The sequence below is a fragment of the Dendrobates tinctorius genome, unplaced genomic scaffold, assembly GCF_039654945.1.
Source record: "Dendrobates tinctorius isolate UK_male_01 unplaced genomic scaffold, ASM3965494v1 ptg000202l, whole genome shotgun sequence".
Taxonomy (NCBI): Eukaryota; Metazoa; Chordata; class Amphibia; order Anura; family Dendrobatidae; genus Dendrobates; species Dendrobates tinctorius.
In genome coordinates this window covers 7,540,593-7,612,681 of record NW_027361869.1, presented here as the reverse complement: position 1 = coordinate 7,612,681, position 72,089 = coordinate 7,540,593, and the positions used below count along the sequence as shown (strand labels likewise).

General features: G+C 48.9%; 3 protein-coding genes across 3 annotated transcripts; 2 read left to right on the top strand and 1 right to left on the bottom strand.

Annotated features, from left to right (window-relative positions):
• The first annotated feature begins 28,845 nt into the window (after positions 1 to 28,845).
• On the top strand, positions 28,846 to 29,299 carry LOC141057139 (histone H2B 1.1-like). Its single transcript, XM_073553683.1, has one exon. It carries the CDS (start codon positions 28,868 to 28,870, stop codon positions 29,243 to 29,245), a length of 378 nt encoding a protein of 125 aa, XP_073409784.1. The 5' UTR covers positions 28,846 to 28,867; the 3' UTR covers positions 29,246 to 29,299.
• A 1,270-nt stretch (positions 29,300 to 30,569) lies between these two features.
• Positions 30,570 to 30,881, top strand: LOC141056999 (histone H4). Its single transcript, XM_073553472.1, has one exon. It carries the CDS (start codon positions 30,570 to 30,572, stop codon positions 30,879 to 30,881), a length of 312 nt encoding a protein of 103 aa, XP_073409573.1.
• Positions 30,882 to 42,972: 12,091 nt separating this feature from the next.
• Positions 42,973 to 43,705, bottom strand: LOC141056987 (histone H3). Its single transcript, XM_073553462.1, has one exon. It carries the CDS (start codon positions 43,434 to 43,436, stop codon positions 43,026 to 43,028), a length of 411 nt encoding a protein of 136 aa, XP_073409563.1. The 5' UTR covers positions 43,437 to 43,705; the 3' UTR covers positions 42,973 to 43,025.
• Between the last annotated feature and the right edge of the window lie 28,384 nt (positions 43,706 to 72,089).

Below are 72,089 nucleotides of genomic sequence, written 5' to 3'. Positions count from 1 at the left end.
GTGGCACTGATCTTAAAGCTCTACAAGGATGAGGTGGTGGTACTAATCATACAGCTCTGCAGGGAGGAGGTGGTGGCACTGATCATACAGCTCTGCGGGGACAAAGTGGTGGCACTGATGATAAAGCTCTGCAGGGATGATGTGGTGGCACTGATCGTACAGGTCTGCAGGGATGAGGTGGTAGCACTCATCATATAGCTCTGCAGGGACAAGGTGGTGGCACTGATCAAACAGCTTTGCGCGGACAAGGTGGTGGCACTGATCATATAGCTCTGAGGGGATGACGTGGTGGCACTGATCAAATAGCTCTGCAGGGATTAGGTGGTGGCACTGATCATGCAGCTCTGCAAGGAGTAGGCGGTGGCACTGATTCAACAGCTGTGCGAGGACTAGGTAGTGGTACTGATCATACAGCTCTGTGCTGACCAACTGGTGGCACTGTTCATGCGGTGACAAGGTGGTGGCACTGATTATACAGTTCTGCGGCGACAAGGTGGTGGCACTTATCAGACAGCTCTACAGGGAGGAGGTTGTGGCACTAAACATACTGGTTTGCAGGGATGAGGTAGTGGCACTGATCATACATCTCTGCAGGGATGAGGTGGTTGCACTGATCATACAGCTCTGTGGGGAGGAGGCGGTGGCACTGATCATAAGGCTCTGCAGGGACAAGGTTGTGTCACTGATCTTACAGCTCTGCAGGGAGTAGGTGGTGGTATTGATCATACAGCTCTGTGTGGATAAGATGGTGGCACTGATCATGCAGCTCTGCAGGTATGAGGTGGTGTCACTGATCATACAGCTCTGCAGGGAAGAGGTGGTGACACTGATCATACAGCTCTGCAAGGACGAGGTGTTGACACTGATCATACAGCTTTGCGGGGACAATGTGGTTGCACTGATTATACATCTCTTTAGGGATAAGTTGGAGCCACTGATCATGCAGTTCTGCAGGGATGAGGTTGTGGCACTGATCATACAGCTCTGCAGGGATGAGTTAGTTGCACAGATCACACCGCTCTGCAGGGACGAGGAGGTGGCACTGATCATACAGCTCTGTGGGGACAAGGTGGTGGCACTGATAATACACCTCTGCGGCGACAAGGTGGTGGTACTGATCATACAGCTCTGCAGAGAGGAGGTGGTGACACTGATCATACAGCTCTGAAGAGAATAGGTGGTGGCATTGATCATAAAGTTCCGCAGTGACGACGTGGTGGCACTAATCATACTGCTTTGCAGGGAGGAGGTGGTGACACTGATCATAAAGCTCTGCAAGGATGAGGTGTTGGCACTGATCATACAGTTTTGCGGGGACAATGTGGTTGCACTGATCATACACCTCTGCGGCGACAAGGTGGTGGTACTGATCATACAGTTCTGCAGGGAGGAGTTGGTGGCACTGATCATACAGCCCTGCAGGGACGAGGTGGTGACACTGATCATACACCTCTGCGGCGACAAGGTGGTGGTACGGATCATACAGCTCTGCAGGGAGGAAATGGTGGCACTGATCATACAGCTCTGCTCGGACAAAATGGTGGCACTTATGTTACAGCTCAGCGTGAACAAGGTGGTGGCACTGATCTTAAAGCTCTACAAGGATGAGGTGATGGTTCTAATCATACAGCTTTGCAGGGAGGAGGTGGTGGCACTGATCATACAGCTTTGCGTGGACAAGGTGGTGGCACTGATCATATAGGTCTGAGGGGATGACGTGGTGGCACTGATCAAATAGCTCTGCAGGGATTAGGTGGTGGCAATGATCATACAGCTCTGCAAGGAGTAGGCGGTGGCACTGATCATACAGCTCTGCGGGTACTAGGTGGTGGTACTGATCATACTGCTCTGTGCTGACCAACTGGTGGCACTGATCATACAACTTTGTGGTGACAAGGTGGTGGCACTGATTATACAGTTCTGTGGCTACAAGGTGGTGGCACTGATCACACAGGTCTGCAGGGAAAAGTGGTGGCACTGAACATACAGCTCAGCACGGACAAGGTGGTGGCACTGATCAGACAGCTCTACAGGGAGGAGGTTGTGGCACTGAACATACTAGTTTGCAGGGATGAGGTAGTGGCACTGATCATACAGCTCTGTGGGGAGGAGTTGGTGGCACTGATCATGCAGCTCTGCAAGGACGAGGTGTAGGCACTGATCATACAGCTTTGCAGTTACAATGTGGTTGCACTGATTATACATCTCTTTAGGGACAAGTTGGAGGCACTGATCATGCGGTTCTGCAGGGATGAGGTTGTGGCACTGATCATACAGCTTTGCGGGGACAATGTGGTTGCACTGATTATACATCTCTTTAAGTATAAGTTGGAGGCACTGATCATGCGGTTCTGAAGGGATGAGGTTGTGGCACTGATCATACAGCTCTGCAGGGATGAGGTAGTGGCACAGATCATACAGCTTTGCAGTGAGGATATGGTGGCACTGATCATACAGCTCTGCGGGGTCAATTTGATGGCACTGATCATACAGCTCTGCTCGGACAATGTGTTGGCACTTATGATACAGCTTTGTGGGGACAAGGTGGTGGCACTGATCATACAGCTCTGCAGAGAGGAGGTGGTGGCACTGATTATACAGCTTTACAGGGAGGAGATGGTGGCACTGATCATACAGCTCTGTGGGGACAATTTGATGGCACTGATCATACAGCTCTGCTCGGACAAAGTAGTGGCACTTATGATACAGCTTTGCAGGGACAAGGTGGTGGCACTGAACATATAGCTCAGCGTGGACAAGGTGGTGGCTCTGATCTTAAAGCTCTACAAGGATTAGGTGGAGGTACTAATCATACAGCTCTGCAGGGAGGAGGTGGTGGCCCTGATCATACAGCTCTGCAAGGAAAAAATAACTCAAAGATGGATGTAACTTAAAGCTGACGTGTATGAAATTATTTTTCCCCTCATGACTACTTTAATTGTTTCCCATTGTAGAGGTGAGTTAGTCTCGTGTGTCCTATTATCTTCTCTTATCTCTCCCCACCACTCCCTCAGTTTTAATTCGAAATCCTCGTTGTCGTATAAGTAACTAGGAAATCTCCATAGATAATCTGTTCCTCTAGGGAACGTATCTGCCAGTTCTATTATTACGGGCGCATGATCCGATATCACCAGATCGTGTATTGTAGCCGATAGCAATTTGCCAAGGATAGGCGGGGAAACAAAGAAATGATCTATCCTCGACCACGCATCCCTGGCGGGTGAATAGAAAGTGAACTCCCTATCCTGTGGGTGCAGATATCTCCAAGTGTCAGTCAGGCCCGTGTTTTTTAGCAATGGGGGAATTACTTTATCTTGGCCTCTCAGTCCCGGTGTCCCCCGTGATTCGTTTTTTCTATCCTCTAAGATATTCACCACCGAGTTAAAATCCCCCCCGATTATCAGATTCTGTGTGGGATCTTTCAATATTTCTTGTTCTAGATAATGATAGTATTTTTTGTTGTTTTCGTTAGGGGCATAAACGTTCATTATTTTGTATGTGTTACCAGATGCCGTTATGGTGATCGAGTGTAGCCTCCCCTCATGATCCGTTGTAGTGTTCACCATTTGGTGTTGGAAATTTTTATCTATTAAAATTAGTACTCCTGCCTTGTTATTAATAGCTGGAGACCCATATGTTTTGCCCACCCACAATTTTTCCATCCTCATGAAGTCCGACAACTCCAAATGCGTCTCTTGTAATAGGGCTATATCTGGCTTAATACGTTTAAGATGCCTAAGAATCATTAGCCTCTTCTGTGGGGACCTCAGGCCCTTTACATTCCAAGTAACTATCCTCATAAATATTTGTTTTTTTTAGGTGGGCCAACTATAGGTGACCTAATGACATCTAATACAGGGGCACGAACATGGGAGCTGCCTATCCTGCTTTGTCCATATGAGCCAGTTTTCTGTCGCCTTAATAGCCTACGAGCACCATTGCAAGTATCTTAACAAGAAAATCAAAAAAATCAAAATTACAGTTATACCCCCAGCAAACCAATTGAACCAAAATTAACATTTTCCCTGCCCCCTTATCCCCTAAGGGACCTGAAGAACATCTCCAGGACCCTTGTCCAGAATGGCATACCAATCTTGACTTCACTTCTTCCCCGCACATTTTCCTTCCCTTGCTCCCCTCCCCCCTTTCCTCACTCCCATTACTGCGCGATCAGTTACAGTCAGACATATAAAAAAACAGATACCTCAGGCAGTCCGAGAGGTGATCAGACCCCAGAAAGAGAGAGAGAAAAAAAAAAAAAAAGAAAAAACAGCTAAACGTCAGGGCCCCATTCTGTCCTCAGTAGCAACCCGTACACCGCTCTTCAAACCTTCCCGGACTGTTTGGACGTTCTCTGGGCCTTCGGTAGATCTGATGCTAGATTTGGGCTTCCATCCTCAGTGTATGTCGGCCATCTCTTTAGATGATCTCTGGGACTGTTTGCGCTTCCCTGCGATCTTGCATCCTCTGTGTGGGCGACTCCCAGGGTCTTGAGATATTTCTCTGCCTCTTTGGGATTGTAAAATGTATGTGAAGAGCCATCTTGATGTCTGATGTAGAGGGTTGCCGGGTATCTCAATTGGAATCGTACATTGTTTTTATGTAATTCTGTGCATATCCCACTGAAAGCTCTGCGTTGCCTGGTCACTTCTGCAGAAAAGTCTTCGAATAAGAGCACCTTTTCCCCCCTAATTTCAAGGGGTCTTCTAAGTCTTTTATAGGACTGAATGACATCATTTTTGTCTGAAAAGTTCAGGTATTTGGTAATGATTTGCCTAGGTCTTATCTGGTTACCCACTTCGGACGAGTTCTTTTGGGGACCAATGCGGTGTACTCGCTCTATTATCTTCCCCGCCTCGATCCCCAATGCCTCGGGGATCATATTTTCGCACAGATTTCTTAAGTCCTTTATGGGGAATTTTTCGGAGATTCCTATGATCCGGATATTGCTCCGTCTGGATATGTTTTCCAGATCATCAATTTTATCTCTCAAAATCAGATTTTCTTTAGATAGTCTAGATATTGTTGTCTGGTCATCATAAACATTATCCTCCAGTGTAGATACACGTGTCTCCACTGCAGACACCTTCTCAGCAGTTTCATTCAGGTGCGTCTGCATGTCATGCAAAGCTGATCCTATGTAGTCCTTCAGCTTAGACGTAATTTCAGGCAGCAAATGTCCTGCCACCTCCCCTGCCAGCTTTTTATAATCCATCACCGGTAACTGCAGCCTAGGGGGGTCACGCTCCTCATAGTCGCCGCATTCCTCCGTGGCATTAGGGGATACAGGGGCATATAGCGCGTCAGGGAAAGTGCATACCTTGGGGGTACCCTGGGTCTCCTTGGGCTTCCCGGTCGCGGTTTCCCCAGACTTGTGTGATGTAGCCCTGCCGTCTCTCCTTCCTCCCTGCTCCCCCTTCCTCTCCGTTTGCTTTGCAGCAGCTACTGCCGCTGCTGAGGTCGGCGCCGGCGCCATCTTGGAAGGCGCGCGTGTCTCCTTCCCTCGGATTTGAGCTGCTCCCCTACCGCTGTTCCTGAGGACGTATCTGTCCATGCAGCGGTACAGCAGGGCCGGACCTTCCTCTCCTCCCGTTCCCGGTACTCCAGAGGTCTGATGTGCGGTATAAATGCTGCCTTTTAGCAGGGGGTTGGGGAGCGCTGGAAGCCCTGCTCCTCACATGCGGGCGCCGGAACCGGAAGTCGTGATATATCCTTTGTTGGCAATGACAGAGGTCAAAAGTTTTCTGCAAGTCTTCACAAGGTTGCCACACACTGTTGTTGGTATGTTGGCCCATTCCTCCATGCAGATCTCCTCTAGAGCAGTGATGTTTTTGGCTTTTCGCTTGGCAACACGGACTTTCAACTCCCTCCAAAGGTTTTCTATAGGGTTGAGATCTGGAGACTGGCTAGGCCACTCCAGGACCTTGAAATGCTTCTTACGAAGCCACGCCTTCGTTGCCCTGGCGGTGTGCTTTGGATCATTGTCATGTTGAAAGACCCAGCCACGTTTCATCTTCAATGCCCTTGCTGATGGAAGGAGGTTTGCACTCAAAATCTCACGATACATGGCCCCATTCATTCTTTCATGTACCCGGATCAGTCGTCCTGGCCCCTTTGCAGAGAAACAGCCCCAAAGCATGATGTTTCCACCACCATGCTTTACAGTAGGTATGGTGTTTGATGGATGCAACTCAGTATTCTTTTTCCTCCAAACACGACAAGTTGTGTTTCTACCAAACAGTTCCAGTTTGGTTTCATCAGACCATAGGACATTCTCCCAAAACTCCTCTGGATCATCCAAATGCTCTCTAGCAAACTTCAGACGGGCCCGGACATGTACAGGCTTAAGCAGTGGGACACGTCTGGCACTGCAGGATCTGAGTCCATGGTGGCGTAGTGTGTTACTTATTGTAGGCCTTGTTACATTGGTCCCAGCTCTCTGCAGTTCATTCACTAGGTCCCCCCGTGTGGTTCTGGGATTTTTGCTCACCGTTCTTGTGATCATTCTGACCCCACGGGGTGGGATTTTGCGTGGAGCACCAGATCGAGGGAGATTATCAGTGGTCTTGTATGTCTTCCATTTTCTAATTATTGCTCCCACAGTTGATTTCTTTACTCCAAGCTGGTTGGCTATTGCAGATTCAGTCTTCCCAGCCTGGTGCAGGGCTACAATTTTGTTCCTGGTGTCCTTTGACAGCTCTTTGGTCTTCACCATAGTGGAGTTTGGAGTCAGACTGTTTGAGGGTGTGCACAGGTGTCTTTTTATACTGATAACAAGTTTAAACAGGTGCCATTACTACAGGTAATGAGTGGAGGAAAGAGGAGACACATAAAGAAGAAGTTACAGGTCTGTGAGAGCCAGAAATCTTGATTGCTTGTTTCTGACCAAATACTTATTTTCCACCATAATATGCAAATAAAATGAAAAAAAAAACAGACAATGTAATTTTCTGGATTTTTTTTTTCTCAGTTTGTCTCCCATAGTTGAGGTCTACCTATGATGTACTGTAAATTACAGACGCCTCTCATCTTTTTAAGTGGTGGAACTTGCACTATTGCTGACTGACTAAATACTTTTTTTCCCCACTGTATATAGTGACACAAGGATAATTACATAAAAAGAAAATAAATATATGTATAATGAATGTGCCCAAAGTGCAGAGGTGCAGCTGTGCAAAAAATTCAAATCGCACTAAGGCGTGTGCAACAAAACACAAAGTGTAAAATACCTGTAAGCCGATTGACGCTACGTGAGTTGTATAAGAACATGCCCCCACGGGCGTTTCGGAAATAAATCTCCTTTGTCAGGTGGATAGATACGCCTGCAAGGAGTAGGCGGTGGCACTGATCATACAGCTCTGCGGGGACTAGGTGGTGGTAATGATCATACAGCTCTGTGCTGACCAACTGGTGGCACTGATCATACAGCTTTGCGGTGACAATGTGGTGGCACTGATTATACAGTTCGGCGGCGACAGGGTGGTGACACTGATCATACAGCTCTGCATGGAAAGGTGGTGGCACTGAACAAACAGCTCTGCAGGGAAAAGGTGGTGGCACTGATCAGACAGCTCTACAGGGAATAGGTGGTGGCACTGAACATACTTGTTTGCCGGGATGAGGTGGTGGCACTGATTATACAGCTCTGCAGTGAGAGGTGGTGGCACTGAAGATACAGCTCTGCAGGGATGAGGTGGTTGCACTGATCATAAGGATCTGCAGGGACAAGGTTGTGTCACTGATCTTAAAGCTCTTCAGGGATGAGGTGGTGGCACTGATCATACAGTTCTGCAGGGAGGAGGTGGTGGCACTGATCATACAGCTCTGTGTGGATAAGATGGTGGCAATGATCATACAGCTCTGCAGGGAGGAGTTGGTGGCACTGATCATACAGCTCTGCAAGGATGAGGTGTTGGCACTGATCATACAGCTTTGCGGGGACAATGTGGTTGCACTGATTATATATCTCTTTAGGGATAAGTTGGAGGCACTGATCATGCGGTTCTGCAGGGAAAAGGTGGTGGCACTAAACATACAGCTCAGCGAGGACAAGGAGGTGGTACTGATCAGACAGCTCTACAGGGAGGAGGTGGTTGCACTGATCATACAGCTCTTTGGGAAGGAGGCGGTGGCACTGATCATAAGGCTCTGCAGGGACCAGGTTGTGTCACTGATCTTACAGCTCTGCATGGATGAGGTGGTGGCACTGATCATACAGTTCTGCAGGGAGGAGGTGGTGGCACTGATCATACAGCTCTTCAGGGAGGAGGTGGTGGCACTGATCACACAGCTCTGCAGGGAGGAGTTGGTGGCACTGATCATACAGCTCTGCAGGGAAGAGGAGGTGACACTGATCATACAGATCTGCAAGGATGAGGTGTTGGCACTGATCATACACCTCTGCGGCGACAAAGTGGTGGTACTGATCATACAGCTCTGCATGGAGGAGGTGGTGGCACTTATCACACAGCTCTGAAGGGAATAGGTGGTGGCACTGATCATACAGCTCTGCAGGGAAGAGGTAGTGGCACAGATCATACAGCCCTTCAGGGACGAGGTGGTGGCACTGATCATACAGCTCTGCGGGGACAATGTGGTGACACTGATCATACACCTCTGCGGCGACAAGGTGGTGGTACTGATCATAGAGCTCTGCAAGGGCCAGGTGGTGGCACTGATCATAAAGATCTGCAGGGAAGAGTTGGTGACACTGATCATACAGCTCTGCAGGGGCGAGGTGTTGGCACTTATCATACAGCCTTGCGCAGACAAAGTGGTGGCACTGATCATGCATCTTTACGGGGACAATGTGATTGCACTGATTATACATCTCTTTAGGGATAAGTTGGAGGCACTGATCATCCATTTCTGCAGGGATGAGGTTGTGGCACTGATCATACAGCTCTGCAGGGATGAGGCAGTGGCAGTAATCTCACAGCTCTGCAGGGATGAGTTGGTGGCACTGATCATACAACTCTGCAGAGAGGAGGTGGTGGCACTGATCATACAGCTCTGTGGGGACAATTTGATGGCACTGATGATACATTTCTGCTCGGACAAAGTGGTGGCACTTATGATACAGCTTTGCGGGGACAAGGTGGTTGCACTGATTATACATGTCTTTAGGGATAAGTTGGAGGCACTGATCATGCGGTTCTGCAGGGATGAGGTTGTGGCACTGATCATACAGCTCTGCGGGGACAAGGTGGTGGTACTGATCAGACAGCTCTACAGGGAGGAGGTGGTGGCACTGAACATACTTGTTTGCATGGATGAGATAGTGTCACTGATCATACAGCTCTGCAGGGATGAGGTGGTGGCACTGAAGATACAGCTCTGCAGGGATGAGGTGGTTGCACTGGTCATACAGCTCTGTGGGGAGGAGGCGGTGGCACTGATCATAAGGCTCTGCAGGGACTAGGTTGTGTTACTGATCTTACAGCTCTGCAGGGATGAGGTGGTGGCACTGATCATACAGTTCAGCAGGGAGGAGGTGGTGGCACTGATCATACAGCTCTTCAGGGAGGAGGTGGTGGCACTGAACACACAGCTCTGCAGGGAGTAGGTGGTGGCACTGATCATACAGCTCTGTGTGGATAAGATGGTGGCACTGATCATACAGCTCTGCAGGGAGGAGTTGGTGGCACTGATCATACAGCTCTGCAGGGAAGAGGTGGTGGTGACACTGATCATACAGTTCTGCAAGGATGGGGTGTTGGCACTGATCATACAGCTTTACAGGGACAGTGTGGTTGCAGTGATTATATATGTCTTTAGGGATAAGTAGGAGGCACTGATGATGTGGTTCTGCAGGGATGAGTTTGTGGCACTGATCATACAGCTCTGCAGCGACAAGGTGGTGGTACTGATCATACAGCTCTGCAGGTAGAAGGTGGTGGCACTGATCACACAGCTCTGAAGCGAATAGGTGGTGGCACTGATCATACAGTTCTGCAGTGACGAGGTGGTGGCACTAGTCATACAGCTTTGCAGGGATGAGGTAGTGGCACAGATCATACAGCTCTGCAGGGAAGAGGTGGTGACACTGATCATACAGTTTTGCAAGGATGAGGTGTTGGCACTGATCATACAGCTTTGCGGGGACAATGTGATTGCACTGATTATATATGTCTTTAGGGATAAGTTGGAGGCACTGATCATGCGGTTCTGCAGGGAGGAGGTTGTGGCACTGATCATACTGCTCTGCGGGGACAAGGTGGTGACTAGAGTTGAGCGATACCGTCCGATACTTCAAAGTATCGTATCGGATGGTATCGGCCGATCTTTAAAAAAAAGTATCGGTATCGCCGATTCCGATACCGGAAGTCCCATTCAAGTCTATGGGACTTCCGGTATCGGAATAAGAAAAACCCTTTCCTGCCCTTGTACAGCCTCTCTGGGGTCTGTACGGGCCTTTCGGGGGGCTGTGCCGGCCTGCCAGGGGGTCTGTGCAGGCTCCGGTGGTCTGTGCCGGCCTGCCGGTGGTCTGTGCAGGCTCCGGGGGGCTGTGCCGGCCTGCCAGGGGGTCTGTGCAGGCTCCGGGGGGCTGTGCCGGCCTGCCGGGGGGCTGTGCAGGCTCCGGGGGGCTGTGCCGGCCTGCCGGGGGGCTGTGCCAGCCTGCCGGGGGGCTGTGCCGGCCTGCCGGTGGTCTGTGCAGGCTCCGGGGGTCTGTGCAGGCATCGTCCGATGGGACTACAAGTCCCATCGGGCGATGCCTGCTACCATGACAGTGATTGACACATTAGCCAATGATGGGACAGTAGTAGTCCCATCATCCGGCTAATGTGTTAAATGTAAAAAAAAAAAAAAAAATTACATGCTACATACATACAACATGCATACTACATACATGCTACATTCATACTACATACTACATACATGCTACATTCATACTACATAAATACTACATGCAACATACATACTACATATATACTACATGCATGCTACATACATACTGCATGCTACATACATACCACATATATACTACATACATACTACATGCATGCTACATGCATGCTACATGCTACATACATAACACATATATACTACATGCATGCTACATACATACTACATGCTACATACTACATATATACTACATGCATGCTACATACATACTACATGCTACATACTACATATATACTACATGCATGCTACATACATACTACATGCTACATACATACTACATGCTACATACATACTACATACATACTACATGCTACATACATACTACATACATACTACATGCTACATACATACTACATGCTACATACATACTACATATATACTACATGCATGCTACATACATACTACATGCTACATACATACTACATATATACTACATACATACTACATATATACTACATGCATGCTACATACATACTGCATGCTACATGCATGCTACATACATACTACATACATACTACATGCTACATACATACCACATATATACTACATACATACAATACATTCATACAATACATACATAGACATACAGTACATATAACATAGAGTAACATACTTACCAATACTTGTCACATTGTTCCCCGAAGCCATTGTCTTTTCCGGAATAAATATTAACATAACAAACCACAAAAATACTCACCCACGATCCGAAGCAGTCCACGAGTGTGTCCCACGACGATCTTGGGTAGAGAACTGCAGCATCAGATGATGCTGCCGTTCTCTACGGGCTGTGGGAAACCAATGACGGAAGGTAGGTATCCTTCCGCACTGTATTCCTCCGCCACTTAAAAAAAAAAAAGTCCCTAGTCTCACTTTATGCCATTGCTGTGTGGGAATTTCCCACGCAGCAATGGCATAAAGTGAAACTAGGGACTTTTTTTTTTTTAAGTGGCGGAGGAATACAGTGCGGAAGGATACCTACCTTCCGTCATTGGATTCCTGCAGCCCGTAGAGAACGGCAGCATCATCTGATGCTGCCGTTCTCTACCCAAGATCGTCGTGGGACACACTCGTGGACTGCTTCGGATCGTGGGTGAGTATTTTTGTGGTTTGTTATGTTAATATTTATTCCGGAAAAGACAATGGCTTCGGGGAACAATGTGACAAGTATTGGTAAGTATGTTACTCTATGTTATATGTACTGTATGTCTATGTATGTATTGTATGAATGTATTGTATGTATGTAGTATATATGTGGTATGTATGTAGCATGTAGTATGTATGTAGTATGTATGTAGCATGCATGTAGCATGTAGTATGTATGTAGCATGCATGTAGCATGTAGTATGTATGTAGCATGCATGTAGTATATATGTAGTATGTATGTAGCATGCATGTAGTATATATGTAGTATGTATGTAGCATGTATGTAGTATGTATGTGGTATGTATGTAGCATGTAGTATGTATGTAGCATGCATGTAGTATATATGTAGTATGTATGTAGCATGTAGTATGTATGTAGTATGTATGTGGTATGTATGTGGCATGTAGTATGTATGTAGCATGCATGTAGTATGTATGTAGCATGCATGTATGTAGTATGTATGTAGTATGTAGCATGTATGTAGTATGTATGTGGTATGTATGTAGCATGTAGTATGTATGTAGCATGCATGTAGTATATATGTAGTATGTAGTATGTATGTAGTATGTATGTGGTATGTATGTAGCATGTAGTATGTATGTAGCATGCATGTAGCATGCATGTAGTATGTATGTAGTATGCATGTAGTATGTATGTAGCATGCATGTAGTATGTATGTATGTAGTATGTATGTAGCATGTAGCATGTATGTAGTATGTATGTAGTATATATGTAGTATGTATGTAGCATGTAGTATGTATGTAACATGCATGTAGTATGTATGTAGCATGCATGTAGTATGTATGTAGCATGTAGTATGTATGTAGCATGCATGTAGTATGTATGTAGCATGTATGTAGTATATATGTAGTATGTATGTAGCATGTAGTATGTATGTAGCATGCATGTAGTATGTATGTAGTATTTTTTTTTTTTTTTAACATTTAACACATTAGCCGGATGATGGGACTACTACTGTCCCATCATTGGCTAATGTGTCAATCACTGTCATGGTAGCAGGCATCGCCCGATGGGACTTGTAGTCCCATCGGACGATGCTTGCACAGACCCCCGGACATCAGCACAGCCCCCCGGCAGGCCGGCACAGCCCCCCGGCAGGCCGGTACAGACCCCCACAGGGTGCACAGACCACCGGCAGGCCGGCACAGCCCCCCGGCAGGCCGGTACAGACCCCCACAGGGTGCACAGACCACCGGCAGGCCGGCACAGCCCCCCGGCAGGCCGGTACAGACCCCCACAGGGTGCACAGACCACCGGCAGGCCGGCACAGCCCCCCGGCAGGCCGGTACAGACCCCGGGCAGTCCACACAGCCCCCCGGCAGGCCGGCACAGCCCCCCGGCAGGCCGGCACAGCCCCCCGGCAGGCCGGCAGAGACCCCCGGAAGGCCCGAAATGACGGCGCATCATGATGCGCACACACCGCGCATCATGATGACGTCAGTCTGTCAATCAACTTTGAACTTCCGATTCCAATGCCGATTTCCGATATTGAAAAAATATCGGAAGTCGGTATCGGAATTCCGATACAGCAAGTATCGGCCGATACCCGATACTTGCGGTATCGGAATGCTCAACACTAGTGGTGACACTGATCATACACCTCTGCGGCGACAAGGTGGTGGTACTGATCATACAGCTCTGCAGGGAGGAGGTGGTGGCACTGATCACACAGCTCTGAAGGGAATAGGTGGTGGCACTGATCATACAGCTCTGCAGGGAATAGATGGTGGCACTGATCATAGAGTTTTGATGATATTGGAGACTGCGGACAGACTGTCACTGGCGTTCTGTATTACAGAGGGGTAAGGTCGGGGGAAGACGTATACAGTTGTGTGTCATCAGCATAAAGATGGTACCGAAAGCCAAATTTGCTGATGGTCTGTCCAATTGGGGCTGTATAGAGAAAGAAGAGATGGGGGCCAAGGACTGAGCCCTGAGGTACCCAAAAAGCAAGAGGAAGAGGAGATGAAGTGGAGCCAGCGAACAAAACACTGAAGAACTCTGCAGGGACGAGGTGGTGGCACCGATCATACAGGTCAGCAGGGACGAGGTGGTGGCACTCATTATAGAGCTCTGCAGGGATGAAGTGGTGGCACTGATCATACAGCTCTGCGGGGAGGAGGAGGTGGCACTGATCATACAGGCCAAAATTGGGGGACGGGGTATGGCATGCGGATGGAGAGCATATTGATGCTGGAAAGAGCCTTTGTGTTGCAGTCAGGAGGGCAGGACAGATCTAAGCTCTCTCCCCACGGATCCGGCGGGCTAGCTGGATATCTTTGGGCATGATGGTGACCCTCTTAGCGTGGATCTGGCACAGATTTGTGTCCTCAAACAGCCAAGATGGTGGCACTGATCATACAGCTCTGCATTGACGAGGTGGTGGAACTGATCATGCAGTTCTGCAGGGATGAGGTTGTGGCACTGATCATACAGCTCTGCAGGGAGGAGAGGAGGTAGTGGCACAGATCATACAGCCCTGCAGTGACGAGGTGGTGGCACTGATCATACATTTCTGCAGGGACAAGGTGGTGACACTGATCATACACCTCTGCAGCGACAAGGTGGTGGTATGGATCATACAGCTCTGCGAGGACTAGGTGGTGGCACTGATCATAAAGCTCTGCAGAGAGGAGGTGGTGGCACTGATTAGACAGCTTTGCAGGGAGGAGATGTTGGCTGTTGTGAGTTCATTTTCCCCTTCACTACTGAGGCCCGATGAACTCCCTCTTCTGGTAAAGAAAGGTAGTGAGCCTGATTATCAAACACCTGAGCCTACTGATGATGACTGGCTGAGTGGAGTTACTGACTGGATATAAGGCCGCCGACGCCCTTCTGCCCTGCGGGTGATTTCTCTGTGGGATCCTTGGAGACCAGTCTGAATTCCTGCTCTTCTAAAGCTAAGTTTTCTGCTCGGCTTTTTGCATTTGTGCTTTGACTTTGTTTTGCTTTGTTTTTCTGGATTTCTGCCATTCCCTGCTGGAGTGAGCTGAATTCCTTTAGCTCTGTCTTCTGAAAATACCTGAGTGCTGATTTAGTTTTTGAAGCCTAGCTGCTTCAGGGTCTTTTTCCATATCAGCTTGTTGGCTTATGTCTTTGATATGGTTTTGGCAGATTGCAGACAGCAACCTTCCTTTCCTGTTCTGTTTAGTTAGCTTGGGCCCCATCGTTTGCTCAGCCTATCTTTCTATCTGTGTGAGTGTTTTTTCATCTTGCGTCACCGTCATTATATGTTGGGGGCTGCCTTTTACTTTGGGGTCTGCTCTGGGGCAGTTTAGATTTCCTTTTCTGTATTTAGGCTATTTAGCTCTCCGGCTGTGATTGAGGGGTCTAGGGCACCGTAGGAACCCCCCACGGCTACTGCTAGTTGTGTTGATAGGTTCAGGGGTCTGCAGTCTGATAGTTGCCAACTTCTCTGGTTTTCTGGACGTAGCTTCTATTTTTGTGTCTGCCTCCTCCTACCGCAGATCCTAGGGTACTCAATAGCAGGAAAGAATTGTAAAAAAAAAAAAAAAAAAAAGTGTGTATATTTTTTCCTCTATATCTCTGAGGCCGTAGGGGGAATTTTTTTTTTTCTCTCAATGGAGATAAAGCAATTGTCTGATCGTGTGGAGCAGCTCGCTGCGGAAGTGCGGGGAATTTCCGCCTACCTTGCTCATTCACATGCTGCTGAACCAAAGATTCCTACACCTGATGTATTTTTTGGGGATCGGTCTAAATTTTTGAATTTCAAAAATAATTGTAAATTATTTTTTGCCTTGAAGCCTAACTCGTCAGGGAGCTCCGCGCAGCAGGTTAAAATTGTCATCTCTTTGCTGCGTGGCGATCCCCAGGATTGGGCGTTTTCTTTGAAACCAGATGATCCTTTTCTGACTAATGTGAACGCATTTTTTCAAGCCTTGGGGTTGTTGTATGACAAACCTAATGCCATTGATCAGGCTGAAAAGACCCTGCTGGCATTGAACCAGGGTCGAGATTCTGCAGAATTGTACTGTCAAAAATTCCGAAAATGGGCAGTACTTACTACCTGGAATGATAATGTCTTGGCTGCTCTCTTACGGAAGGGGTTGTCAGAAGCCGTAAAAGATACTATGGTGGGATTTCCTGTTCCCTCTGGTCTTGACGATTCTATGTCATTAGCTATTCAGGTTGATCGGCGTTTGCGCGAACGCAAAACTGCACGAGAGGTGTTGCCACCTGTTGAACAAATGTCTGAACCTATGCAATGTGATAGAGTTTTGTCCAGAGAGCAGCGTCAGGAGTTCAGAAGGCGTAATAAGTTGTGTTTTTTTCTGTGGAGATGCCTCGCATATTATTTCTGTCTGCCCTAAACGAGAGAAACACTTTGCACACATGTTTTCTGTTGGTAGTGTTCAACCTAAGTTTCTTCTGGCTATTACTCTGATCTGCTCCCTGTCCACATTTTCCGCCAAGGCTTTTGTGGATTCGGGAGCAGCCCTAAACCTAATGGACTTGGATTTTGCTAAACGTTGTGGATTTCCGATGACACCTCTGCAGACGCCTATCCCTTTGAGGGGGATTGATGCTACTCCTTTGGCTAAAAATAAACCTCAGTTTTGGACCCAGGTGGTAATGCGGGTCGCCCCAGACCATCAAGAAAATTGCAGATTTTTGGTGTTGCATAATCTGCATGATACTATTGTTCTGGGGTTTCCCTGGTTACAAATTCATAATCCAGTTTTGGATTGGAAATCTGTGTCTGTGGTGAGTTGGGGGTTGTCGGTGTGCCTTTAGTGAGGCTCCGGTGTTTTCCACCTCTCCTCAGTCGCATGATGTTCCTGATTATTTGGCGGACTTTTATGATGTATTTAGTGAGAATGAGTCTGCGTCTCTGCCTCCTCATAGGAGTTATGACTGTGCAATTGAACTGAGCCCGGGGTGTAAATTTCCCAAGGGTCGGCTCTTCAATTTATCTGTACCCGAGCACGAGGCTATGCGATCCTATATTAAGGAGGCGTTGGAGAAGGGTCATATTAGACCATCCTCGTCACCCTTAGGTGCCGGTTTTTTTTTTGTAGCCAAAAAGGATGGATCATTAAGACCTTGTATTGATTATCGTGCCCTCAACAAAATTACTGTTAAATATCAGTATCCGTTACCCCTAATTTCTGATCTATTCTCCAGAGTTAAAGGTGCTTGCTCGTTTACCAAGCTTGACCTCAGGGGGGCGTATAATCTTATTCGCATTAAGCATGGGGATGAATGGAAGACGGCGTTTAATACTCCGGAGGAACATTTTGAGTACCTGGTGATGCCTTTTGGGCTCACTAATGCCCCTTCTGTCTTCCAGTGCTTCATGAACGATATTTTCCGAGATTTTGTCGATACATTTTTGATTATCTATCTGGATGATATTTTGATCTTCTCCAAGGACTGGGATTCTCATGTGGAACATATTCGGACTGTGTTCCGGATCTTGAGGGAGAATTCCCTGTATGTCAAAGGATCTAAATGCCTTTTTGGAGTACAGAGGATTTCTTTTTTGGGATTTATTTTGTCCCCGTCAACTATTGAAATGGACCCGGCCAAGGTACAGGCCATTTACGATTGGGTTCAGCCCACTTCTTTGAAGGCCCTCCAGAAGTTTTTGGGTTTTGCTAATTTTTATCGGAAATTTATAGCAAAATTTTCTAGTATTGCCAAGCCATTGACTGATTTGACTAAGAAGGGTGCTGATGTGTTAAATTGGTCTCCGGAGGCTGTTTCTTCCTTTCAGGAGCTGAAGCGAAGATTCACCTCCGCCCCGGTTTTGCGGCAACCTGATGTCTCACTTCCGTTCCAGGTAGAGGTGGATGCTTCTGAGATTGGTGCAGGAGCTGTTTTGTCCCAAAAGGATCCTGTAACATCTAAAATGAATCCCTGTGCTTTCTTTTCCCGAAAGTTCTCTCCATCTGAACGTAACTATGATGTGGGTAATCGGGAACTGTTGGCCATGAAAGGGGCATTTGAGGAGTGGAGACATTGGTTGGAGGGAGCTAAGCATCAAGTCGTGGTCCTCACTGACCACAAGAATTTGATTTACCTAGAGTCGGCTAAGCGCTTGAACCCTAGACAGGCTAGGTGGGCCTTGTTTTTTACACGTTTTGATTTTGTGGTTTCTTTTCTTCCTGGAACTAAGAATGTCAAGGCAGACGCCCTCTCTAGGAGCTTCTTTGCTGATTCTCCTGTGGTGACCAAGCCTGCTACCATCTTAGGCGAAGGGGTAGTTCTTTCTGCCATCTTGCCCGATTTGAGACGTGCTCTGGAAGAGTTCCAGGAGGACAAACCTGAGCGTTGTCCCAGTGGAAAGTTGTATGTTCCTGACCAGTGGAAGAAGAGAGTGATGTCTGAAGTTCATTGCTCTGCTTTGGCTGGTCATCCAGGTATTTTTGGTACTAGAGATCTGGTGAGTCGATCTTTTTGGTGGCCCTCCTTGTCTCGTGATGTCAGGAATTTTGTGCAGTCCTGTGGGACGTGCTCCCGGTCTAAATCGTGTTCTCGCTCTAGTGGGTTGTTGATGCCTTTGCCTGTCCCCAAGAGGCCATGGACCCATATTTCAATGGATTTCATCTCTGATATGCCTGTCTCTCAAAGGATGACTGTTATTTGGGTGATTTGTGATAGGTTCTCTAAGATGGTTCATCTTGTACCACTCCCTAAGTTGCCATCTTCCTCTGAGTTGGTGCCCCTGTTTTTGCAACAGGTGGTTCGCTTGCAAGGGATTCCTGAGAACATTGTATCTGACAGAGGAGTTCAGTTTGTGTCTAGATTTTGGAGAACTTTCTGTTCCACGCTGGGAATTCAGTTGTCCTTCTCCTCTGCTTTTCACCATCAGACCAATGGGCAGACAGAGAGAACAAACCAGACCTTTGAGTCATATTTGAGATGTTTTATTTCTGCTGATCAGGATGATTGGGTTTCATTTTTGCCCTTGGCCAAATTTGCTTTAAATAATGGAGCTAGTTCTGCCACTTTGATGTCACCTTTTTTTTGTAACTTTGGGTTTCATCCTCGATTTTCTTCAGGGCAGGTGGAGCCCTCTGCCTGCCCAGGTGTTGACACTGTGGTGGAGAGAATGCACCAGATCTGGGACCAAGTGGTGGATAAGTTATCTCTCTCCCAGGAAAAGGCCCAGCGGTTTTCCAACCGACATAGGACCATTGGTCCCCAGTTTAAGGTTGGTGATATGGTGTGGTTATCATCAAAAAATATTGCTATGAAGGTGGCTTCTCCTAAGTTTAAGCCTAGATTTATTGGACCTTACAAGATTTTGGAGATTATTAATCCGGTCTCTTTTCGTTTGGCTCTTCCTGTCACATTTAAAATCCATAATGTGTTCCATAAATCTTTGTTGAAGAGGTTTGCTGAACCTGTTTTTCCGGGGGTGGCACCTCCAGACCCTGTATTGGTTGAAGGTAACATGGAATATGAGGTAGAGAAAGTACTGGATTCCCGTCTGGCTAGACGGAGACTCCAGTATTTGGTTAAGTGGAAGGGTTATGGTCAGGAGGATAATTCCTGGGTCTCTGCCTCTGATATTCATGCCAAAAGATTGGTGCGTGCCTTTCATCGGTCTCACCCGGATCGCCCTGGTGGCATGGATGAGGGTTCGGTGACCCCTCCTCAAGGGGGAGGTACTGTTGTGAGTTCATTTTCCCCTTCACTACTGAGGCCCGATGAACTCCCTCTTCTGGTAAAGAAAGGTAGTGAGCCTGATTATCAAACACCTGAGCCTAATGATGATGACTGGCTGAGTGGAGTTACTGACTGGATATAAGGCCGCCGACGCCCTTCTGCCCTGCGGGTGAATTCTCTGTGGGATCCTTAGAGACCAGTCTGAATTCCTGCTCTTCTAAAGCTAAGTTTTCTGCTCGGCTTTTTGCATTTGTGCTTTGACTTTGTTTTGCTTTGTTTTTCTGGATTTCTGCCATTCCCTGCTGGGGTGAGCTGAATTCCTTTAGCTCTGTCTTCCGAAAATACCTGAGTGCTGATTTAGTTTTTGAAGCCTAGCTGCTTCAGGGTCTTTTTCCATATCAGCTTGTTGGCTTATGTCTTTGATAGGGTTTTGGCAGATTGCAGACAGCAACCTTTCTTTCCTGTTCTGTTTAGTTAGCTTGGGCCCCATCGTTTGCTCAGCCTATCTTTCTATCTGTGTGAGTGTTTTTTCATCTTGCGTCACCGTCATTATATGTTGGGGGCTGCCTTTTACTTTGGGGTCTGCTCTGGGGCAGTTTAGATTTCCTTTTCTGTCTTTAGCCTAATTAGCTCTCCGGCTGTGATCGAGGGGTCTAGGGCACCGTAGGAACCCCCCACGGCTACTGCTAGTTGTGTTGATAGGTTCAGGGGTCTGCAATCTGATAGTTGCCAACTTCTCTTTTTTTCTGGACGTAGCTTATATTTTTGTGTCTGCCTCCTACGGTGACTCAATCATACCAGTTGGCACTGATCATACAGCTCTGCAGGGAGTAGGTGGTGGCACTGATCATACAGCTCTGCGGGGACAAAGTGGTGGCACTTATGTTACAGCTTTGCGGGGACAAGGTGGTGGCACTGATCATACAGCTCTGCAGGGAGGAGTTGGTGGCACTGAACATACAGCTCAGCGTGGACAAAGTGGGGGCACTGATCTTAAAGCTCTACAAGGATGAGGTGGTGGTACTAATCATACAGCTCTGCAGGGAGGAGGTGGTGGCACTGATCATACAGCTCTGCGGGGACAAGATGGAGGCACTGATGATAAGGCTCTGCAGGGATGATGTGGTGGCACTGATCGTACAGGTCTGCAGGGATGAGGTGGTAGCACTCATCATACAGCTTTGCGTGGACAAGGTGGTGGCACTGATCATATAGCTCTGAGGGGATGACGTGGTGGCACTGATCAAATAGCTCTGCAGGGATTAGGTGGTGGCACTGATCATACAGCTCTGCAAGGAGTAGGCGGTGGCACTGATTCAACAGCTGTGCGAGGAGTAGGTAGTGGTACTGATCATACAGCTCTGTGCTGACCAACTGGTGGCACTGTTCATGCGGGGACAAGGTGGTAGCACTGATTATACAGTTCTGCGGCGACAAGGTGGTGGCACTGATCATACATGTCTGCAGGGAAAAGGTGGTGGCACTGAACATACAGATCAGCGCGGACAAGGTGGTGGCACTGATCAGACAGCTCTACAGGGAGGAGGTTGTGGCACTAAACTGGTTTGCAGGGATGAGGTAGTGGCACTGATCATACAGCTCTGCAGGTATGAGGTGGTGGCACTGAAGATACAGCTGTGCAGGGATGAGGTGGTTGCACTGATCATACAGCTCTGTGGGGAGGAGGCGTTGGCACTGATCATAAGGCTCTGCAGGGACAAGGTTGTGTCACTGATTATACAGCTCTGCAGGGAGGAGTTGGCAGTACTGGTCATACAGCTCTGCAGGGAATAGATGGTGGCACTGATCATACGGTTCTTATGATATTGGAGACTGCGGAAAGACAGTCACTGGCGTTCTGTATTACAGAGGGGTAAGGTCGGGGGAAGACGTATACAGTTGTGTGTCATCAGCATAAAGATGGTACCGAAAGCCAAATTTGCTGATGGTCTGTCCAATTGGGGCTGTATAGAGAGAGAAGAGAAGGGGGCCAAGGACTGAGCCCTGAGGTACCCAGAAAGCAAGAGGAAGAGGAGATGAAGTGGAGCCAGAGAACAAAACACTGAAGAACTCTGCAGGGACGAGGTGGTGGCACCGATCATACAGGTCAGCAGGGACGAGGTGGTGGCACTCATTATAGAACTCTGCAGGGATGAAGTGGTGGCACTGATTATACAGCTCTGCGGGGAGGAGGAGGTGGCACTGATCATACAGGCCAAAAATGGGGGACGGGGTATGGCATGCAGATGGAGAGCACATTGATGCTGGAAAGAGCCTTTGTGTTGCAGTCAGGTGGGCAGGACAGATCTAAGCTCTCTCCCCACGGATCCGGCGGGCTAGCTGGATATCTTTGGGCATGATTGTGACCCTCTTAGCGTGGATTGCGCACAGATTTGTGTCCTCAAACAGCCAGGATAATGGCACTGATCATACAGCTCTGCAGTGACGAGGTGGTGGCACTGATCATGCAGTTCTGCAGGGATGAGGTGGTGGCACTGATCATACAGCTCTGCGGGGACTAGGTGGTGATACTGATCATACAGCTCTGTGCTGACCAACTGGTGGCTCTGATCATGCATCTTTGCGGTGACAAGGTGGTGGCACTGATCAGACAGCTCTACAGGGAGGAGGTTGTGGCACTGAACATACTGGTTTGCAGGGATGAGGTAGTGGCACTGATCATACAGCTCTGTGGGGAGGAGGCGGTGGCACTGATCATAAGGCTCTGCAGGGACCAGGTTGTGTCACTGATCTTACAGCTCTGCAGGGAGTAGGTGGTGGCATTGATCATTCAGCTCTGTGTGGATAAGATGGTGGCACTGATCATGCAGCTCTGCAAGGACGAGGTGTTGACACTGATCATACAGCTCTGCAGGGACAATGTGGTTGCACTGATTATACATCTCTTTAGGGATAAGTTGGAGCCACTGATCATGCAGTTCTGCAGGGATGAGGTTGTGGCACTGATCATACAGCTCTGCAGGGATGAGTTAGTTGCACAGATCACACAGCTCTGCAGGGACGAGGAGGTGGCACTGATCATACAGCTCTGAAGGGAATAGGTGGTGGCACTGATCATAAAGTTCTGCAGTGACGAGGTGGTGGCACAAATCATACTGCTTTGCAGGGAGGAGGTGGTGGAACTGATCATACAACTCAGCAGGGAAGAGGTGGTGACACTGATCATAAAGCTCTGCAAGGATGAGGTGTTGGCATTGATCATACAGTTTTGCGGGGACAATGTGGTTGCACTGATCATACACCTCTGCGGCGACAAGGTGGTGGTACTGATCATACAGTTCTGCAGTGACGAGGTGGTGGCACTAATCATACAGTTCTGCAGTGACGAGGTGGTGGCACTAATCATATAGCTTTGCAGGGATGAGGTGGTGGCACTGATCTTACAGCTCTGCGCGGACAAGTTGGTGGTACTGATCATAGAGCTCTGCAGGGACGAGGTGTTGGCACTTATCATGCAGCCGTGCGCAGATATGGTGGTGGCACTGATCATACATCTTTACGGGGACAATGTGGTTGCACTGATTATACATCTCTTTAGGGATAAATTGGAGGCACTGATCATCCATTTCTGCAGGGGCAAGGTGGTGGCACTGATCATACTTCTTTGTGGCGACAAGGTGGTGGCACTGATCTTACAGCTCTGCACTGAGGAGTTGGTGGCACTGAACACACAGCTCAGCGTGGACAAGGTGGTGGCACTGATTTTAAAGCTCTACAAGGATGAGGTGGTGGTACTAATCATACAGCTCTGCGGGGACAAGATGTGGCACTGATGATAAAGCTCTGCAGTGATGATGTTTTGGCACTGATCATACAGCTTTGCGAGGACTAGGTGGTGGCACTGATCATACAGGTGTGAAGGGAAAAGGAGGTGGCACTGAACATACAGCTCAGCGCGGCTGAAACGGCGGCTGGCGCGGTCTCTGCCATCCTGGGCTACGGAGCCAAAACACAAAAATCTCCCGATAGGAAAACACTGAGTCGGAGCCGGAGGCGTCTGTTATATGTACAGGCTTACTGTGCACTGATTGGCTGCTGAGCTACAACGTCCTGAGCATCTATTGGCTGACACTGCATACATGCCCCGCCTCTTCCCAGCTGAGAACGAGTGAAGCTCCGCTCTCCCCTTGTGCTTCCCTGCCCGGAATAAAAGCCCTTTACCGGCTGACACCGGACAGCAGAGCGCGCTTCCTCCGCCGCTTCTTCTTCGCCATCTTCTCCACCGACCGTCTGTAGCTGTCACTAGCAGAGACGCCGGGGAAGAGCGGAGAGGAGGTCCCGGGATCATCGCCGTCGTCCTCCAGATCTGCACATCGCTGTGTATCCGGGAAGATACATCTGCTGGGGGAACTCGTTCCTCCTGTTCCCGGCTCCTGTCACCATCACAGGGATCTTTACTACAATGTCTATCGTACAGGACGCTGATTGTACGATGTGGGGACGACCTGGAGCTGCTGAGAGCCCAGAAGGGTAACACAGGCGATGGCTCCGCTGACTGCCGCCTCCCTGACCTGTGACCTCCCTGTACCCCGTATGTGCGGAGTATTGGGGGTGACAGATGCTCCACATCAGGAGATGATCCACATCGGCGGCTGATTGCAATGACCTGCTAAAATCTGGTCTCACCCATTGTGGAGCTGTGACCGCTGAGGCCTGTAATGGTGGAAGAGAACTGATAAGGGGCAGCTTCATAATGCGACTCACTCCCCAACCAGACGCATCTCCGGGGAGAAAACTGTGAGATATTCCTGGATTTATGTGACCCAACTATTGTGCAAAAGGGGAATATTGGGAGAAGAGAGGAGACACAAAATCCAATTTCTACACACAGAGCACAGCTGTATAGGGATGAGGTGGTGGCACTGATCATAAAGCTCTGCAGGGACGAGGTGGTGGCACTGATCATAAAGCTCTGTGTGGATAAGATGGTGGCACTGATCATACAACTTTGCGACGACAAGGTGGTGGCACTGATCATACAGCTCTACAGGGAGGAGGTTGTGGCACTGATCATACAGGTCTGCTGGGACAAGATGGTGGTACTGATCATAAAGCTCTGCAGAGACGAGGTGGTGGCACTGATCATACAGCTTTTCGTGTACAAGGTGGTGGCACTAATCAGGTAGCCCTGAGGGGATGACGTGGTGGCACTGATCATACAGCTCTGCGGGGACTAGGTGGTGGCACTGATCATACAGCTCTGCGGGGACTAGGTGGTGGCACTGATCATACAGCTTGCGTTGACAATGTGGTGGCACTGATCATACAGCTCTGCATGTAAAGGTGGTGGCACTGATCATACAGCTCTGCATGTAAAGGTGGTGGCACTGATCATACAGCTCTGCAGGGAAAAGGTGGTGGCACTGAACATACAGGTCAGCAGGGACGAGGTGGTGGCACTCATTATAGAACTCTGCAGGGGTGAAGTGGTGGCACTGATCATACAGGCCAAAAATGGAGGACGGGGTATGGAGTATGGCATGCGGATGGAGAGCACATTGATGCTGGAACCAGCGCGTCGCCTATCACGCTCCCCCATCAGTACATAGGTTTTCATCTGTGCTTTTTTTTTTTAGTAATTACAGAAAAGCAGGAGGATTTGTGGTTTATTGGCTTAATTAATTTTCTTCTGTTACATAATATTTGTTCAGTGAACCTGCGGATAATTACACTACACTAATGTGGGGTTAACCCTCTGTGTAGCTCTAGGACTTTTCACCAATGATGGCAATTAGCTCGATCTGCACGTGCCGCAATCTCCTCAGTCACTTACAGTATTATCGGGACTCCCAGCTGTTTCTGCACTGATTACAGGGGGCTATAAGCAGCAGATGTTCTCGAGGAGCCCGATGTGAGATGAAGGTGGCGCATCTATGAACACTGGTAAATAAGAGGGGATCAGCAGGAACAAGGCAAGTAAGAGGTTAAACAGAGGAGGAAAGGCGTCTATGTACATCAATGAAGGCTGAGGGCGGCGCTTAACCGAGGATTCCCGCTCATTGTCTGATCGCAGGATCCGTTTGGGGATTTGAACTTCCCGCTCTTCTTCCGCGAACCGCGCAGAGTCCGGCCCTCCAGAGCCGCCATCACGGGATCGCCCTCCGGGAGGAGCAGCAGTCACTGATGTGGACAATCACCGGCCGCCATCCCCCGATACTCCGGGACGTCATAACCGCATGTAATCTCCACAGCGGAGTCAGGGGCCCGAGTATCAAGACATTCACTAATGAGGGACATTTCCTGTGACTATTCGAGGACTCCTCTCCCCACACAGGTCTGAGGCTTCATGTGATAACCCAGACATGGGCATCCTCAGTGTTTTGTGTTGAACCCCGGAATCAAGTGTGTATGGGCACCAACCTACAAACTGGTGGCGGCAGCCCGTGGTGTCTAACGTCAGTCCCATGTGAGCACGCAGAGATCAGCGGCGTCAGCTCTTGTGGCGACGGTGTGGGTGGCTCTTAGAAGAGCCTTTGGTGTTGTGGACAGAGATCGGCGGCAGCGCTCACTTGCTCTTGCTCGCCTTGCTGCTCTCGGTCTTCTTGGGCAGCAGCACGGCCTGGATGTTGGGCAGGACGCCCCCCTGGGCAATGGTCACCCCACCCAGCAGCCTGTTGAGCTCCTCGTCATTGCGCACCGCCAGCTGCAGGTGACGGGGGATGATCATAGAATCGTAGAGTTGGAAGGGACCTCCTGGGCCATCTGGTCCAACCCCCTGCTCAAAGCAGGATTCGCTAAATCATCCCAGTCAGATGTCTGTCCAGCCTCTGTTTGAAGACTTCCATTGAAGGAGAACTCACCACTTCTCGTGGCAGCCTGTTCCACTCATTGATCACTCTAACTGTCAAAAAGTTTTTTCTAATATCTAATCTGTGTCTCCTCCCATTCAGTTTCATCCCATTGCTTCTAGTCTTTCCTTGTGCAAATTAGAATAAAGTTGATCCTTCTACAATGTGACAGCCCTTTAGATATTTGTAGACAGCTATTAAGTCTCCTCTCAGTCTTCTCTTTTGCAAACTAAACATTCCCAAATCCTGCAACCTTTCCTCAGAAGACAGGGTTTGCAGACCGGTCACCATTCTGGTCGCTCTTTTCTGAACTTGCTCCAGTTTGTTGATGTCTTTTTTAAAATGTGGTGCCCAAAACTGGACACAATATTCCAGATGAGGTCTGACCAAAGAGGAGTAGAGGGAAATAATGACTTCACGTGATCTAGACTGTATGCTTCTGTTAATACATCCTAGAATTGCATTTGCCTTTTTTGCTGCTGCATCACACTGTTGACTCATTCAGTCTGTGATCTATTAGTATACCCAAGTCTTTTTCACATGTGCTGTCACTTAGCCCTATTCCTCCCATTCTATATATGCTTTTTTCATTTTTATTGCCCAGATGTAGTACTTTGCATTTCTCCCTGTTAAAAACCATTCTGTTAGTTACTGCCCACTTCTCCAGTTTATTTAAATCTTTTTGAATCCTCTCTCTCTCTTCTCTAGAATTAGCTATCCCTCCTAGCTTTGTGTCATCAGCAAATTTAATCAGTTTACCCTCAATTCCTTCATCTAAATCGTTGATAAAGATGTTGAACAATACAGGGCCCAGGACAGAGCCCTGTGGTACCCCACTTGAGACACTCTTCCAACTGGATGTGCAGCCATTTACGACCACTCTTTGGGTCCGATCACTAAGCCAGTTATGAATCCACCTAACAGTTGCCTTGTCCATTCCATACTTAGTCATTTTTTCAATAAGGATTGTATGAGAGACTTTGTCAAATGCTTTGCTGAAGTCAAGATATACTATATCTACAGCATTTCCTTGATCCACCCAATCAGTGATACCGTCATAGAAGGAAATTAAGTTAGTCTGACATGACTTATTAGTTACAAACCCATGCTGACTCTGTTGATGTTGCATTTCCTTTCTGAGAGAAAACAGATGCAAAATAGGAATTTAAAAGTTCAGCCTTCTCAACATCCTGTCTTACCATTTCATAATTTTCATCCTGTAAAAATCCTATAGCATCTTTGACTTTTCTTTTACTTTTGACATATCCCCAAAATCCTTTATTATTGCTTTTGACATCTCTTGCAAGCCTCAGTTCATTTTCAGCTTTAGCTAATCTGATTTGTGCCCTGCAGGTTCTGCAGACAGCATTATATTCTTCTTTAGATATGCCTCCCTCTTTCCATTTTATAAACATTTTTTTCTTCTTTTTTAGCATGTGCTTAAGTTCTGTGTTCATCCATCCTGGTTTCCTTAAATGCTTCCTATTCTTCCCTCTTTTCGGAATTGTTAACAACTGTGCTTTGAGAATTTCATTTTTCAAGATTTCCCATCCTTCCTGGACATTTTTCTCTTTAAGGATATTCAGCCATTGGATCCCTCCAATTCTCTTTCTGAATCCCTTAAAATCTGCCTTTCTGAAATCTAACCTTGACGTCTGAGTCTTCACAGGTCTTCCGCCTCTAGTTATCCAAAATTCTAAAATAGCATGGTCGCTACCTCCTAGGGTTCCAGCCACTTTTACCTCCTCAACCATTTCCTCCCTGTTTATAAGGATTAGATCCAAGGTAGCAGTTCCCCTTGATGCGGGTCTTCTTGTTGTCCCGGGCAGCATTGCCGGCCAATTCCAGGATCTCAGCAGTCAGATACTCCAGCACAGCGGCCAGATACACCGGAGCGCCGGCGCCGACTCTCTCGGCATAATTGCCATTGCGGAGAAGCCTGTGCACACGGCCGACTGGGAACTGGAATCCTGCCCGGGATGAGCGGGTCTTGGCCTTAGCTCGGACCTTCCCTCCTTGTTTGCCGCGTCCAGACATGGTTGATAACAAACAATAAAGAATCTGGGCGAAATGAAGAACTAGCTGCGGCTGCTGTCGCTTTCATAATCGTCTGCCCCGCCCTCCTCTCCTGTCATTGGATGGATCTCAAGTTACCAATGGAAAACAGACTTGTGTAGCTACCAATCAGCTGCAGTGGGCGGAGCGATTGACGGTTCTGTTGGTCACATGACTTTGTCACCCAATAGCACGGCGATCTGACAACAGTGTCATTTGCATGGCGGGCCTATAAATATCGCCGCTCTGGGAGGCTTGGGATCATTATTCTTCTCCCTTTTGAGAACTTTGCTTTCGTTATGGCTGATCCCAAATCTGCGCCAGCGCCCAAGAAGGGCTCCAAGAAAGCCGTCACTAAGACTCAGAAGAAGGACGGCAAGAAACGTAGGAAGAGCAGAAAGGAGAGCTATGCCATCTACGTGTACAAGGTGCTGAAGCAGGTCCACCCCGACACCGGCATCTCCTCCAAGGCCATGGGCATCATGAACTCCTTCGTCAACGACATCTTCGAGCGCATCGCAGGGGAAGCCTCCCGCCTGGCTCACTACAACAAGCGCTCCACCATCACCTCCCGGGAGATTCAGACCGCCGTGCGCCTGCTGTTGCCTGGAGAGTTGGCCAAGCACGCCGTGTCCGAGGGCACCAAGGCCGTCACCAAGTACACCAGCGCCAAGTGATCTGCTCAGTCTGCTGCTCCGCCATCACCCCAAAGGCTCTTCTAAGAGCCACCACCCCATCTCCATCAGAGCTGTGGCTGCTCCTGTGTCCTTTCCCGTCTCCCCGAGTTGTCTGCTCCACCGCCTGGGTCTCTGCGTCTAGTGACGGGAAGTGACAGGTGAAGGAAGTAGGGATGATGAATGCTACCAAGGAGATTGTGAGAACCGAGGACCTTCTAAATAATAACCTGGTCACTTCTCCATAAGTTGCTCTGTGTTCAGGGACTACTCTTTAACCCCTTGCTCCACAGATCTTGATATTCTGGGGTCTCATTCATTTGGTATAACATGATTCGGTTTAGTTCATGATACACCATGATGACTAATAACACTTTCTAAGCCGGGATGCTTTGAGACTGAATTTTCTCCCTCATGCAGCACCAGACAGTGAGCTGACGATTTTCCTCTCTGCACTTAGTTCATGATTCTCGTGTTTTTTCTCAAATAACAGGAGACATTTGTGGTCGGTGCAGTTTATCTAGAGATTATTCTGGATTCTCCAGCGGAAGCGGTGACGACATTTTAGAAGCAGCGGGAAATTCAAACCCCCTAACCGTCCTGTGTTCAGCCAATCCGCAGAGGGAGGGGAGGAGCTAATGTTCCCAATGGTTGACACGTTTGCAGTTCCCGCTTTTTCTGTTCTTTGTCTCCATATAACACGCGGTCCCAGGACGGAGCGATGTCGGGGAATCTGCAGGTGTTGAGAGGTCGCTGGTCGCTTACATCCCATACAGGAGTCTGCAGCTGTTCCTGGTTAGAGAATGAATCCGCGTTAGGCAGATGCTGTGATGCCCCGTGTGTCTGACCTGCAGGCGATCACATCTCCCTTTCTCGTCATAATCAGTATTGTGGAGACAATATATTGGCTAGAGATGTATCCTACAAGAGACATTTCAGGGGAGACCAATTCTGCTCTTCCAAGCAGATCCCACCTGCAGCTCCAGGCAGGAGGTCTGTGATGGGAAATGTGCGATCATGTAGAGAAGATTGCTGAGAGCTCAGTGCACAATACATTACACTGTGATGTGAGGATCCTCTAGGTCAGACATGTCATGACATCATCTCCCATCACATCCTCCTCACAGATGTTTTTTAAATAATTACTGCAGGGTATGGGGCGATATTGGCGGCTGGGATCAGCAGAGGAAGGGAGGAGCTCATGTGGATTCTGTAAGCCCCGCCCTGGGGCGCGTCATCTCTGCAGTTCTCTCTCTGGTCCGTCTCTCCTGTATATAAAGGAGGAGTCGTTCGGTTTTAGCATCAGTTACAGCTGACTACTTGGAAGATGTCTGGTCGCGGCAAAGGAGGAAAAGGTCTTGGGAAGGGCGGCGCTAAGCGGCACAGGAAGGTGCTCCGTGATAACATCCAGGGCATCACCAAGCCTGCCATCCGCCGTCTCGCTCGCAGAGGAGGCGTCAAGCGCATCTCCGGCCTCATCTATGAAGAGACTCGCGGGGTCCTGAAAGTCTTCCTGGAGAACGTGATCCGTGACGCCGTCACCTACACCGAGCACGCCAAGAGGAAGACCGTCACCGCTATGGACGTGGTGTACGCGCTCAAGCGCCAGGGCCGCACTCTCTACGGCTTCGGAGGTTAATTGTATTCTCTTCTGTGCTGACAACCCAAAGGCTCTTTTCAGAGCCACCCACATCTTCTACCTGAGAGGCTACGATTTCCTATTCCTGCATTCTGGTGCCTGTAAGTATACTAGTTGTCACAGCCTGGCATGTGTCTTGCACTTTCCTCCTTCCATACTGGAGCTGGCACCGCGGACTTGGGGTGATGTGGTTTATTCTCCTTGACCTATAATATACAGCTGCCAGGTTCTGGGGGCATACAGTATATCCGCACTGTGCAGCACAGACATCTCTGCACCACAGTACATACCTCGCTGTGATGTGGTCACTACAGAGCAGAAATCCAAGTTCTGCCGTGAGATGAACGTGATTCTGCTACAGGTCTTCCTGATCAGGTCAGTGTGTGTGTCAGGAGGCAGCGAATACTCCCGGGGATTGTCGCTGGATAGATGCGCCTCCCCCAAAGGCTCCTATCAGAGCCGCCCACATGTGTTCTGGAGAAGCTACAATTCCTGATATTTGATGACTGCGGTGATGGAGTCTGGTCAGATCCTATTTCTCAGGATTGGTGTAAATCCAGTGAGGAGCGGTCACATCCTGTACCGGTAACTGCTCCCCCTTGTTAGTGGCGGCTCCCCGGTATGTCCAGCGCCTGCATCTCATCACTACCACCCTCCTCATTTACCATCTACATGTGGCCACTGATTGTGACCTCCTGACTGCTCCTAATAACATGGACTGGAGCTACAGCCGGCAGCGGTCTCCTGTGCTCGGGCTGATGGATGAAGCCGCTCCCTCCCCGCAGCCGGACATTAGCGGCTCGTTCCCCTCATGACGGGGAGGTTTCTGGTGTCTTATCCTATTTATCAGTAGTCGGAGCCAGAAGAGAGAACAGAGTCCGCACCCCGAATGTACAGCGCCGTCATCCGAGCCCGGCGGACCATAGCGAGGACTGGAGATGAGGCGGCTCCGGAGCCTGTGTATTTCTGAGTGCGGAGAGCGCCATCCCTCCAGAGGAGAAAAAGTCTCGCATACAAGATAACTGCATAAATGTGGTTGGTGAGATAATGAGCAGCGGTCACCGTTCTGGGGATTGAGGGGTTAATACAATCTCACTTTACCACACGATCTGCAGGTATAATGGCCGCTTACTCCTGACAGTGATTGGGAAATGATGTCTCTTCCACAAGCAGAGAACAGTCACTGAAGGGTTAATGATCGAGGGCCGAGAGCACGACTGAGCGGGAGATTCAAACCATCAAACGGTTATAAAGCTCCGCCCACAGGAACCGACCAATCGATAGACGTGCTTCCTCCTCCGTTTAACTCCTTATTGCCCTTCTACCTGCTGCTCCTCATGTACACGTGTTCTCCCGGCAGCGCTCAGCACATCGGGCTCCTCCTGGTAGAACATGTGCGGATTGTATCATCCGATCTGTGCTAGATGCGGCCTCCTGTGATCAGTGCGGACCCCACACGGAGACGCCCAGATATAACGTTACCGGGTCTCCGTGTGGGGTCCGCTCCGATCACTGCTGGAAGTGGAGTTGAGACTGATCAGCCCTGGAGCTGCAGGCAATGTATACACACCCCGTACGGTGCTGCACATCCTCCATACCACCTACTGGGTGGTATACAGCACTACAAAGTCTACGTGTGCTGTATACTCCCCATCTAGTGCTGCAGACACAAATCCGAGAGCATCTGTTCTATATAAGCCTGAATCATGGAATGTTCCAGCTCAGTGCAAGATTCATTAAATCCTCCCAGACGGATGTCTGTCCAGCCTCTGTTTGAAGACTTCCATTGAAGGAGAACTCAACACCTCTAGTGGCAGCCTGTTCCACTTATTGATCATCCTCACTGTCAAAAAGTTCTCTTTAATATCTAATCCGTGTCTCCTCCCATTCAGAATCATCTACAGAATACCCCCATATAGTGCTGTAAACCCCAAATAGCTATTGTATGTATAGGCTCACATAGTGCTGGATACCCTCCATATAGTGACATGAGCATAAGGTAGTGCTGATACCTACATATTGCTGAATACTCTGCACAAAGTGCTGTGGGCCCTCCATATTGTTCTATATAACATCATATGTGGCTGTATACCCCCATATAGTGCTGTAAGCTGCCAAATACTGTTGTATACGGACACATTGTGCAGTATACCCTTCAAGTAGTATTATATACCTCCATATAGTGCTGATAATCCAACATATAGTATTTTATAGTTGAATATCCTGTATCCATACAGTGCTGTATACTCCCCATATATTCGTGCACACCCTCATGTATTGCTGTATACCCCATAGAGTGACATGTATGCTCCTGAAAGGGCTGAATAATCCATATATCGGATATTCTGGACTCCGAGCTCCTGATCTACAATCCCCACAACACTGCGCACTAGAGTTGAGCGACTTTTGTTTTTTTAGGGTCGCATTTCGTTTCGTGAAACCCGACTTTTCCAAAAGTCGGGTCGAGCAAGATCGTCCGATTATAGGGAAAAGTCGGGGTCGTCCCGAAACACGAAACCCAATGTAAGTCAATGGGGAATAAAAGTCGGCAGTGAGAGGAGGACAGGAAACACACCTACAGTGCCCATTTGAATGCCAAAAGCATCAATTCTTCTTACTTAAGCTTGTCAACCTTAATTAACTTCATAATACAAGTTACGCACTGAAAAATGGGGGTTATTTGGCTAAAGTTGTGGGGGGGGGAGGGCTGGCTCCAGGTTTTCATGTGCCCTGGGCGAAAGAGCGCCCCTTTAACACATACCACAACTCATCATGCTCCGATACGGCAGAGAAATAGCGGTATAGTACAATGAAAAATACTTCACTTTTTACATCTCATGACGAGGCCCATCTATTTCTCCATACAGAATCATTGGTCCCATATAATGTTTGAAACAGTATATGATGAGCTCCACATAATGCTACAGTATATGTTGGTCCCCATGGATGAAGCTCCACTGTCTTATGGGCCCAAATAATGCTCCAAACATAATGGGCCCCATTTCTAATGCTCTAGTGTATAATGGGCCCTGTAAATGCTGCTCCAGTGTCTGATGTCCACCTTTGGAATGTTCCAGTGTATGGTGGGCCCCATCTATCATTCTCCAGAGTATAGTGCTCCCCAAAAATTGCTGTCCCAACATTGAAAACAATCAAATAAGTCTCCTCGCTAGGGAATTCCTGTACTTGTCTGGACTCCTCGTCGTCCCCATCTTCCATCTCACTGCACAGTATTTCAAGTTTGCAAGTGCTGTGATCCTGAGCAAGCAGGGGGGGGGGGCACTCGTTGGCGACGGCACTGGCACAGGGCCCCTGATAGTACGGTGGTGTGTCTGATGGCGGGTGGGCCGAACCTGCACTTTCATCTGCAGCTTCCTCTTTGTCACCGTGTAAGATGGAACTGTATATGGGAAGGGTAACCTGAGTTTCATCAGGGTCAGATTCAGGCCGTGTAGCGTGCGAGGGGAATGTAGTGGTCTGGGTCAATGTACCAGCAGATTCATCGAGCAGTGGCTGGGCGTCAGTGCACTTGTGTCGCCCCCAGGAGTACGGTCGCCACAGTGGCAATACCTTCTTCCTAGGGAGTGTGATGTCATGCTTGGGAGCAACGAACGATCTCTCTAGCAGGTTAACTGATTGGGCGGCGTTATTCCCACAAGTCATGACCCTCCAAACAGCGTTCATGAAGGCAAAGTGTTTGTTTTACGTGGGCAGTATGGTTGCAAAGCTGAACCTTAAAGGAATGTCCAGAAGGGCACCACCAGGAGTGGAGCCTACGGTTAAATTCGACTCCACCTGGGAAACCTCAACCATGCCAGCTACAGAACAGATGCACACATTGCAAGCTTAATTCCGTTAACGAACGAGACTCCGTCATGCCCCGCGGTCCGAGTCCGGCTTACTAGAGGGACACGTGAGGCTCTGGCACATGAGATTGGCCAATAACTGGTGTGTCATGCCCTTACATGTCTGTGGCTGCATGTGCGCTACACTGAAAAGGCCAGTGTTTGTCGCTTACAGGTGCAGATAACCCGCTGAACAACGTTAGTGATGGGGATCACTGATGACAATTATTACCCGCGAACAATGATTTCCCAGTAAGTGCAGGTCAACCGCAGTTCCAGAATTAGGCCTAACCGTCATTCCTGGAAAAATGAAAAACTTACGTGTGCAAACCACAGGTGCTGTAGCTTGCTTAACAGCTCGCCAGCCGTTCTCACGCCCAGTATGGATTACACGTGATTGCACAAAGGTTAGAAAGGGTACCGTATCCCCAGATAACATGTATGGATAGCGTACACATTCAAAATATATGTCTGTACATCAGGAGGCAGGCTCAGGCGGTGTTAGGCCCAGTATGGATTGCACGTGATTGCACAAAGGTTAGAAAGTGTACCGTATCCCCGGATAACATGTATGGATAGAGTACACATTCAAAATATATGTCTGTACATCAGGAGGCAGGCTCAGACGGTGTTAGGCCCAGTATGGATTGCACATGATTGCACAAAGGTTAGAAAGGGTACCGTATCCCCGGAAAACATGTATGGATAGCGTACACATTCAAAATATATGTCTGTACATCAGGAGGCAGGCTCAGATGGTGTCAGGCACAGTATGGATTTGACGGCCCAGATTACACAGCGGAGGAGCAGGGAGAGGTAAAGATTGCAAATGCTGGGGCCCTGGCCAAGCAAGGGGGGCCCACTCGTGGGCGTCGGTACTGGCACTGGGCCCCTCATAGTACGGCGGTGTGTCTGACGGCGGGTGTGCACTACCACCGTCAGAGACACTTGATTGCACTATGAGGGACCCTGTGCCAGTGCCCGCACCCAAGAGTCGGCCTACCCACCTGTCCAGGGCAACGGCACTCGCACGGTGTCGTGCGCAAGGTGTTGACCCCGGCCATGGGGGGGGGAGGCAGCACAGTTAGGGAGTTTTAGAAAGTGGCATATGTTGATGTTGGACATTCAGCTGATGCAAAAGGCGAAATAGGTGAAGTCCCAGGAAGAGGTGGACCAAAGCAAGCCATTTTTCTGTCACCCTATGTGTCATCAGGGGAAGGTGGGACAAAATCCTTGGAAACCCATGCATGGTTCATTTTAATGAAGGTTAGATCATCCACATTTTGGGTTGACAGACGTGTCCTTTTTTCTGTCAGGATTGATCCAGCTGCACTGAAGACTCTTTCCGATAGCACACTTGCAGCTGGGCAAGCGAGCTCCTGTAAGGCATATTGGGCCAATTCAGGCCAGGTGTCCAGTTTAGCGGCCCAATAGTCAAAGGGGAATGACCTGTGTGGGAGAACATCGATATGGGAGGAAAAGTAGTTTGTAACCATAGTTGACAACTGCTGTCTCCTGTCACTTTCCATCGATGCTGTATTACCAGTTGTGTGAGCGGTATTTGAAAAATCAGTCCACAACATGGTCATGAAACCCCTGTCTCCAACGCCACTTCTGCTGTGTGCACCACGAACACCTCTGCCAAGCTGCCCCCGGCCCGTACGGCTCGTGTGAGAACCATCACCGCTGCGGTGTGCTGGGAATGCCTCAAGCAACCGATTTACCAGAGTTGCTTGTTTATTAGCCAATATTAGGTCATGGTTCTCCTGTGGCATGATGTTTTGGAATTTGCCTTTATAGCGTGGATCCAGGATGCTGGCCAACCAGTAGTCGTCATCGTTCATCATTTTGGCAATGCGTGGGTCCCTTTTTAGGATCTGCAAGGCATAATCTGACATGTGGGCCAATGTTCCCGGTGTCAATGATGCACTGCGAGTGCTGGGTGGAGGAGCACTTTCTGGCAAATCCACATCCCTCCAGTCACGCACAAACCCTGTACCAGACCTTGCCACGCCAACATTTTCACTTGCCCCACGAGATGCATCCTCCTCCCCTAAGTAATCATCCCCATCATCCTCCTCCTCCTCCTCTTCTTCCTCCACCTCGTCCAGGAGAGGTCCCTGAGCAGACAATGGCTGAATGTCATCAAGGATTCCCTCCTCCTCTTCCTCCTCATCAACATTGGCTGCAGACGCCTGCTCCTTAAGGTGCGTCAAAGTTTGCATGAGCAGACGCATAAGTGGGATGCTCATGCTTAGGATGGCGTCGTCTGCGCTTACCAGCCGTGTGCATTCCTCAAAACACTGAAGGACTTTACAGAGGTCTTTCAGCTTCGACCACTGCACACCTGTCAACTCCATGTCTGCTCTCAAAGTGCCTGGCCGTGTATCCTCCCACAAATGCATTATGGCCTGCCTCTGCTCGCACAGCCGCTCCACCATGTGCAGGGTGGAGTTCCACCTTGTTGCAATGTCGATAATGAGGCGGTGGTTGGGAAGGTGGAGCAATCGCTGCAGCTTCTGCATACGAACGGAGTGTACAGGCGACCGGCGGATGTGCGCGCACAGTCTTCGCACCTTCTGGAGCAGGGCTGTTAACTCTGGATAATTTTTGAGGAAGCACTGCACCACCAGGTTCAAGGTGTGAGCCAAGCAAGGTATGTGGCTGAGTTTTGAAAGGGCTATGGCTGCCACAAAATTATGGCCGTTATCACTAACTACCTTGCCTGCCTCAAGATGTACACTGCCCAGCCATGACTCAGTTTGTCGCTTCAAGTACTTGGCCAGCACCTCGGCGGTGTGTCTGTTGCCCAAACACATCATCTGCAACACAGCCTGCTGACGCTTTCCACTAGCTGCTCGATAGGGGGACACATTGTGTGCAACAGTGGCAGCTGCAGATGGAGTGCTCGTACGACTGCGCTCTGTGGACGAGCTTTCGCTTCTGGAGGAGGAGGAGGGTCGAACGCCTATAGCCAACTGTTTCCTATACCGTGGGCTAGGCAGCACTGTCCCACCACCGCTGTCCCCTGTGGACCCTGCATCCACCACATTAACCCAGTGCGCAGTGATGGACACGTAACGGCCCTGGCCATGCCGACTGGACCATGCATCAGTTGTGAGGTGCACCTTTCCGCTCACTGACTGCTTGAGTGCATGGACAATGCGGTCTTTCACATGATGGTGGAGGGCTGGGATGGCTTTGCGAGAGAAGTGGCCACTGGGTAGGTCATAGCGTGGTACTGCATAGGCCATGAGTTCGCGGAAAGCTGTGCTTTCCACCAACCGAAAGGGCATCATCTCAAACGAGATTAGTTTGGCAATGTGGGCGTTCAAACCCAGTGTACGCGGATGAGAGACTGAGTACTTTCTTGACCTACTCATAGTGTCTGGGAGGGTGAGCTGGACTTGAGAGCTGCATATGGTGGAAGTAGCGGTGGACAGGGCGGACTGAGAGAGGGTTGATGATAGTGATGGAGTTGGTGTTCTTTCTGATGGCCTAGAATCAGTCTTTCGTTGATATAACAGTGGGATTCCCTGACTGCTGTGGTCTTGCAACGACACCTCAACATTTGCTGCTGTGCTAACCGGTGGGCTTACAGTGGGGGAAACAATGTAGCGTTGCTGACTACCTTCGTTGTGATCAGTTGCACATGTGGCACTTGAGGTTTGGTGTTGTGTCCACGCTTGCAAGTGCATGCTGGTTAAATGTCTAAGCATGCAACTGGTATTCCAATTTTTCAGATTTTTCCCTCGGCTAAAGGTCTTTGCGCACTTCTTACAGATAACCTTGGCCTGATCATGAGTATTTTGGTCAAAAAAGTGCCACACTGCACTCTTCCTACTTTGGCAGACATTTTGCGGCCTAGCACGCTGTGATCTTTTGACCCTCTGGACAAGCTGTCCAGCAACTCTTTTGATGTGTGGAACCTGTCTTTGGAGTGCTCCGGGCCTGCCAGATAACAGCTGTTGCGATGTCGATGTCTGCTGTGGATGCTCCTCATCTGAGCTATTGGAAGCAGCACCCTCTTCCCCCAATGGATGCCAATCTGGGTCAACAACTGGGTCATCCATCACCTCCTCTTCTATGTCATGTGCACCTTCCTCTGTGTCACCGTGTATGGTGGTATAGTGTGCGGGAAGGGGCACCTGAGTCTCATCAGGGTCAGAATCTGGCTCTGTACACTGCGAGGACAATGTAGTGCTCTGAGTGAATGTACCAGCAGAATCATCCATCAGCGGCTGTGCATCAGTGCACTCCATGTCAGATTCATCTTGGCCTGGGTAATTCACCATTTCACTTGATAATCCAGGCATGGTATGTGAAAACAGCTCCATGGAGTAATCAGTAGTATGGCCTGCGTCATCCTTCAATCTTGGTTGGGGTGAAGGACACAAGGAAAGGTGTGGTTCATGAACATGAGCCTCCAATGACGACTCAGTGCTTTTACTTTTTACAACTGAAGAAGAGGAGGCAATAGAGCTGGAGGCTGAGTCAGCAATGTAAGACAAAACTTTTTCCTGATGCTCTGGCTTTAAAAGCGGTTTGCCAACTCCTAGAAAACTAAGCGTTCGAGGCCTTATGTAGCCAGACGATGACGCAGGCTCAACACCTCCTGCATTCGGTCCTATTTTGCTCTTGCCACTACCATCAGATCCACCACCAACACCATCATTACCAGCTGCCAACCCCCGCCCAATTCCACGGCCTCTTCCACCAGACTTCCTCATTTTTGGTAGAAATGTAGACAAAATCCAACAAACTATATAGTAATGTAAAACAAGGTACAAGGTGTCTATAGGACAGGGGAGATTTTGAATTTCTGCAGACACTTGTGGACACTGGACACTTATGGATTGTGTGAGGCCCACTGATATCTGAGCGCTATGTCACAGGCTCGATGGCACAGCTGTGACAAAAGTGACGAGAGGATAAGGGAGATTTTGAATTTCTGCACACACTTGTGGACACTGGACACTTTTGGATTGTGTGAGGCCCACTGAATATCTGAGCGCTATGTGACAGGCTCGATGGCACAGCTGTGACCAAAGTGACTAGAGGATAAGGGAGATTTTGAATTTCTGCACACACTTGTGGACACTGGACACTTTTGGATTGTGTGAGGCCCACTGATATCTGAGCGCTATGTCACAGGTTCGATGGCACAGCTGTGACAAAAGTGACGAGAGGATAAGGGAGATTTTGAATTTCTGCACACACTTGTGGACACTGGACACTTTTGGATTGTGTGAGGCCCAATGAATATCTGAGCGCTATGTGACAGGCTCGATGGCACAGCTGTGACCAAAGTGACTAGAGGATAAGGGAGATTTTGAATTTTTGCACACACTTGTGGACACTGGACACTTTTGGATTGTGTGAGGCCCACTGATATCTGAGCGCTATGTCACAGGCTCGATGGCACAGCTGTGACAAAAGTGACTAGAGGATAAGGGAGATTGGATTGCTTTTAAAAAAGCAGTTTGCAGAGCAGTGGGTAAACAGCAATGCCAGCCTGTCAGGAAGCCTTAAAAGGCAGCCCAACAACCAACACCACTGATACACCACAATATAGCCTCCCCTTGCACTGCACACACAGTGACTGGTGTGTTGTGCATTCCAAATCGCTAGCAGCAGAAGCAGTTTTTTTTTCTTCTCAGCAGGACAAAAAAAAAAAATTGGGATTGCTTTTAAAAAAGCAGTTTGCGGAGCAGTGGGTAAACAGCAATGCAGGAATGTCAGGAAGCCTTAGAAGGCAGCCCAACAACCAACACCACTGATACACCACTATATAGCCTCCCCTTGTACAGGCCAAATCGCTAGCAGCAGAAGCAGTTTTTTTTTCTTCTCAGCAGGACAAAAAAAAAAAAATTGAGATTGCTTTTAAAAAAGCAGTTTGCGGAGCAGTGGGTAAACAGCAATGCAGGAATGTCAGGAAGCCTTAGAAGGCAGCCCAACAACCAACACCACTGATACACCACTATATAGCCTCCCCTTGCACTGCACACACAGTGACTGGTGTGTTGTGCAGGCCAAATCGCTTGCAGCAGAAGCAGTTTTTTTTGTCTTCTTCCCTGCCTAACGCTCTCCCTACAGAATCAGCAGCAACCTCTCCCTATACTAAGGTCGGCAGAAGTAAGATGGCGGTCGGCGTGCACGCCCTTTTATACCCCCTGTGGCGCCCACCAAAGCAAGCCAATCACTTGCATGCCCTTCTGAAAGATGGTGGTGACCCCTGCCTATGTCATCACGTTGCCCACAGTGTCCGTGGATCCTGATTGGCTGAAAAAGAGCGCAAAACAAACTTTTGAAACGCGACTTTGGCGCGTAAGTCGCCGACCTCGTGGCCGACCTCATCCTAGGGTCGGGTTTCGTTTCATGAAACCCGACTTTGCCAAAAGTCGGCGACTTTTGAAATTTTTCGACCCGTTTCGCTCAACTCTACTGCGCACCACAGAGATGAAGTTACTGCGGGATCTCGTCACTTCTCCTCACGTTTTCTGACCTCATTATTGCGGGTCAGGATGATTTCGGATTAGTGATGGGCGAGCACTAAAATGCTCGGGTGCTCGTTGTTAAGATCAAGCAAATTGGAATGCTCGGGTACTCGGTCAGGACAACGAGCCCCATGTAAGTCTATGGGAGACCTGAGCATTTTTGCCGCGATTCCCCCCGGGGGTCCATTTAAGGTCTGAAAATGAAGGAAACACTGCTCAAATGACACGGGGACATAATGCGGATCGCTTCTGGAAGCATTCCTGACTCCTAGGTCACAGCTTCAAACAATGTTGTCAGAGTTTCATGCCATTTTTACCAGTGCACCAAAAAACATACCAAAACGGATTTTGCTGGGATAAATTTTAAGGTACATCCTTTCCAGGTTAAAGACTAGTATATAAGGCAAAATAAATAACCCCAAGTCAAAATGTTCCTCCACCACTTGGTCTATGTTCAGACGCAGCGTTTTTGAAGCGTTTTGCAACTTTAACATTGCTTTCAATCAAAACTAATGCATTCACTTGGAAATGTCATTGTAACATTTAACAACCCTAGCTGGCCATGCGGTGTGTGACACATAAGCAGACACATCTTGTTTCATTTATGAAGGAGGGACTCGATGTCACAGAGCCTATTTTTACAGGGGCCTCAGGCGGCATTAATCTACTTAAAGGGCCATTATTAAACAGTGGATCTCCTAAATGGTTATTGTCTATGCAGTGACTGGATGGGCTACCAAGAATTACAACACACCCAATACCCCTTTCACGAGATGTCCAGGAGGGCCTCCATAAAAAATGTTGCATTGAATGCAAGGCCTGCCCTGCTACAAAGTCATGTGCACCCCAATAAACCTTTGAACCCACATACTGGTTGGGCCCAGGACAATCCACTTCACATAGAATCAAAGAACATTATTACTTTCGTACTCCAATTCTGTTTTCTTATGGATTCACGGCAAGGCCTGCCCTGCTACCAAGTCATATGCACCCCAATCCCCCCTTGGAATAAAATATAGAGGGCCTTTTAAAAAATGTCTCATTAAAAAAAGACCTGGATCTCCTAGACTTGTAATGCCCATACACTAAGTGTGTTGGCTGGCAAACATATTGCCCTGTGGGTTACACCTCAACCTTTTCCATAACCAGTATTTTACGCCCAGCAAAACCACCCACCCTTGTTTGTGTGAAGACTCCTGGAGTGGACCCTCTGGGCCATGATTCCAACCCACCCTGGGCGAGCTGACCTGGTAAGGACCACCCAGGGATACAGGAAGCATCAGAACGCCCTGGGAAATAAAGTACCATGACTGCTGGAACCAGGTGGCAGGCTCGAAGGAGGCACAAGAGACAGTGTTTAGCAGGATGAAGTGGTGGATGATATAGTAACTGACCCAAGCTAGCAGGAGGACATGCAAAGTGAGGACAGCAGCATAGGGGGAGGGAGGCATAGCGCCCCAACAGCCAGGAAGAAGCAGTGTAGTTGCCGCAGACAGAAGGCCGGCGACTATTAACAGTAACACCAACATGATGGAAGTTGCCTGTCCATCTGTTAGGCCTTCTCAAGTCTAGTTGTTTTTTAATACTCTGCCCATAACCCCAAAAAAGGTCATTTGCACCACCTGCCATGCCAGCATCAGCAGGGGTAGCAAAACTACCAGCCTCACCACCACGAGCATGATCAGGACCATGGTTGGTAGCAAAGCCGGCAGTATTAAAGGTCAGGAATTCGCTCTTCTTGAGGGAGGATTGGGTGGCTCTGAAAAGAGCCTTTGTGTTGCAGTCAGGTGGGCAGGACAGATCTAAGCTCTCTCCCCACGGATCCGGCGGGCCAGCTGGATATCTTTGGGCATGATGGTGACCCTCTTAGCGTGGATCGCGCACAAATTTGTGTCCTCAAACAGCCCCACCAGATAAGCCTCGCTGGCCTCCTGCAGGGCCATGACAGCGGAGCTCTGGAAGCGGAGATCGGTCTTGAAGTCCTGGGCGATTTCTCTCACCAGGCGCTGGAAGGGAAGCTTACGGATCAGCAGCTCGGTGGACTTCTGGTAGCGGCGGATCTCACGGAGAGCAACTGTCCCTGGCCGGTATCTGTGCGGCTTCTTCACTCCGCCAGTGGCGGGAGCGCTTTTCCTGGCGGCTTTAGTGGCCAGCTGCTTGCGGGGCGCTTTCCCTCCGGTGGATTTCCGAGCGGTCTGCTTAGTTCTGGCCATAGCTCTGTATAGAAGAGAACAGAAGTGATGAGAGGAGCAGAGTGAGCGGCTATTTATACTCCTCTGCCCCTATTCACGCTTCATGAGGACACGTCCCCTGCATTCCATTGGTTATTTTGTAGAATGTGAGCAGCGAATAGCGTTTGATGTCCGCGACCAATCACTGTACAGAGAAGGCTCAACCTGACTCACAGTTCAGCTATCACCCACTGCTCTGATACACAGGGTCACATCCAATCTCCAGGCGGCTTCTACAGCGGAAGCTCCGATTCTATATTCCCAGTACCCAGAGCGGTACAGCAGCTCCTCTATAATCCGTCACTGACGCTCCAACTCTCACATCGGAGTTATAACCTCACACCACTCTTACTAAGATGTGGGTTACAGGTGGTGATAATTAGGATGATGGAAGTAACGTGATTTCTGCTGCACATCGGCCCCTTCCCTCCATTACACAGAACTGTCACCTGAAGGCACCGATCATACAGCTCTGCGGGGAGGAGGTGGAGGCACTGATCATACAGCTCTGCGGGGACAGGGTGGTGGCACTGATCATACAGCTCTGCGGGGAGGAGGTGGAGGCACTGATCATACAGCTCTGCGGGGACAGGGTGGTGGCACTGATCATACAGCTCTGCGAGAACAGGGTGGTGGCACTGATCATACAGCTCTGCGGGGGACAAGGTGGTGGCACTGATCATACAGCTCTGCGAGGACAGGGTGGTGGCACTGATCATACAGCTCTGCGAGGACAGGGTGGTGGCACTGATCATACAGCTCTGGGAGGACAGGGTGGTGGCACTAATCATACAGCTCTGCGAGGACAGGGTGGTGGCACTAATCATACAGCTCTGCGAGGACAGGGTGGTGGCACTGATCATACAGCTCTGCGAGGACAGGGTGGTGGCACTGATCATACAGCTCTGCGAGGACAGGGTGGTGGCACTAATCATACAGCTCTGCGAGGACAGGGTGGTGGCACTGATCATACAGCTCTGGGAGGACAGGGTGGTGGCACTGATCATACAGCTCTGCGAGGACAGGGTGGTGGCACTGATCATACAGCTCTGCGGGGGACAAGGTGGTGGCACTGATCATACAGCTCTGCGGGGACAGGGTGGTGGCACTAATCATACAGCTCTGCGGGGGACAGGGTGGTGGCACTAATCATACAGCTCTGCGGGGGACAAGGTGGTGGCACTAATCATACAGCTCTGCAGGGAAGAGGTGGTGTCACTGATCATACAGCTCTGCAGGGAAGAGGTGGTGACACTGATCATACAGCTCTGCAGGGAAGAGGTGGTGACACTGATCATACATCTCTGCGCTACCAACTGGTAGCACTGATCATGCAGCTTTGCGGTGACAAGATGGTGGCACTGATCATACAGCTCTGCGTGGAAAGGTAGTGGCACTGATAATGCAGTTCTGCAGGGATGAGGTTGTGGCACTGATCATACAGCTCTGTGGGGAGGAGGCGGTGGCACTGATCATAAGGCTCTGCAGGGACAAGGTTGTGTCACTGATCTTACAGCTCTGCAGGGAGTAGGTGGTGGCATTGATCATTCAGCTCTGTGTGGATAAGATGGTGGCACTGATCATACAGCTCTGCAGGGAAGAGGTGGTGACACTGATCATACAGCTCTGCAAGGACGAGGTGTTGGCACTGATCATACAGCTTTGCGGGGATAATGTGGTTGCACTGATTATACATCTCTTTACGGATAAGTTGGAAGCACTGATCATGCAGTTCTGCAGGGATGAGGTTGTGGCACTGATCATACAGCTCTGCAGGGATGAGGTAGTGGCACAGATGACACAGCTCTGCGGGGACAAGGTGGTGGCACTGATCATAAAGCTCTGCAGAGAGGAGGTGGTGGCACTGATCATACACCTCTGCGGCGACAAGGTGGTGGTACTGATCATACAGCTCTGCAAGGACCAGGTGGTGGCACTGATCATACAGCTCTGCAGAAAGGAGGTGGTGGCACTGATCATACAGCTCTGCGGGGACAATTTGATGGCACTGATCATACAGCTCTACTCGGACAAAGTGGTGGCACTTATGATGCAGCTTTGTGGGGACAAGGTGGTGGCACTGATCATACAGCTCTGCAGTGACTAGGTTGTGGCACTGATCATGCAGTTCTGCAGGTATGAGGTGGTGGCACTGATCATACAGCTCTGCAGGGAAAAGTTGGTGACACTGATCATACACCTCTGCGGCGACAAGGTGGTGGTACTGATCATACAGCTCTGTGTGGATAAGATGGTGGCAATGATCATACAGCTCTGCAAGGACCAGGTGGTGGCACTGATCATAAAGCTCTGCAGAGAGGAGGTGGTGGCACTGATTATACAGCTTTGCGGGGACAATGTGGTTGCACTGATTATATATCTCTTTAGGGATAAGTTGGAGGCACTGATCATGCGGTTCTGCAGGGATGAGGTTGTGGCACTAATAATAATAATAATAATAATAATAATAATAATAAATTTTATTTCTATAGCGCCGACATATTCCGCAGCACTTTACATTTCAGAGGGGATTTGTACAGACGATAGACATTACAGCATAACAGTAATCACATACAGTAGATCATAACAGATACCAAGAGGAAAGAGGGCCCTGCTCGCAAGTTTACAGTCTATGAGGAAAGAGGTAGACACGAAAGGTGGGTGGTAACAGCTGCCCTGATTGTAGGGACCAGCCATAATGTTAAGTGTGTAACAGTACAGACACAGAGGGCTAATGGATGCATAAAGCATGTGGGAACATGATGCGGGGAACCTGGTTATGGTAAAACTTTTGGCTGTGCCACACAGGGATAGATTAGGTTAATGTGTTGAGGCGATAGGCCAGTCTGAATAAACGCGTTTTCAGGGCACGCTTAAAATTGTGGGGATTGGGGACTAATCGTATTGACCTGGGAAGTGCATTCCAAAGAATTGGCGCTGCGCGTGTAAAGTCTTGGAGATGGGAGTGGGAGGTTCTGACTATTGAGGATGCTAACCTCAGGACATCAGCAGAACGGAGGGCGCGGGTAGGGTGGTATACTGAAAAAAAGGAGGAGATGTAGGGTGGTGCTGAGCCATGGAGGGATTTGTGGGTGAGGGTAATAAGTTTATACTGAATTCTGGAGTGGATGGGTAGTCAGTGTAATGACTGGCACAAGGTAGAGGCATCGGTGTAACGATTGGTGAGGAATATGATCCTGGCTGCAGCATTCAAGACAGATTGGAGGGGGGAGAGTTTGGTAAGAGGGAGACCGATTAGAAGAGAGTTACAATAGTCGAGACGAGAATGAATAAGGGAAACAGTAAGAGTTTTTGCAGAGTCAAAAGTAAGAAAAGGTCGAATTCTAGAAATGTTTTTGAGGTGCAGATGACAAGAGCGAGCCAGTGATCGAATGTAGGGGGCAAAGGAAAGCTAGGAATCAAGTATGACCCCAAGACAGCAGGCCTGTTGCTGGGGAGTAATAGTGGAACCACACAGAGAAATAGCAATGTCGGGTATAGGTACATTAGTAGAGGGAGGAAATACCAGGAGTTCAGTCTTTGACAGGTTCAGTTTCAGATATAGTGAGGACATGATATTAGACACAGCGTTTAGACAATCACCGGTGTTTTCTAGAAAGGCTGGCGTGATGTCAGGAGAAGAAGCGTATAATTGGGTGTCATCAGCATAGAGATGGTACTGGAAACCAAATCTACTGATTGTTTGACCAATAGGGGCAGTGTACAAGGAGAAGAGGAGAGGGCCTAGAACCGATCCTTGGGGGACCCCAACAGTAAGGGGAAGATGAGAGGAGGAGGAACTGGCAAAAGATACAGTAAAGGAGCAGTCAGAGAGATAGGAGGAGAACCAGGAGAGAACGGTGTCCTTGAGGCCAATGGAACGCAGCATAGTGAGGAGGAGCTGATGATCCACAGTGTCGAATGCTGCAGAGAGATCCAAGAGAATTAGCATGGAGTAATGACCATTTGATTTAGCTGTTAGCAGATCATTAGAGACTTTAGTGAGGGCAGTTTCAGTGGAGTGTAAAGAGCGGAAACCAGATTGGAGAGGGTCGAGAACAGAGTTTTCTGAGAGATAGCGGATAAGACGGGAGTGGATCAGGCGTTCCAGGAGTTTAGAGATGAAGGGAAGATTAGAGACAGGTCTATAGTTAGCGGCACAGTTTTGGTCGAGGGATGGTTTTTTAAGTAGTGGATGTTTGATGGCAAACTTAAATGTGGAGGGAAAAATACCTGAAGAGAGAGAGAGGTTAAATATTTTAGTTAGGTGAGGGGTGACAGCAGGGGAAAGGGACTGGAGGAGATGTGACGGAAATGGGTCACTGGTGCAAGTAGTTGGGCGAGAAGATGCAAGGAGCCTGCTTAGTTCTTCTGTGACTGATTCAAAATCAGAGAGTGAGCTAGATGCAGTGGGGGAGGGAGGACAGTGCATGGTATGAGGTGATTGGGAGATAATTTCCTGTCGGATCTGGTCAATTTTTTCTTTGAAGTAATTGGCCAGATCGTCAGCTCGGAGCTCCGAGGTTGGGGCCTGTACTCTTGGGTTGAGAAGAGAATGAAAAGTGTCAAAGAGACGTTTCGAGTTATTGGACAGTGAGGTGATGAGGGTGTTGAAATAGGTTTGTTTGGAGAGGTGAAGGGCAGTGTTGTATGTTCGAAGCATAAACTTATAATGGACGAAATCTTCGTGTAGATTGGATTTTCTCCACAGACGTTCGGCGCACCTGGAGCACCGCTGCAGGAAACGTGTTTGGGAAACGTGTTTGCACCGTGTGCCAGGGTTGTCGCCGTCTGTGTTGTGGTGTTCTAGTTATAGGGGGTGCAAATTCATCCAGGGCACTTTGAAGTGTTTCATTGTAATGCTTCAATGCAGAATCAGGACATGAGAGGGAGGAGATAGGGGCCAATGAAGACTGCAAGTTCTTCATAAGTTTCTGGGTGTTAATGGCCTGTATGTTTCTATAAGTCTGGACAGTGGGGGTCACCTGAGCAGCCTGGCAGTTCTTGATAGATAATGAAAGAAGATTGTGGTCAGAGAGCGGGAGAGGGGAGTTTGCAAAATCATCCACTGCACAAAGCCGAGAGAAGACCAAGTCGAGGGAGTTTCCGTCTTCATGCATTGGAGAATTAGTAAGCTGCGAAAGGCCAAATGAGGAGGTTAGAGATAAAAGGTGAGCAGCAGATGGTCAGAGGGGAAGAGCAATGGGAATGTTGAAATCTCCCATGATGAGGGTAGGGATGTCACAGGAGAGAAAATGTGGAAGCCAAGTGGCAAAATGATCCAGGAACTGATGGGAGGGGCCGGGAGGACGATACACCACCGCCACTCGCATGGAGAAGGGGGTGTAGAGTCTGACGGCATGGACCTCAAAAGAAGGGAAGACAAGTGAGGGTACTTGAGGGATAACCTGAAAGGTACATTTTGGTGATAGGAGCAGACCAACGCCTCCACCTGCTCTACTGTCTGATCTTGGGGTATGAGAGAAGTGTAGCCCCCTGTATGAAAGAGCAGCAGGAGCGGTAGTGTCTGACTGCTGGATCCAGGTTTCAGTAAGAGCCAGGAGGTTAAGAGAATTAGAAAGGAAGAAGTCATGGATGAAGGAGAGTTTGTTACAAACTAAGCGAGAATTCCAAAGTGCACAATTAAGAGAGACAGATGGCATGCAGGGAATATTAATAAGATTAGAGGGGTTTCTAAGTGTAGCAGTTGGGGGGTTTGACTTTCTATAACATGGGGGACCAAGGTTGGGAGCAATGTCTCCTGCGACTAGGAGAAGGAGGATAGAAAGAGTGAGCAGATGGTTAAGTGATTTGTGAGAGCGTCTCTGATGTTGAATGGTGGGACTGACTGGATCTGTGCAATTTAACAATGTGAAAAGAGCGTGAGTGCTATACATAGGTGAGGAAAGGAGCGAGTGGCCGATATGGATGGAGTGTAGAGAGTTAATGCAAGGCCGGTGGATGTGTGTGAATGCAGCGGCCAGGATATAAATTACACAAATGCATATGGTATATATTTGATGTGCTCCAAATGTACAGAGAGTAGATGTATATAAATGTCTTACCTGTCTCCTGCCCTGTCTAACTGCCATGCTATAACTGCCAGTAGTACTTTGATACATGTACTTCGATTACATGTGCATAAATGCCACCACTGATCATACAACTCTGCGGGGACAGGGTGGTGGTACTGATCATACAGCTCTGCAGGGAGGAGGTGGTGGCGCTGAACATACAGCTCTGCAGGGAAAAGGTGGTGGCACTGAACATACAGCTCAGCATGGACAAGGTGGTGGTACTGATCAGACAGCTCTACAGGGAGGAGGTGGTGGCACTGAACATACTTGTTTGCAGGGATGAGGTAGTGGCACTGATCATACAGCTCTGCAGGGACAAGGTTGTGTCACTGATTTACAGCTCTGCAGGGATGAGGTGGTGGCACTGATCATACAGTTCTGCAGGGAGGAGGTGGTGGCACTGATCATACAGCTCTTCAGGGAGGAGGTGGTGGCACTGATCACACAGCTCTGCAGGGAGTAGGTGGTGGCACTGATCATACAGCTCTGTGTGGATAAGATGGTGGCACTGATCATACAGCTCTGCAGGGAGGAGTTGGTGGCACTGATCATACAGCTCTGCAGGGAATAGGTGTTGGCACTGATCATACAGCTTTGCGGGGACAATGTGGTTGCACTGATTATATATCTCTTTAGAGATAAGTTGGAGGCACTGATCATGAAGTTCTGCAGGTAGGAGGTTGTGGCACTGATCATACAGCTCTGCAGGGACAGGGTGGTGGTACTGATCATACAGCTCTACAGGGAGGAGGTGGTGGCGCTGAACATACAGCTCTGCAGGGAAAAGGTGGTGGCACTGAACATACAGCTTAGCGCGGACAAGGTGGTGGTACTGATCAGACAGCTCTACAGGGAGGAGGTAGTGGCACTGAACATACTTGTTTGCAGGCATGAGGTAGTGGCACTGATCATACAGCTCTGCAGGGATGAGGTGGTGGCACTGAAGATACAGCTCTGCATGGATGAGGTGGTTGCACTGATCATACAGCTCTGTGGGGAGGAGGCGGTGGCACTGATCATAAGGCTCTGCAGGGACAAGGTTGTGTCACTGATCTTTCAGCTCTGCAGGGATGAGGTTGTGGCACTGATCATACAGCTCTGCAGGGAAAAGTTGGTGACACTGATCATACACCTCTGCAGCGACAAGGTGGTGGTACTGATCATACAGCTCTGCAAGGACCAGGTGGTGGAACTGATCATAAAGCTCTGCAGTGATGAGGTGGTGGCACTGATCATACAGCTCTGCAGAGAGGAGCTGGTGGCACTGATTATACAGCTTTGCAAGGAGGAGATGGTGGCACTGATCATACAGCTCTGCAGGGAGTAGGTGGAGGCACTGATCATACAGCTCTGTGGGGACAATTTGATGGCACTGATCATACAGCTCTGCTCGGACAAAGTTGTGGCACTTATGATACAGCTTTGCGGGGACAAGGTGGTGGCACTGATCATACAGCTCTTCAGGGAGGTGGTGGTGGCTCTGATCACACAGCTGTGCAGGGAGTAGGTGGTGGCACTGATCATACAGCTCTGTGTGGATAAGATGGTGGCACTGATCATACAGCTCTGCAGGAAAAAGGTGGTGGCACTGAACATACAGCTTAGCGCGGACAAGGTGGTGGTACTGATCAGACAGCTCTACAGGGAGGAGGTAGAGGCAATGAACATACTTGTTTGCAGGCATGAGGTAGTGGCACTGATCATACAGCTCTACAGGGATGAGGTGGTGGCACTGAAGATACAGCTCTGCAGGGATGAGGTGGTTGCACTGATCATACAGCTCTGTGGGGAGGAAGCGGTGGCACTGATCATAAGGCTCTGCAGGGACAAGGTTGTGTCACTGATCTTTCAGCTCTGCAGGGATGAGGTTGTGGCACTGATCATACAGCTCTGCAGGGAAAAGTTGGTGACACTGATCATACACCTCTGCAGCGACAAGGTGGTGGTACTGATCATACAGCTCTGCAAGGACCAGGTGGTGGCACTGATCATAAAGCTCTGCAGTGATGAGGTGGTGGCACTGATCATACAGCTCTGCAGAGAGGAGGTGGTGGCACTGATTATACAGCTTTGCAGGGAGGAGATGGTGGCACTGATCATACAGCTCTGCAGGGAGTAGGTGGAGGCACTGATCATACAGCTCTGTGGGGACAATTTGATAGCACTGATCATACAGCTCTGCTCGGACAAAGTGGTGGCATTGATCATACAGCTCTTCAGGGAGGTGGTGGTGGCTCTGATCACACAGCTGTGCAGGGAGTAGGTGGTGGCACTGATCATACATCTCTGTGTGGATAAGATGGTGGCACTGATCATACAGCTCTGCAGGGACAATGTGGTTGCACTGATTATATATCTCTTTAGGGATAAGTTGAAGGCACTGATCATGCGGTTCTACAGGGAGGAGGTGGTGGCGCTGAACATACAGCTCTGCAGGGAAAAGGTGTTGGCACTGAACATACAGCTCAGCGCGGACAAAGTGGTGGTACTGATCAGACAGCTCTACAGGGAGGAGGTGGTGGCACTGAACATACCTGTTTGCAGGGATGAGGTAGTGGCACTGATCATACAGCTCTGCAGGGATGAGGTGGTGGCACTGAAGATACAGCTCTGCAGGGATGAGGTGGTTGCACTGATCATACCGCTCTGTGGGTAGGAGGCGGTGGCACTGATCATAAGGCTCTGCAGGGACAAGGTTGTGTCACTGATCTTTCAGCTCTGCAGGGATGAGGTTGTGGCACTGATCATACAGCTCTGCAGGGAAAAGTTGGTGACACTGATCATACACCTCTGCAGCGACAAGGTGGTGGTACTGATCATACAGCTCTGCAAGGACCAGGTGGTGGCACTGATCATAAAGCTCTGCAGTGATGAGGTGGTGGCACTGATCATACAGCTCTGCAGAGAGGAGGTGGTGGCACTGATTATACAGCTTTGCAGGGAGGAGATGGTGGCACTGATCATACAGCTCTGCAGGGAGTAGGTGGAGGCACTGATCATACAGCTCTGTGGGGACAATTTGATAGCACTGATCATACAGCTCTGCTCGGACAAAGTGGTGGCATTGATCATACAGCTCTTCAGGGAGGTGGTGGTGGCTCTGATCACACAGCTGTGCAGGGAGTAGGTGGTGGCACTGATCATACATCTCTGTGTGGATAAGATGGTGGCACTGATCATACAGCTCTGCAGGGACAATGTGGTTGCACTGATTATATATCTCTTTAGGGATAAGTTGAAGGCACTGATCATGCGGTTCTACATGGAGGAGGTGGTGGCGCTGAACATACAGCTCTGCAGGGAAAAGGTGTTGGCACTGAACATACAGCTCAGCGCGGACAAAGTGGTGGTACTGATCAGACAGCTCTACAGGGAGGAGGTGGTGGCACTGAACATACCTGTTTGCAGGGATGAGGTAGTGGCACTGATCATACAGCTCTGCAGGGATGAGGTAGTGGCACTGATCATACAGCTCTGCAGGGATGAGGTGGTGGCACTGAAGATACAGCTCTGCAGGGATGAGGTGGTTGCACTGATCATACCGCTCTGTGGGTAGGAGGCGGTGGCACTGATCATAAGGCTCTGCAGGGACAAGGTTGTGTCACTGATCTTACAGCTCTGCAGGGATGAGGTGGTGGCACTGATCATACAGCTGTGCAGGGAGTAGGTGGTGGCACTGATCATACAGCTATGTGTGGATAAGATGGTGGCACTGATCATACAGTTCTGCAAGGATGAGGTGTTGGCACTGATCATACAGCTTTGCGGGGACAATGTGGTTGCACTGATTATACATCTCTTTAGGGATAAGTTGGAGGCACTGATCATGCGGTTCTGCAGGGATGAGGTTGTGGCACTGATCATACAGCTCTGCGGGGATAAGGTGGTGACACTGATCATACACCTCTGCAGCGACAAGGTGGTGACACTGATCATACACCTCTGCAGCGACAAGGTGGTGGCACTGATCACACAGCTCTGAAGGGAATAGGTGGTGGCACTGATCATACAATTCTGCAGTGACAAGGTGGTGGCATTAATCATACAGCTTTGCAGAGAGGAGGTGGTGGCACTGATTATATAGCTCTGCAGGGATGGGGTAGTGGCACAGATCATACAGCCCTGCGGGGACAAGGTGGTGACATTGATCATACACCTCTGCGGCGACAAGGTGGTGGTACTGATCATACAGCTCTGCAAGGACCAGGTGGTGGCACTGATCATAAAGCTCTGCAGGTATGAGGTGGTGGCACTGATCATACACCTCTGTAGAGAGGAGGTGGTGGCACTGATAATACAGCTCTGCAGGGAGGAGTTAGTGGCACTGATCATGCAGCTCTGCAGGGATGAGGTGGTGGCACTGATCATACACCTCTGTAGAGAGGAGGTGGTGGCACTGATTATACAGCTTTGCAGGGAGGAGATGGTGGCACTGATCATACAGCTCTGCAGGGAGTAGGTTGTGGCACTGATCATGCAGCCCTGCGGGGACAATTTCATGGCACTGATCATACAGCTCTGCTCCGACAAAGTGGTGGCACTTTTGATACAGCTTTGCGGGGACAAGGTTTTGGCACTGATCATACAGCTCTGCAGGGATGAGGTTGTGGCACTGATCATACAGCTCTGCAGGGATGAGGCAGTGGCACAGATCACACAGCTCTGCAGGGATGAGGCAGTGGCACAGATCATACAGCCCTGCAGGGATGAGGTGGTGGCACTGATCATACAGCTCTGCAGGGAAAAGGTGTTGACACCGATCATACACCTCTGTGTCGACAATGTGGTGGTACTGATCATACAGCTCTGCAGAGAGGAGGTGGTGGCACTGATTATACAGCTCTGCGGGGACAATATGATGGCACTGATCATACACCTCTGCTTGGACAAAGTGGTGGCCCTTATGATACAGCTTTGCGGGGACAAGGTGGTGGCACTGAACATGTAGCTCAGCGTGGACAAGGTGGTGGCAATGATCTTAAAGCTCTACAAGGATGAGGTGGTGGTGCTAATCATACAGCTCTGCAGGGAGGAGGTTGTGGCACTGATCATACAGCTCTGCGGGGACAAGATGGTGGCACTGATCGTAAAGCTCTGAAGGGATGATGTGGTGGCACTGATCATACAGGTCTGCAGGGATGAGGTGGTAGCACTCATTATACAGCTCTGCAGGGACGAGGTGGTGGCACTGATCATACAGCTTTTCGTGGACAAGGTGGTGGCACTGATCATGTTGCTCTGAGGGGATGACGTGGTGGCACTGAGCAAATAGCTCAGCAGGGATTAGGTGGTGGCACTGATCATACAGCTCTGCAAGGAGTAGGCGGTGGCACTGATCATACAGCTCTGCGGGGACTAGGTGGTGGTACTGATCTTACTGCTCTGTGCTGACCAACTGGTGGCACTGATCATACAGCTTTGCAGTGACAAGGTGGTGGCACTGATCATACTGCTCTGCATGGAAAGGTTGTGGCACTGAACATACAGCTCTGAAGGGAAACGGTGGTGGCACTGAACATACAGCCCAGTGCGGACAAGGTGGTGGCACTGATCAGACAGCTCTACAGGGAGGAGGTGGTGGCACTGAACATACTTGTTTGCAGGGATGAGGTAGTGGAACTGATCATACAGCTCTGCAGGGATGAGGTGGTGGCACTGAAGATACAGCTCTGCAGGGATGAGGTGGTTGCACAGATCATACAGCTCTGTGTGGGGGAGGCGGTGGCACTGATCATAAGGCTCTGCAGGGACAAGGTTGTGTCACTGATCTTATAGCTCTGCAGGGATGAGGTGGTGGCACTGATCATACAGTTCTGTGGGAGGAGGTGGTGGCACTCATCATACAGCTCTGCAGGGAGGAGGTGGTGGCACTGATCACACAGCTCTGCAGGGAGGAGGTGGTGGCACTGATCACACAGCTCTGCAGGCAGTAGGAGGTGGCACTGATTATACAGCTCTGTGTGGATAAGATGGTGGCACTTATCATACAGCTCTGCAGGGAGGAGTTGGTGGCACTGATCATACAGCTCTGCCGGTAAGAGGTGGTGTCACTGATCATACAGCTCTTCAGGGAAGAGGTGGTGACACTGACTATACAGCTCTGCAAGGATGGGGTGTTGGCACTGATCATACAGCTTTGCGGGGACAATGTGGTTGCACTGATTATATATCTCTTTAGGGATAAGTTGGAGGCACAGATCATGCGGTTCTGCAGGGATGAGTTTGTGGCACTGATCATACAGCTCTGCGGGGACAAGGTGGTGACAGTGATCATACACCTCTGTGGCGACAAGGTGGTGTTACTGATCATACAGCTCTGCAGGGAGGAGATGGTGTCCCTGATTATACAGCTCTGCAGGGACGAGGTGGTGGCACTGATCATACAGCCATGCGCGGACAAGGTGGTGGCACTGATCATACATCTTTACGGGGACAATGTGGTTGCACTGATTATACATCTCTTTAGTGATAAGTTGGAGGCACTGTGTCATGATCCCAGTTCAGGTTTTTGAGCTGCACACCGGGGGATAATGTCTGGAGCTCTGTGCAGGTTTTGACCTGCACACTTGGGGTTAATGATTGTGGCCTCTTACTGGTTCTCGGAGAGCTTCATAAACCCCTGGGTAGCTTCAATCCCTGCCAGTTATACTTTTGCCTTTGGCCTAGTGTGCTGACCCCCGTGTGCCTGTTTGTTGCTTGTTTATATGGTTCTGACCCGATTCTGTTTCCCGTTGTGAGTTTGCCTGTTGATTTTGTACTGCGTTATTATCTGTGTATGACTCATTGCCTGTGACCTGATTACTCTCTGCTCGCCCCTCTTGTACCTTGTAACTATCTGTGTATGACTCATTGCCTGTGACCTGATTACTCTCTGCTCGCCCCTCTTGTACCTTGCAGCTATCTCTGTGTGTGACTCATTGGCTACGTCCTGACTATCCTCCCTGTCTATGCCCCTTGGTAACTTTGTCTCGCAGTTACTCTGCTAGGAATTGTCTTGCAGCTCCTAGCTCTGTGGAGTTTAGGCCACGCCCCTAGCAGTCACGTGCTTCAGGTCCTGCAGCTCTGAAGTACGCATCTACTCGGCTGCTGCCCGCTCCACAGGTAGCTTTGAGCACGCTTTCGCTTTCCTCAGGACACGCGCACTGGCTCAGTGAGCAAGTTCAGTGCGGTGTCTTTGACATTATAACTGGCCTACAATTTTTTTTTTCTCTCCTCACTTCTGCAGCATGGACCCAATGTGTGCTTTATCTGAGCAGGTGAAAAGCTTGACTCAGTCACTGCAGAAGCTTAGTTTGGAACACCAAGCTCTGGCCCAGTCCCAACGGCGGGTTGAGGACTCAGTTCAGGGGGTACTTTCCGCTGGCTTCCAGCAAGTGGGGAATAGAGATGTCATTTTAGTCCCACCTGAATCCTCGGTTAAATTGCCAGATATGCTTTCTGGTAACAAGGATGATTTCAGGGCATTTAAGGAGGGCTGTAAGCTTTTTTTTTTCTTTGAGACCCCGCTCCTCTGGGGATGAGAAACAGAGGGTGGGGTGGTGATGTCCCTGCTTAGGGGGTCCCCACAAGCCTGGGCATTCTCGCTTTCCTCTTCTGCCCCTGAGAGAATGTCTGTGGATGCATTTTTTGAAGCCTTAGGGCTTATTTATGATGAGCCTGATAGAGTGCGGTTGGCTGAGGACAAAGTAATGAGTGTCTGTCAGGGGGAGCACTCGGCCGAATGGTTCTGTACTGAATTCAGACGTTGGGCAGCGGAGATCTCCTGGAGTGATGTCGCCCTGCGGGGGCTGTTCCACAGAGGCCTGTGTGAACGTCTGAAGGATGCTTTGGCACTCCATCCTCCGCCTGACTCCCTGGAGGATGCCATGGTCCAAGCGGTTCGCATGGATCGCAGGCTGCGGGCTAGAGGCATTATGCAACCGGAAACGCCCTTATTCTTCAGTGGAGATGAGACCCAGACTCTTCCTATGGCTATGGAGGTGAGCGCTGTCACCTGTGAGGGGAAGGAAAGAAGACGCCGTCGGGAAAAGCAGTTGTGCTTCTATTGTGGGAAATCTGGACATTGGAAGAAGGACTGCCCCTCCTGTCCGTCATCCTCCAAGATGGCGGGAAACGACTAGGTCTGGGTAGTAATCAAGGAGGCTACCCAGACCTTCATGTACAATTTTCCTCATGTGCAAAAATGGTGCTGCAGGTGGAACTGGAACTTGGTTATGGTCCTGTTCAGACTACTGCTTTTATTGACTGCGGTTCGGCTGTGAACCTGATTGATACCAAGGTTATGACTCTTAATAAGATAGGGACAGTCAGGCTTCACGATCCTGTTAAACTTGTGGCAATTGACTCATCTCCTCTTACCCAAGACGGTATCTGTTGCAGGTCTGAACTTTTTTCTCTAAAAGTGGGTTCCACTCATGTGGAGGAACTAAGTTGTCTGGTGCTAGATAACTTGCCTGCAGGACTGGTACTGGGGATGCCTTGGCTTCAACGCCATAATCCTACCATTGATTGGGTTACAGGGGAAATCACTCAATGGGGATGCAATAATAAATGTGGTAACCGGGGACATCTTTTTAACGCTGTTAAATCTGTGTCTGTGTCGTCTGTCGATCTGGAAGGTATTCCGGAGTACCTGAAAGATTTCTAAGACGTTTTTTCCGAAAGTGAGGCTGAGGCGCTGCCACCACATAGACCCTATGATTGTGCCATTGATTTAGTACCCGGAGCCAAGTTACCTAAGACTCGATTGTTCAATTTGTCTGGGCCTGAGCGCCAAGCCATGAAGGAGTACACAGCTGAGAGTCTCCGCAAAGGGCATATCAGGCCTTCTGTGTCACCTGTGGCAGCAGGGTTCTTCTTTGTGAAGAAAAAAGATGGTGGTTTGCGGCCGTGCCTCGACTTTTGGGAACTGAACAAGATAACGGTTAGGAACTCTTACCCGCTTCCCCTCATCCCAGACTTATGTAACCAGTTAGCTGGGGCCCAATGGTTATCCAAGTTAGATCTGCGGGGGGCCTTCAATCTGATAAGGGTTCGGGAAGGGGACGAGTGGAAAACGGCATTCCTCACATCAGAAGGACTCTTTGAGAACCTGGTAATGCCATTTGGGTTAACTAAGGCACCCGCTATTTTCACAAAATTTCATCAATGTTGTATTTTCTGATCTGATAGGTCATTTTGTTATCATTTATTTGGATGATATTTTGGTGTATTCCCCGGACAGTAAATCTCACTTGCAACATCTAAAGATAGTTCTCCAGAGACTCAGGGAGAACCAATTGTTCGCCAAATTGGAAAAATGTTCGTTTTTGTACAGGAGCTGTCTTTTTTGGGGTTGATTGTGTCCTGTGAGGGGTTTCGTATGGATCCTAAGAAGGTGCTGGCGATCGCTGACTGGGTTCAGCCTCGAGATCTCAAGGGGCTCCAGCGCTTCTTAGGATTTGCAAACTATTCATTAAAGGTTTCTCTCAAGTGGTTAAACCACTCACGGATCTTACCCGGAAGGGAGCTGATGTAAAAAGTTGGTCGGTACTCGCTAAGGAATCCTTCTCAGCGATTAAGAAATGTTTTATGTCTGCCCCGGTGTTGGTGCAACCTGACCCGTCCAAACCATTCATTGTGGAGGTGGATGCTTCTGAAGTGGGGGTGGGGGCGGTGCTGTCCCAGGGTCCGGCCACCCTTACCAGTCTCAAACCCTGTGCCTTCTTCTCCAAGAAGTTCTCTTCAGCTGAGAAAAACTATGATGTAGGCAATAGAGAACTTCTTGCGGTCAAGCTGGCGTTTGAGGAATATAGGGACTTTTTGGAAGGGGCGGCTCACCCTATCACGGTTGTCACAGATCACAAAAATTTGGCATACCTTGAATCTGCTAAGAGGCTTACGCCTAGACAGGCCCGTTGGTCACTTTTTTTTTCACGATTTCAGTTCTCAATTACTTTTCGATCGGGTTCCAAAAATGTTAAAGCGGATGCCCTGTCCAGAAGTTTTGATCCAGTGTCTCCCCCTGAGCCGCCGTCCTCCATTCTTCCCCCAGGGGTGGTAGTGGCGGGGGTCTCAACTGAGTTGGAACAAGAATTCCTAAGGGCTCAGGCCCTAGCTCCGACAACCAGGCCAAGCGATAAACTGTTTGTTCCAGATTCATTGCGGCCTAGACTTCTGCAGGAGTTTCATGATTCTAGGCTGAGTGCTCATCCAGGTATCACGGCCACTAGAGAGGCAGTAGCCAGGGGTTTTTGGTGGCCTTCATTAAGGTCCGATGTCAAGGAATTTGTTTCTGCTTGTGGCATGTGTGCCCGTTCCAAAAGCTCGCATAACTGACCGGCTGGGGAACTCATACCTTTACCGGTTCCTGATAGGCCATGGACTCATCTTTCCATGGATTTTATTACCGGCCTCCCACCTTCCAGGGGCAATACCGTGATCTGGGTGGTGGTAGATAGGTTTTCCAAACAGGCCCATTTCATTCCCTTGGCAGCATTACCTTCAGCAGAAACATTGTCAAGGTTGTTTGTGCAGCATGTGGTCCGATTGCATGGGGTACCCCTGAATGTGGTGTCTGACAGAGGTGTGCAGTTTGTGGCCAAATTTTGGAGGGCGTTCTGTATGAAATTGGGCATCTCACTCTCCTTCTCGTCGGCATATCACCCGGAGAGCAATGGTCAGACAGACCGCACCAATCAATCCCTGGAACAAATTCTCAGGTGTCTGACCTCCGCCAGACAGGAGGATTGGTGTGATGCGTTACCGTTGGCTGAATTCGCTTTTAACAACCGGGTGAGTCAGTCCACCAACATGTCCCCATTCCTGATTAACTATGGCTTTAATCCGTATTTTGGGGAGGTTTCTCGGGTGGATTCCGGTTGTCCAGGAGCAGAGGGGTCCGTTCAACGGTTAAAAAACCTCTGGGCTGAAGTCCAGCGTAATATCTCTCGGGCCCAGGGGAGATACAAATATTTTGCGGACAAAAAGAGAGCCTCGGGAGACATGTTTCAGGTGGGAGAGAAGGTTTGGCTCTCCATGCGTAACATCAACTTAAAGGTACCATCAGTTAAGTTGGGACCAAAGTTCATTGGTCCGTACGAGATTATGGAGATAGTCAACCTTGTGGCATATAGGTTGCGTCTCCCCGCCTCCTTAAAAATATATAATGTGTTCCATAAGTCTCTGTTGAAACCAGCAGGATCTGTCAAAGAGAACTCTGAGACTGTTGTTCCTCCAGTGCTGGTGGAGGGTCAATTGGAGTATGAGGTCGGACATATTGTGGACTCTCGGCAGGTGCGCCGCTCTTTGCAGTACCTGGTCCACTGGAAGGGATATGGACCAGAGGAGCGCTCATGGGTCCCTGCTCGCTCGGTAAATGCAGATCGCCTGGTTCAGGCGTTCCATGCCAAGTACCCGGGGAAGCCTGGAGGTCCAGAGGCCCCCCATTGAGAGGGGGGTACTGTCATGATCCCAGTGCAGGTTTTTGAGCTGCACACCGGGGGTTAATGTCTGGAGCTCTGTGCAGGTTTTGACCTGCACACTTGGGGTTAATGATTGTGGCCTCTTTCTGGTTCTGGGAGAGCTTCATAAACCCCTGGGTAGCTTCAATCCCTGCCAGTTATACTTTTGCCTTTGGCCTAGTGTGCTGACCCCCGTGTGCCTGTTTGTTGCTATTGCTTGTTTATATGGATCTGACCCGATTCTGTTTCCCGTTGTGAGTTTGCCTGTTGATTTTGTACTGCGTTATTATCTGTGTATGACTCATTGCCTGTGACCTGACTACTCTCTGCTCGCCCCCTTTGGTACCTTGCAGCTATCTCTGTGTGTGACTCATTGGCTACTTCCTGACTATTCTCCCTGTCTATGCCCCTGGGTAACTTTGTCTCGCAGTTACTCTGCTAGGAATTGTCTTGCAGCTCCTAGCTCTGTGGAGTTTAGGCCACGCCCCTAGCAGTCACATGCTTCAGGTCCTGCGGCGTTGAAGTACGCATCTATTCGGTTGCTGCCCGCTCCACAGGTAGCTTTGAGCACGCTTTCGCTTTCTCAGGACACGCGCACTGGCTCAGTGAGCAAGTTCAGTGCGGTGTCTCTGACACCCTGATCATGCATTTCTGCAGGGATGAGGTTGTGGCACTGATCATACAGCTCTGCAGGGATGAGGTAGTGGCAGTAATCACAGCTCTGCAGGGACGAGGTGGTGGCATTGATCATACTTCTTTGTGGCGACAAGGTGGTGGTACAGATCATACAGCTCTGCAGGGATGTGTTGGCAGTACTGGTCATACAGCTCTGCAGGGAAGAGTTGGTGGCACTGATCATACGGTTCTGATGATATTGGAGACTGCGGACAGACAGTCACTGGCGTTCTGTATTACAGAGGGGTAAGGTCGGGGGAAGACGTATACAGTTGTGTGTCATCAGCATAAAGATGGTACCGAAAGCCAAATTTGCTGATGGTCTGTCCAATTGGGGCTGTATAGAGAGAGAAGAGAAGGGGGCCAAGGACTGAGCCCTGAGGTACCCAGACAGCAAGAGGAAGAGGAGATGAAGTGGAGCCAGAGAACAAAACACTGAAGAACTCTGCAGGGACGAGGTGGTGGCACCGATCATACAGGTCAGCAGGGACGAGGTGGTGGCACTCATTATAGAGCTCTGCAGGGATGAGGTGTTGGCACTGATCATACAGCTTTGCGGGGACAATGTGGTTGCACTGATTATATATCTCTTTAGGGATAAGTTGGAGGCACAGATCATGCGGTTCTGCAGGGATGAGGTTGTGGCACTGATCATACAGCTCTGCAGGGAGGAGGTGGTGGCACTGATCATACAGTTCTGCAGTGATGAGGTGGTGGCACTGATCATACAGCTCAGCAGGGAGGAGGTAGTGGCACAGATCATACAGCCCTGCAGGGACGAGGTGGTGGCACTGATCATACAGCTCTGCGGCGACAAGGTGGTGGTACTGATCATACAGCTCTTCAAGGACCTGGTGGTGGCACTGAACTTACAGCTCTGGAGGGACGAGGTGTTGGCACTGATCATACAGCTCTTTAGGGATAAGTTGGAGGCACTGATCATGCATTTCTGCAGGGATGAGGTTGTGGAACTGATCATACAGCTCTGCAGGGATGAGGTAGTGGCAGTAATCACACAGCTCTGCAGGGAATAGATGGTGGCACTGATCATACAGTTCTGATGATATTGGAGACTGCGGACAGACAGTCACTGGCGTTCTGTATTACAGAGGGGTAAGGTCGGGGGTAGACGTATATAGTTGTGTGTCATCAGCATAAAGATGGTACCGAAAGCCAAATTTGCTGATGGTCTGTCCAATTGGGGCTGTATAGAGAGAGAAGAGAAGGGGGCCAAGGACTGAGCCCTGAGGTACCCAGAAAGCAAGAGGAAGAGGAGATGAAGTGGAGCCAGAAAACAAAACACTGAAAAACTCTGCAGGGACGAGGTGGTGGCACCGATCATACAGGTCAGCAGGGATGAGGTGGTGGCACTAATCATACAGCTCTGCGGGGAGGAGGAAGTGGCACTGATCATACAGGCCAAAAATGGGGGACGGGGTATGGAGTATGGCATGCGGATGGAGAGCACATTGATGCTGGAACCAGCGCGTCGCCTATCACGCTCCCCCATCAGTACATAGGTTTTCATCTGTGCTTTTTTTTAGTAATTAAAGAAAAGCAGGAGGATTTGTGGTTTATTGGCTTCATTTATTTTTTTCTGCGGATAATTACACTACGCTAATGTGGGGTTAACCCTCTTTGTAGTTCTAGGACTTTTCACCAATGATGACAATTAGCTCGATCTGCACGTGCCGCAATCTCCTCAGTCACTTACAGTATTATCGGGACTCCCAGCTGTTTCTGCACTGATTACAGGGGGCTATAAGCAGCAGATGTTCTCGAGGAGCCCGATGTGAGATGAAGGTGGCGCATCTGTGAACACTCTGGTAAATAAGAGGGGATCAGCAGGAACAAGGCAAGTAAGAGGTTAAACAGAGGAGGAAAGGCGTCTATGTACATCACTGAAGGCTGAGGGCGGCGCTTAACCGAGGATTCCCGCTCATTGTCTGATCGCAGGATCCATTTGGGGATTTGAATTTCCCGCTCTTCTTCCGCCGAGGATTATTTGCGGACATCACAATCCGGTCACACAGAGAACCGTGCAGAGTCCGGCCCTCCAGAGCCGCCATCATGGGATCGCACCCCGAATGTACAGCGCCGTCATCCGAGCCCGGTGGACCATAGAGAGGACTGGAGATGAGGCGGCTCCGGAGCCGGTGTATTTCTGAGTGCGGAGAGCGCCATCCCTCCAGAGGAGAAAAAGTCTCGCATACAAGATAACTACAATTACTACTACTATAATAACTACAATTATAATAATATATATATAACTATATAACTACAATTACTACTACTATAATTGTCATCTAAAGCTGACAATGAATTGAGGCTTGCAAGAGATGTCAAAAGCAATAATAAAGGATTTTGGGGATATGTCAAAAGAAAAAGAAAAGTCAAAGATGCTATAGGATTTTTACAGGATGAAAATGATGAAATGGTAAGACAGGATGTTGAGAAGGCCGAACTTTTAAATTCCTATTTTGCATCTGTTTTCTCTCAGAAAGGAAATGTAACATCAACTGTTCTTCACTGTCCTATTAAGGGAATAGAAGAATCCAGGATATCTATAAACAGAAAGATAGTGAGGAAACACTTAGCTAACCTAAATGAATTCAAGTCTCCAGGTCCCGATGAATTCCACCCCAGGAGATAGCAGAAGAAATTTTTTAACCCCTCTCCATAATCTTTGAAAATTCTTGGAGAACAGGAGAAGTCCCAGAAGACTGGAGAAGAGCAAATGTTGTTCCTATCTTCAAAAAGGGGAAGAAGGTGGACCAAGGGAACTATAGGCCGGGAGTCTGACTTCTATATCAGGAAAGATCTTTGAACAAATTATTAAACAACATGTATGTCAGTACCTGGATAAGAATGAAGTGATTAAACAGAGTCAGCATGGGTTTGTAACTAATAAGTCATGTCAGACTAACTTAATTTCCTTCTATGACGGAATCACTGATTGGGTGGATCAAGGAAATGCTGTAGATATAGTGTATCTTGACTTCAGCAAAGCATTTGACATAAAGTATCTCATACAATCCTTATTGAAAAAATGACTAAGTATGGAATGGACAAGGCAACTGTTAGGTGGATTCATAACTGGCTTAGTGATCGGACCCAGCGTGGTCATAAATGGCTGCACAGCCAGTTGGAAGAATGTCTCAAGTGGGGTACCACAGGGCTCTGTCCTGGGCCCTGTATTGCTCAACATATTTATCAACGATTTAGATGAAGGAATTGAGGGCAAACTGATTAAATTTGCTGATGACACAAAGCTAGGAGGGATAGCTAATACTAGAGAAGAGAGAGAGGATTCAAAAAGGTATAAATAAACTGGAACAGTGGGCAACAACTAACAGAATGTTTTTTAACAGGGAAAAATGCAAAGTACTACATCTGGACAATTAAAATGAAAAAAGCATATACAGAATGGGAGGAATAGGGCGAAGTGACAGCACATGTGAAAAAGACTTGGGTATACTAATAGATCACAGACTGAATATGAGTCAACAGTGTGATGCAGCAGCAAAAAAGGCAAATGCAATTCTAGGATGTATTAACAGAAGCATACAGTCTAGATCATGTGAAGTCATTATTTCCCTCTACTCCTCCTTGGTCAGACCTCATCTGGAATATTGTGTCCAGTTTTGGGCACCACATTTTAAAAAAGATATCAACAAACTGGAGCAAGTTCAGAATAGAGCGACCGGAATGGTGACCGGTCTGCAAACCATGTCTTATGAGGAAAGGTTGCAGGATTTGGGAATGTTTAGTTTGCAAAAGAGAAGACCGAGAGGAGACTTAATAGCTGAATACAAATATCTAAAGGGCTGTCACATTGTAGAAGGATCATCTTTATTCTCATTTTCACAAGGAAAGACTAGAAGCAATGGGATGAAACTGAATGGGAGGAGACACAGATTAGATATTAGAAAAAACTTTTTGACAGTTAGAGTGATCAATGTGTGGAACAGGCTGCCACGAGAAGTGGCGAGTTCTCCTTCAATGGAAGCCTTCAAACAGAGGCTGGACAGACATCTGACTGGGATGATTTAGCGAATCCTGCTTTGAGCAGGGGGTTGGACCAGATGGCCCAGGAGGTCCCTTCCAACTCTACGATTCTATGATTCTATGATACATAAAATATCCATAAATGTGATTGGTGAGATAATGAGCAGCGGCCACCGTTCTGGGGATTGAGGGGTTAATACAATCTCACTTTACCACACGATCTGCAGGTATAATGGCCGCTTACTCCTGACAGTGATTGGGAAATGATGTCTCTTCCACAAGCAGAGAACAGTCACTGAAGGGTTAATGATCGAGGGCCGAGAGCACGACTGAGCGGGAGATTCAAATCATCAAACGGTTATAAAGCTCCGCCCACAGGAACCGACCAATCGATAGACGTGCTTCCTCCTCCGTTTAACTCCTTATTGCCCTTGTACCTGCTGCTCCTCATTTACACGTGTTCTCCCGGCAGCGCTCAGCACATCGGGCTCCTCCTGGTAGAACATGTGCGGATTGTATCATCCGATCTGTGCTAGATGCGGCCTCCTGTGATCAGTGCGGACCCCACACGGAGACGCCCAGATATAACGTTACCGGGTCTCCGTGTGGCGTCCGCTCCGATCACTGCTGGAAGTGGAGTTGAGACTGATCAGCCCTGGAGCTGCAGGCAATGTATACACACCCCGTACGGTGCTGCACATCCTCCATACCACCTACTGGGTGGTATACAGCACTACAAAGCCTACGTGTGCTGTATACTCCCCATCTAGTGCTGCAGACACAAATCCGGCTGCATCTGTTCTATATAAGCCTGAATCATGGAATGTTCCAGCTCAGTGCAAGATTCATTAAATCATCCCAGACGGATGTCTGTCCAGCCTCTGTTTGAAGACTTCCATTGAAGGAGAACTCAACACCTCCAGTGGCAGCCTGTTCCACTTATTGATCATCCTCACCTCACTGTCAAAAAGTTATCTTTAAAATTTAATCCATGTCTCCTCCCATTCAGAATCATCTACAGAATACCCCCATATAGTGCTGTAAACCCCAAATAGCTATTGTATGTATAGGCTCACATAGTGCTGGATACCCTCCATATAGTGACATGAGCATAAGGTAGTGCTGATACCTACATATTGCTGAATACTCTGCACAAAGTGCTGTGGGCCCTCCATATTGTTCTATATAACATCATATGTGGCTGTATACCCCCATATAGTGCTGTAAGCTGCCAAATACTGTTGTATACGGACACATTGTGCAGTATACCCTTCAAGTAGTATTATATACCTCCATATAGTGCTGATAATCCAACATATAGTATTTTATAGTTGAATATCCTGTATCCATACAGTGCTGTATACTCCCCACTAGAGATGAGCGACTTTGCCTTTTTTCGGGTCGAGTCGGGTTTCATGAAACCCGACTCTTGCAAAAGTCGGGTCGAACGAAATCGGCCGATTATTGTGAAAAAAAATCGAAGGCCGACTGAAACCCGAAACCCAATGCAAGTCAATGGGGAAGAAAAGTCGGCAGTGAGTGGAGGACAGGAAACACACCTACAGTGCCCTTTTGAATGCCAAAAACATCAATTCTGATTACTGAAGCATTTCAACCTTAATTTACTTCATAATATTAGTTACGCACTAAAAAATGGGGGTTATTTGGCTAAAGTTGTGGGGGGGTAGGGCTGGCTCCAGGTTTTCATGTGCCCTGGGCCAAAGAGCGCCCCTTTAACACATACCGCAACTCATGGTGCTCCGATACTGCAGAGAAATAGCGGCATAGTACAATGAAAAATACTTCACTTTTTACATCTCATGACTGATATCCACTTTAAATTCTCCAATAGCTCCAAAAACGGACAGTATATTACTCCATACAGTATTATGGGCACCGCTTAGTGCGCTATACAGAGTAATAAGGCCCATATATTTCTCCATACAGAATCATTGGTCCCATATAATGTTTGAAACAGTATATGATGAGCTCCACATAATGCTACAGTATATGTTGGTCCCCATGGATGAAGCTCCCATGTCTTATGGGCCCAAATAATGCTCCATATATAATGGGCCCCATTTCTAATGCTCTAGTGTATAATGGGCCCTGTAAATGCTGCTCCAGTGTCTGATGTCCACCTATGGAATGCTCCAGTGTATGGTGGGCCCCATCTATCATTCTCCAGAGTATAGTGCTCCCCAAAAATTGCTGTCCCAACATTGAAATCAATTAAATAAGTCTCCTCGCTAGGGAATCCCTGTACTAGTCTGGGCGTACAGACGTGATGTCATTGCGCTCTCTGATCAGAATATCACTGTCAGGAAATGCGGAAGACGTCATGGCGGTGGAGCAGGGAGAGGTGTTGTGAGCTCATCTGTTCATTCACCTTTTGTGTCCGAGGATCTCCCTCTTCTGGTGAAGGAAGGTTGTGAGGCTGATTTGGATGAAAGAAACCAAACACCTGATCAGGTGGATTGTGAAGTCTAGTGACTTCAGGGTCCTTTTTGCTTATCAGTTGTGTTGGTAATATTTTTAGCAGGGTTTTCTCGGATTGCAAACAGCAGCTTTTCTGTCCTGTCCTTTTTAGTTAGCTTGGGCCCCATCGTTTGCTCAACCTTTCTATCTGTGTTAGTGTTTTCATCTTGCTTCACCGTCATTATATGTTGGGGGCTGCCTATTGCTTTTGGGGTCTGCTCTGGGGCAGTCAGTTTTTCCCTTTTCTCTCTTTAGGTTTATTTAGATCTCCGGCTGTGACGAGGTGTCTAGGATCACCGTAGGAACACTCCACGGCTACTGCTAGTTGTGTGATAGGATTAGGGGTCTGCAATCCGCTAGTTTCCAACCTCTCTGATTTTCTGGGCTGAGCTTGTCTTTTGTTTTTTCCTCCTCAGTGACTCAATCATAACAGAGAGGTAAGTATTTCAATTTAGCAAGTGCTGTGATCCTGAGCAAGCGGGGGGGCACTCATTGGCGACGGCAATGGCACAGGGCCCCTCATAGTACGGCAGTGTGTCTGACGGTGGGTGGGCCGAACCTGCACTTTCATCTGAACCTTCCTCTTTGTCACCGTGTAAGGTGGTACAGTATATGGGAAGGGTAACCTGAGTTTCATCAGGGTCAGATTCTGGCTGTGTAGAGTGCAAGGGGAATGTAGTGGTCTGGGTCAATTTACCAACAGAATCATCTAGCAGTGGCTGGGCATCAGTGCACTTGTGGCGCCCCCAGGAGTACGGTCTCCATAGTGGCAAAACCTTCCTCCTAGGGAGTGTGATGTCATGCTTGGGAGCAATGAAGGATCTCTCTAGCAGTTAAACCAACACACAACACATTTCCCACTCCAGTCCAGCAGGGAGACCTCTGAACCTGACTGCTGAGGAGCTGCTGTCTGTGGTCGGGAGGAGGTAAGTTAGGGCAGTCTGTGAAGGGAAGGGGAAGTGTGTGGACGTGAGAAGGGGAGCTGGAGGATGAGCAGAGTTAAGGCTCACTCCTAGCTGGAGCGCATGGTCCGGATTCCGGTCTCCGAGTTTGTAGGGACACTGACGTTCCAGCAGCAGAAACCGGACGAAGTAGCAGCTGTAAATGCTCTGTACCCAATTAAGGCTTGGAGGCCCCAGCAGTGACGTGTGGGAGCCAGAAGGAAAAGGCTACGGCTGCCTGCCATACGAGAAAGTTCCAAGAGAGAGTCAACAGGGGGAACTTCATTGAACTCAGCACTGCGAGTACCTCAGATAAGCGCTAGAACGGAGGCCACACTACCCATCTGCAGAGAGAATTCCAAATTGGCTTCCAGGCTGACCAACTCCTTCTCCATCTGTACTCTGGGTCCTGGACGGCATTTACCAAGTCCAGGTAAAGGAACTGCATGACTGTGTCTGTCCTCTTTATCCTGCGCCTGGCGCACGGTGCAGCTACATCCTGCACTGGACACCATCTCCCAACTCTTTCATCTGCCCTGCGACTACGGCCCTACCTGTGCAGGGCTTCTACATCTTAGCTGCACCACAACATCTGTCCCAGAGAAGCGACACTGCAGCGCTGGTCAATCTAATCAGAAACCACAGGTGGCGTCACGTATCATTCATCTATACACGTAATTCACCCCTTTGCATGGACGCCCAGGGCCACGAAACGTGTCACCACCACGTGACACATCCCTGTGAGACATCGGCCTGGTACCGGTTAACCCCACTGCCCTGGCAGGCCACCCACACTCCATGTCAGATTCATCTTGGACTGAGGAATTCACGATTTGACTTGATAACCCAGGCATGGTATGATAGAAAGTGCTACATGGACTAATGTGAAGTTTGGCCTGCTGCATCATTCACTTTGGGTGGGGGTACAGGAGACAAGGAAAGGGGTTCTTCCTGACCAGGAGCCAGCACTTGACGACTCAGTGCTTGCATTTTTTAAAACTTCAGAAGAGGAGGGCATATTTGCTGGAGTCTGTTTCGGCAATGTAAGCCCAAACCAGTTCCTCATGCTCTGGCTTTAAAAGCGGTTAACCTACTCCCAGAAAAGGTAGCCTTCCAGGCATTCCGGAGCCAGACCATGATGCAGGCTCAACACCTCCTGCCTTAGCTGCTATTGTGCTTTTGACACTACCAGCAGATGCACCACCATCATCAGCACCAGCTGGCCCCCCCACGCCCTCGTCCGTGGCCTCTTCCACCAAAGTTCCAAATTTAGCACAAAATAGACTCAAAATAACATCACATATATGGTACTGTATCAGAAGTGTACAGCTCTATTCAGTCAAAGGATAATTGTCAATCTCCACATATATTCCATCAGTCACACAGAGACACTCCCAGGCTCAGTATGGATTAGACAAGAATATAAAAAGTAGACAAAATGTACAGTATCATCAGATAGCAGGTATATATAGCATACTTTAAACATTAACAATGTACGTCTATATAGCAGGAGTAGTGTTGAGCCACCCCGCTAGCGTTTTGGCTCGTCGCACAGGAGGCAAGTTCGTCGAATGTTCGTCGAACCACATTGAAAACAATGGCAGGCAAACACAAACACATACAAACACATAGAAAACAATTACAAAACACCGTAAATGGTGTCCCAAAGCCGACAAAATGCTCAGAAGACAAAAATAACATATGGAAAAGGGCAACTACATTTAGAAAAGAGGTGGAGGAGTAAAAGGAGGAGGTGAAGGAGACACAGATATAGGCTTGTCATGCCCTTATGAAGTCTAGAAAGGCTCGACTAAAAATTTAAAAATCAAACCAAAAAAAAATGTAATCGAACACGATCATATACCGTCGGACTTCCCACCAATAAATTATACCAACTGGTGATCGGGCGGCGTTATTCCCACGAACCTCCAAACAGCGTCCATGAAGGCAAAGTGTTCGGGGGGGCAGTATGATTGCAAAGCTGAACCTTAAAGGAATGTCCAAAACGGCACCACCAGGAGTGGAGCCTGCGGCTTCATTGGACTCCACCCAGGAAACCACAACCATGCCACCTCAAGATAAGAAGCACATATTGAAAGTTTTGTCGATTGTGTGTGTGTGGTGTGGTATGTCCGTTTGTAGTTGTGCTAGCGATTTCTCAGCTTTATTCCATTAACGAACAAGACTCCGGCATGCCCCCGTGGTACGCATCAAGCTTACTAGAGGGATACGCGAGGCTCTGGCACGCGAGATCAAGCAATATCAGGTCTATCATGGCCTTACATGTCCGGGGCTGCATGCGCGCTACACTGAAAGGACCAGCTTTTGTCGCTTACAGGTGCTGATAACCCGCTGAACACCGTTAGTGATGGGGATCTGGGATTCCAATTATTCCCCGCGAACGATGATTTCCCAGTAACTGCAGGTCAACCGCAATTATGGAATTAGGCCTAACCGGCATTCCTGACAAAATGAAAAAATTACGTGTCCAAACCACAGGTGCTGTAGCTTGCTTAACAGCTCGGCAGCCGTTCTCAGGCCCAGTATGGATTCGACAAGATTCTAGAAAGTTGATAAAGGGTACAGTTTCACCGGATAACATGTATATATGTAACATAGTTTACACATTAAAAACCTATGTCTATAGATCAGGAGGCAGGCTCAGACGGTCTCAGGCCCAGTATGGATTAGACATGATTGGACAAAGGTGAGAAAGGGTACCGTATCACTGGATAACAGGTATGTATAGTATAGTTTAAACATTTAAAATCTCTGTGTTCTCAGTATGGATTAGACAACAATCTAAAAAGTCAAAAAAAGGAAATGTATTTGAAGCGTAGACCAGTATTCAGTTTTGGTGGTATTTTTTAATCTTCATTTATATTTCTGTCTCAGTAAGGGTGGTTTCACATTAGCGCTTTTTAAGCGCACGCACGGCCGGGGGTAGCTCCGCCCCCGAGCCGGCTCTCTGCCCGGCGTGCCCGCCCCTTGCTTGTAGCGCCGCCTCCTAGCGCA

Excerpts from the sequence above, each read along its gene's own strand:
- LOC141056999 (XM_073553472.1), top strand. The coding sequence starts at position 30,570 with ATGTCTGGTCGCGGCAAAGGAGGAAAAGGTCTTGGGAAGGGCGGCGCT.
- LOC141056987 (XM_073553462.1), bottom strand. The coding sequence starts at position 43,436 with ATGGCCAGAACTAAGCAGACCGCTCGGAAATCCACCGGAGGGAAAGCG.
- LOC141057139 (XM_073553683.1), top strand. The coding sequence starts at position 28,868 with ATGGCTGATCCCAAATCTGCGCCAGCGCCCAAGAAGGGCTCCAAGAAA.